Consider the following 53336-nt stretch of genomic DNA (forward strand, 5'->3'; position numbering starts at 1 on the left):
TAACCCATGCTGCCCTTCTCCTGGAGGGACTGACACAAACAGCACCACTGAGTAGAGGGCAGTGTTTTTAAGAGCTTTTCTAACTGGCAACAGTACTGGAGACCAAAAATAAAAAGACAAAAAAAAAAAAAAAAAAAAACACAACCAACGCCCCCAAACAAAACCAAACAAACAAAAAACCAACCCCAACTAAGTTATCAATGGATTCAAGTGATTCATTAAGTCAAAGCCTCTAAGCGTTAGAAGTTCACCCTATCCAAACATATTCCCAGCTTCTCTAACACACCAGTAAGTCAGGGCTACACAACCAACACCCAAGTTACATCTGAGAATGTACCCTCTTCTCAGGTGAGATGTAAGATGCTGAGGAACTGTCACGTGCAGTGAAAGATACAGATCTCCATTCAAGATGTTTAATGTTTTGGAGCTGGGTGTGGAATAAACTATTTTCACGACTTCCTTGGACAAATGCTGTTTCATTCCACTGAATTCAGTAATAAATTAATGACTGAGGCAGAGGAAGCAAGCTTTTACTCAAAGTTGCCTGTAAGGAAACACCAGCAGACTTCTGCTTTCAGGACAAGTGCTTCCTGGCTGACCATACTCAAGAACATGGAGGATTCTGAAGTAGTGCTTCACTGTTTTGTGTGAATGCCTAAAGATTTGTGCTTGTAGCTGGGGGCTACTAGTATGAATAAACAGTTTATAGCAAGTCATTTTTTTGTGTCTGATAGAGATTCAAGCACGCTTAAGTATGAGGTATCACATTAAAGGGTCTGTGCATGCAATGAACAAAAAGTGTGAATTTTATTTGATTCTGTTGGGAGGGGTTCAAAATTTACTCTTTGTACACTTTTGGATGCTGACGACTGTATATGTAATGACTATGCATTTTTAGCAAAAAAAAAAAAAGAAAGTGTGAGCTATAAATAAAGTTGATTCTGAGTACATTTTTGTAGAAATGCATTTATAAAGGTTTTTTTTTTCTTTTTTTTTTTTTCCACTTCTTAATATATACCAGTGTGACACCTGTAGGATCTGAAATGCATTGAACACAGTTATCTTCAAGCATAGATGTTTCTAGCTTAATTACAGGAAATTCCAACTCCTGTGTGGTGGTTTTGATATTTCTGAAAACACTATACCACTGCAAGAGTGTCATTAGCATTTTATTGCCTTTTATATTTAAAAGCAATAAAACAGCATCATGGCCTTTTTTAGCTTTCCAATATTGGTTAACCAATCCATGATAGGAATTCCTGTTATGTTAAAATTCATTACTTTTAATAGTGCAAGGAGATCAGTGTTCTGCCTGCAGTGCTCACTGAAACATCATGAAATTGGTGGCAACAACTATGTCAAGAATGACAACTAAATATTTACTGCAAAATGAAGAGTTCTATTTGGCATCAAATAAAAGTCTCCCATTTGGCAGACTAGGAATGTTCCAAGTGGGAGAGTATCATTTTCAGTCCAAGTCAGGCACCAAAAAGCACTCAATGAATTGCAATTACATAAAGTATCTACTGTAAGCCTTCTGTCTCAAAATTCAGCAAGATGTGATGAAGCCTGACATGATCACAGGCACCTGCTGGTACCGTTAAAAGGCTGATACCTGATGCAGTCTTTTGCAATCTGAAGTTTAGAGGGTTTGGGGTACAGGTGCCGGCCATCCAAGTACAGAGCATTCTGAGTATTGTCTGTACAGAGCACATATACATGGGGTCATCAGCGGTGAACAGCAGCATCTTATATTGGAGGTTTATGTAATTCCTTCAGAAGTTGTGAAGTTCTTGAGAGCTGCTCATATAAAAAGGTTTCTTATTTGCAGATTGTTTGTCCTGTTTGAATTATGGTAGTGACTTCAAGTATTTGATGAGCACAGCAAAACTACCCACAAGTAAACAGATGCTTCAGAAGATTGCATCCTACAAATAAGCAAACACTTCAAAAAACTGCATCCTACTGTCACCATTTAAGGCCCTTCGTAATGGTAACAGGAGGCTCTGGATCTGCCTGCTGGACATGAATATGCTGGAGGAAAACCTCACAAAACTTACAGAGCCAGAATGGGAAAATACTGAGCAGGACAGAAGGCAACAAAAGTCACTACCGGGGCAGGTAATTTATTGAGTTAGCAGCCTCCAGCTGAGATTGCTCCATAGTTGCTCTGATACCAAGCTGGAAATCTGAAGGCAATCTATATTTTGTTACTGTAACATCACTTTTCTGACAAATGGCCCTAAAAGTCAGGACAGGGTATGTGTAGAGAAACAAAGAGAAATGTGATGCACAGCTTTAATATTCAATTTCTTTCTCTAAGTACACTTGTAGGATAATGTATAGTTAGAAGAATCTGTGAGTGAGGATGAAGCTCAAACAGATGTTAGAGTGTGTGCAGAGGAGAAGAGAAGGCCCTGGGGACACCTTACAGCAGCCTGACAGTACCTAAAGGGGACCTACAAGAGAGCTGGGGAGGGACTCTTTTATCAGGGAGTGTAGTGACAGGACAAGAGGTAACAGGCTTAAATTAAAAGAGGATTTAGATTAGACATTAGGAAGAAACTCTTTACCATGAGGGTGGTGAGGCCCTGGCCCCAGGCTGCCCAGAGAAGCTGTGGATGCCCCATGCCTGGCAGTGCCCAAGGCCAGGCTGGATGGGATTTGGGCAGCCTGGACCAGTGGGAGTTGTCCCTGTCCTTGGCAGGGGTTGGGGCTGGGTGGGCTTTAAAGTCCCTTGAACCCAAACCATTCTGTGATTCTGTGAACTGTTAAAAAATGAAGAAGTTGGTAAAAATGAAAAGCAAATCAGTATTGATGCTAAGGCTAAATCTTGGGTTCAGTAATGAGGTTTGAGATATGGGGTAGACACTACAGATACACTCCTCTGCATCACAAAGCTCTCTATTACAAGGCAAATTTCTTATCAAGAGTGACAGCAGATTTTTCTTATTGGGTAGCTGGAAATAAGGGGTGGGTGGAAATTATCTTGCCAGGGAGCACAGCCTTTGGGTATACGATATATGCTTTACAGGAGAATAGCAACAACAATACTGCTAAGTCCTGCTGGAGGTTAAACATCCTGATAGAGTTAATTCTCTAATTTGAGTCTCTCTTACCCCCAAGGTCTATTTGTTTTGTGTCTTTCCTAACTGACCAAAAATGAAAATAGAGTCATCCTTCATTTTTAGTGTTAAATGTACTTCTCATCTGTCTACTATCCTCCCTTTGCAAGGAAAGATTTATTCTCTTTCACTCTGTTGTCCTGAGGAATTGGGCAACGTCATGTGCACAAGAAGGAAAACTTTGATTTTTCCCTCTTCATATGCAGGGCTCTCTGCATCGACAGTCCTGAGGCTATGGAATTCAGTCACTGGCACACAGCAGTGTCCCAGAATCTTAGATGTCCTTTCTAGCAGCACTTGGAAAAGCAACACTGAAATGTCAGCAGGATGGATAATAAGCAGCAATACCTGAAGCATTCAGAAATAAGATAATTAATGGCAGAAAGGTAACCGGGTCCCTGGAACAGCTTCTCTGATACCTTTGCACACACATGCATTCAATTTCTTATTATCCCAAATTCAGCAAAGCTCATAAGTACATGCTTACCTTTAATGTGCACATATGCTTATCTTTGTTCATTCACAGGGATGAACGTTTCCCTGTGTTTAAGCATGCTATAGAAGCAGAGCCCTAATGAGCAGACAGTGCCAGGGAAATGCTGCCAGCAAGAATCTGGCACAGCAAATCTGCCATTCAGCCCAAGGCAGTGTCCTACCCTCTGACATTGTGGGCTGGCCAAGCACCTCACCCAATATCCGCATTCCCTCCCCTGCCCTAGTCCTTTAAAACATTTTTGTTTCAGACCATTGTCTGAAAGAATTTAATACGACACAAAAAAACAAAATACTTATGTAATAGTTAGAACTGCACCAATTTAGTCATGAAATAGAACTGCAAATTTTCCAATTGTAGCAATTACAACAACAAAACATTGTCTCTTGCAGTCTAGTAGAAAAACCATAGCTTGGAGTTTGGAACAGTAATGCCATTTACTGAACACTATAAAATGTATTCACTAGCTAACCTGGTTTAAAAGAATGTGTCTTTTTTCTGCATTAGATAGAATCAAAGATTAAACACAGAAGTCAAATACTATGTGTAGGATACTTTTGTCCTCAGCAACATGGCCTGTATTCCATTTCAATGTTAAGTAGGCTATATCCTTTGTTTTAAAATTCAGATGTACCGTAGACAATAACAAATAATGGGACTTTACTGAATTCAGTCAAGCACAAGGAATTTGGGGTATATGAGAATGGAAAACCTGCTCAAATGCAATATTCAAATTGTGTTAGGATCACATAAAAGTATGGCCAACTTCATCATTCAGCAGCTGTAACACCTCAGAGGGAATATAGAGCCATCACATGTTAGGATCTACTTCTCCTGACATGATTAGTCACCTAAAGGATATAGTGAATGTATATAAAGAATGGAAAATAGTGTATGCCTCCATTACACTTAGGCTGGGATGAGTATTCCTATATCCAGACATCAGGCTGAACTACTTAAATGGTAAATGCGTTCAGAAAGCAACTGTTTATGAAAAAGTCTGTAAATCTGTAGTGCTCTACATACCTTGGTTGAGACTGTCAGCTGTTACCAACAATACGTTTTAAAAAGTCTTCCTTACTAAAGGAAAAAAAAAAGGAAAAATAAATCTCATATAGTTGACAATAGTTGTTGACTTTGACTTTTCCAGCATAGTTGCTACATAGATTTACACAAAGCAAATAATCTAGTGGACTTGCAAATATTAACAAGTAACGTAATCACTGCTTTCTCTTCTAAAAGTCACAGTGACTTTCTCCAAGCAGATCGACTAAAGCCCCACAGTGAATCTGTCCACCTACCCTCAACACCAGTTGTGGCCCAGGGTGCAAGCCCTTTGTGGAAAGTACTAATGTTCACCTAATGGTATCAAATTCAGTTTACTGATGCTTTTAAATAACCCCAAGGAATGCTATTCATTAGCCCAATATGCACATATAGCTAATAAATATTTATGATTTTCAGGCTGTGGAAGGGTCATAAATTCTAGCTTCAGTGTCAGGGCAGAACTGCCAGCTGTGCCCCAGACATGAGTGACTTCCAACTTATTACTCAACATTAAGCACTCTTTGTTTTAAAAACCAGTTCAATCACCCAATATCTCCTGAATGAAACAACCTACAACAACAGGCTAGTAAATGAAGTCTCTAGGGTGAAAACCTCTCATGTGTACTGTAACAGATTAGCGGTAGTGAGGTTCCCTTCGCGAGTGATTCATAAGCTAAACTCACAAAGCACCAGCCTCAATTCTCTTCCCCTTGCATGCTGTCTGAAAGGTACAGACAGGCTGGAGAATAATTCTGACTGGTAAAAAGCCCACTTATTCCCTGATCACATCGCTCCAGTACTGGCAGAGAGGATGCAGCAGGAATGCAGAGCGGCACAGCACATCTCCACGCTGCGCTAGTCCACCTATGGCACATAGCCCCCCGTGATCCTGCAGTGGCTGCCCCCACACACAATTCAAACAGTCTGAGAGCCAGGCAGGTAGAGCCCTGCCTGCCTGCTGTGCCAAGTGCTCCTCAGAACAGGGATTCAGGCCTGCTCTTCAGAATAAAGTTTTGCAACATTGGTCTGTGCCACTGGACCTGTGGAGCACACCAAAGTCAACCAACAGGAGTTTCCTAACCAGAACTGAGTATTGCTCAGTTTTAAGAAAACAAACCTTAATATTCAAAGTCAGCCGCTGGCTCTCTGTAACCTCAGAGTTTGATCGAATCCTCGTATTTCACAAGCCTGAAATTAAAATAAATAAATAAATAAATAAATAATGTACAAATACATTGCAAAACGTCAGCTAGTCCAAATCTGTTATCTGCGCCACTCCACACACAAAGCTGAGCAATGCTGGGTGTGAAGGCTGGGCGCAGCGCAGCGCTGTCTGTTCGGCCGGCCGGGCTGCAGGGGGCTGAGGGCTCGGCAGCGGAGCCGCCAGGAGGAGCGCGCAGACCGCTCCCTGGGTGCCTGGATGCCCCTCCAGCCAGGCCAGGGTGACGCTGCAGGGCTCCAGCAAGGACACACATTTTCCATGGTAGCTAGCCACTGTATTTCTCATTTGCAGTGCGCAGAGGAGAGCAGAGGAGTACTCATCAGGCCCCTCCGCCCAGCCCCGACTCCCCTGGAGGCTGCACAGCTGGCAACAGCGCTGCCCTTCGGGGCTCCCCAGCTGCAAAGCTCTGCTACCCCAGGGCTTATTCGGTAGGGATACCCTGTCCCTGTAACACTTTTGGGGAGAAGCTGGCACAGCCAGCCTGACAGTCTGGCAAAAATAATGCTTTAGAGGCAGCTGCTTGCTGATATAATCCCATATGAAAAGAAAAAATGTTTTGGAGGGGATGACGCTGCCCTCTTAGGCATTCCTGGAACTGAAACTGAGAGTGAGTCAGTCAGAGCAGAAGTGAGTGTCTTGCCATGTTGACTTTTTATTTAAACAAAACAAAACAAAACAAAACAAGTTGATTTGTTCTGTTTCCTTTACCATATACATACGACAGCAGCAATGGATTACCATGCCTATTAGACTTACAGATCAGCTGAACATTCACATGATAAACAAGCAAAGAAACGAACTATGTGACAGGTCAAAAAAAAAAAATCTGGAAGTATCTCCTTGTGCAGGATTTCAGCCTTCAGGAAATGGAAGGCTGTGAGGTCGGGCATTAGAGAGCCATCAGTTCAGAAATGGCTCCTTCCTGGCCCTGAGCTTTCTGCGAGGACTTCTCAGGACAAACTTCAGACAAGCAAGTGTATATATTTCTTGCTACAGTTTTCAACAGAGCAGTATCAACACCTAAAACATAAAGTACTTTCTGAAATACTGCAGCTCTCATTTTGGCTCTATCCTTGAAATACCAATTAAAGAATTGTAACAGTGCTGTGATTCAATTCCTGCTCTGTAGCTAGCCTGTTAGCCTCCTCCTTGGACTGCAGCATGCACATATTGCTGCCTGCTCCTATTGAGCTGTTGGATGGGCTGTTCTGTTAACAAACAGAGCTGGCACTCATCTTTCATGGTCAGTGACAGACGTGGGGATTAGCTTGTTGTGACCTTTGAGCTCTTCTGGAGAGCTCTGGTTCATTTCGGTCAGTGACACATTGTTCCTAACCTGCATTCTAGGATCACAGGGCACCTCTGAGACAGATGTGCCCACTCCTCTTCCTTTGAATAAGCCTGTTCTGGGCATAGGCACAAGCCAGAGCCATCCTGAGGCTACCAGATGATCTCCACAGCTCTTGATGAAGCTGGGATATGAGGGAGCCTGGCCCACTCATTTAACACCAACATACAGGAAAGAGTTTTACAGAGTGAGCTGCAGTGCGAGCTGCCCACTGACCCCTACATCTTGTGCTGACACAAGCACGCAGTGCAGCAGGCCCACTGCATGGATGCAGATCTAGCATCTCAACAAATTGTTTCTGAATTTCTTTACTATGCTATTTTCTTCCTTTCAAAAACGTTTTTCTCAGCCATTTATTTCTTCACACTTCCTAGCCCAGTTTCACTAGGTCATCACCTCCTCTTCACAAGTTTGAAGCCCAGAGCTGCATCTCCTTAGTCCTGATTCCTTCAGGACAGGCCAAGCTCTGACAGCTGCCCTGAATGTGGGCGGGAGGTCTCCAAGAAAAAAGCACTGGAGCAGATGGTGAGACTGTCTGTACCATATACGGGGTGCTTCTCCCTGGGTCAGAGCACATACAGTGACCTGCCTGTGCCTTGTTAGCACCGTGTAGCTATATGAGTTGCTGTCATGCAGATAGGCCATACAGCTGCCTTCCTAACTGCCCAAGACCTTTTGGGACCCATCTGGGATGTTTCACATGAATAAATAGCACTATCCCTACTATCCTATTGCATCCTATCTTTATAGAAATTTGTTAGAAGAATAGAAATGATCAGATTTCTTGGGACAGCCTACCTAATAGTCTTCTCTTCCTGTCTTATACCTCTTGTATCAGCACCAGACGAGAATAAATGACTCTGTATCCCATGCAATGACATGCAGTCATGCCAGTATGTTCAGCTGAATCCTATGGTAACATAATCAATTTATTCTGGCATCCCACTGAAAACTGAATATACTGATTTTCTCATGCAGTCTGTCTATTAGGTAAAGATTTCCTGGGTGTTTCCTGGGTGTTTCCTGGGTTGTCCTGGGTGAAACCACGCATAAAGTAAGCCTACACATAACCTATCTACATACAAAATATCTTTGGGAGGAAAATTCTAGACTCTGAAAAATTTGCTTTGGTAATAGAATGATTTATTGTATTTTCTCATCGGATTTTATTCTTAGGATCTCAGTCATCATTCCTTTGTCAAGAGATTTTGCATATCTCAACATGACTGATAGACTTGCAAGTCTGATCAATGAGAATGTGCAGGCCTGGCTATATTTTCTGATAATAACTGTAAGGACTTACTGTCAACTAAGAGTCTGAGAAATGTTCTGGACTACAAAACCCATCTTTTATGCTCAATGTCAGACATAAGAGGATTCTAATAATAGAAGCTCCACAATCTGTCCAGCTATTCCCGCTGTGGATTTGCCACAGGAAGTATCTCATTAGATTATAGCTAATGCAGTAAACAGTGACTTAATGCCATAATCAGCAATGCTAGTGACATGGTAAGAACAGAAGAGTTTCACATGCTGGATAGTTTTCTCATCTACAAGGATCTTCTAGAGGATTTAGCATGGTGAGTTGCAGTGAAATATTTACAATTACTCTTACATGAATTATCACAGCATGCACTGAACTCTGGAGTTTTCATAAGGCCCTTTCTAAGTAGGAAGGATGACCATCAGCATTGTTATGTCTTGAATTTCAGACTTCATTTATGACCGTGTTTTCAAAGATTTTTTATTATTTATTTTTTTATTTTTTTAATGGTGGGGACATAATGGGGGAAATAATGGGCAAAATAGGAATGTAATGGGGAAATATAACTTTCCAAATATTGTCCCTTATCTCAAACAATTTTCTTGGAAATTCCCACATTCCCTTAACTTATTTTCATGCAGAGATCTAGTTTCAGAAATATCATTTGATTTGGGACTAGCTTTTAAAATAAAATAAAGTAAAGTAAAATAAAATAAAATAAAATAAAATAAAATAAAATAAAATAAAATAAAATAAAATAAAATAAAATAAAATAAAATAAAAAAGACTTTTATGAGAAGCTACTGCTCAGCTTTCATTACCGTGGGTAATATTCGAGACTAATTCACTAGTCCAGCTGGCATTACACTGCAATGTGATACTCATTTGAATAGTTATCTTGAGTCTACACAGAATTTGTGTGACACCACAGATTTACAGGAGGAAAAAAAAAAGTTGCTTCATGGCTCTCTGAGCCATATGCAAAACCTTCACACAACCATATCCTGCAGCTGTATCTCCACAGCCCTCATGCTTTCAGCTGCACAGCCCCCAGTGCAGCCTTAAATCCTCTCTCACCAGGAGCATGCTGAGGCAATGACAGGGGTGAAGCCAGCACCCTGTGCCCAAGGCCCCCAGTCAGGAGGAGAGCTGCACAGAACTAGGATGCCATGGTCAGAAACCTGTATCAGAAACCCAGAGACAAGCAGCTACAAACCCAACCAGAAACAGGGATTTAATATTGGAGCAGCTGCCAGGCACAGACCAGGGTCAGGATCACACCATATCTTGAGCAGAGAGAATCACAGAATCACAGAATCACAGAATTTCTAGGTTGGAAGAGACCTCAAGATCATCGAGTCCAACCTCTGACCTAACGCTAACAGTCCCCACTAAACCATATCCCTAAGCTCTACATCTAAACGTCTTTTAAAGACTTCCAGGGATGGTGACTCCACCACTTCCCTGGGCAGCCTGTTCCAGTGTCCAACAACCCTTTCGGTAAAGAAGTTCTTCTTAAGATCCAACCTAAAACTCCCCTGGCTCAACTTAAGCCCATTCCCCCTTGTCCTGTCACCAGGCACGTGGGAGAACAGACCAACCCCCACCTCGCTACAGCCTCCCTTGAGGTACCTATAGAGAGCGATAAGGTCGCCCCTGAGCCTCCTCTTCTCCAGGCTGAACAAGCCCAGCTCCCTCAGCCGCTCCTCGTAGGACTTGTTCTCCAGGCCCCTCACCAGCTTTGTCGCCCTTCTCTACACCCGCTCAAGCACCTCCATGTCCTTCTTGTAGCGAGGGGCCCAAAACTGAACACAGTACTCGAGGTGCGGCCTCACCAGAGCCGAGTACAGGGAGACGATCACCTCCCTAGCCCTGCTGGTCACACTGTTTCTGATACAAGCCAGGATGCCGTTGGCCTTCTTGGCCACCTGAGCACACTGCTGGCTCATATTCAGCTGACTATCCACCATCACTCCCAGGTCCTTCTCTGCCTGGCAGCTCTCCAAACACTCATCTCCCAGCCTGTAGCTCTGCTTGGGGTTATGGACTTGGCTCCATTCACCACAACTCTTTGGGCCCGGCTATCCAGCCAGTTTCTAACCCAACGAAGCGTGCGCCAGTCCAAGCCAAGAGCAGCCAGTTTCTTGAGGAGAATGCTGCGGGAAACAGTGTCAAAAGCCTTGCTGAAGTCAAGGTAGACCACATCCACAGCCTTTCCCTCATCCACCCAGCGCGTCACTTTGTCATAGAAGGAGATCAGGTTCGTCAAGCAGGACCTGCCTTTCATAAACCCATGCTGACTGGGCCTGATCGCCTGCTTGCCCTGCAAGTGCTGCGTGATGACTCTCAGGAGGATCTGCTCCATGAGCTTCCCTGGCACTGAGGTCAAACTGACAGGCCTGTAGTTTCCTGGGTCTGCCCTCTGACCCTTCTTGTAGATGGGCGTCACATTTGCTAGCCGCCAGTCAACTGGGACCTCCCCCGATCGCCAGGACTGCTGATAAATGATGGATAGTGGCTTGGCCAGCTCCTCCGCCAGTTCTCTCAGTACCCTTGGGTGGATCCCATCCGGCCCCATCGACTTGTGCACATCTAAGAGCTGAGAAGTGGGGCTACAACCAGGTCAAAGCACTCAGAAACTCAGAAAATCCTGCATACCTGTGAAGAGTTTTACATCTGCACCACCTGCACCATCAGAGACCTGGGCCAGGACAGGAGTTTGCTTCCTCTGAGCCCTTGGCCAGTGACAACCAGTCTGAAGAATGTCTTACTGGCTTCAGTCAGGCAGTGCCTCACTGTGCTCATTTCCCACGACCGTGTGCCCTCATCTCCTCAGCCAGAAGTGTTTACTGTCTGGGGTGAATTTTGTGGAAACTGCTATGGGATACCCAGCAGAGCAGTGAGAGGACCAGAGAAATGCTGCTTCCTCTAAAAATATACACATCTCTTACAGTTGTTCACTGCTTTTATGTATGTATTGCAGTGTCTGAGATTAGGTTTTTCCACATTCCAGATTGCTAAAGTAAACTACACCATATTCAGAGTATATGTATACAGCTGAGCCTCCATTTCTTATCTGTAAAACAGGTTAAGTTGTGCACTCCTGCTTCAAGGGATTTAGTAAAGTAATGGAGAGGCATTGGAGCATATTTGAAAGACACTAGTTGGAGTTGTGTGCAAACTTCACACTGAATTTCAATAAGAATGTGGTGCTGGAAAGATGTGTTATCATCTAGTTTTATGACCACTGCAATTGCTTCAGTCTCTGACAGAATATGTGATTACTTACTAGAGAAAAGGGCCTGAGATGCTGACCTGTGATACACAGGATAGATGCCAGCAGATTCAGTAATTTTGCATTCCCTTGCTATGACTTTAGAAATACTAACACTTTTTTATTTGTTTTAATAATCCAAGTTTTGTTCATCTTTAGCTCAGAATCCAGGTAAATTTATTCCTATACTCTCCAAGCTGTTTTACCCAGTTGAAATATTTCCACAATGTTTTCTTTTCTCTAAGTCTTAATACAGATTCTGCACCAATTTTTACTTGCTCACCTGTTGCATCAGCAACACATACCAAGTTCAGTGCAGTTCTTGCTGCTTGTCACTCTCTTTTTATCTGCCAGAACATATGTAATATTTAACTCCTTAACTTTTGTGTGTTCACCTTAGAATCACTTAGTGGATTCTAAATCTTGCTGACACCTCCTTGTTCTTTCATAATTTTATGTCAGATATATGAATGAAGAAATCTGTTCTGCCCCTTTCATCTCTGGTTTCAAGACACAGAGAGTAGCTTTCCTTCAAAAGTTTTGTTGAAGATCTTTTATCCGTTTTCATCTTATCTGAAAAATATAGTTTTTAAAGGTTAAAGATCATATATTGTTCTGCAGTCAGTAATTTATTTCCACGTCAGACAATATTGTGCTTTAGTATTCAGTCCCCTGAAAAACCTTCCACACTTCATGAAGTTTTTTCGTTTTGTGAAAGTCGTTGAATTGACAAAACAAATGAGTAACAAAAGGGATATGACTCTAAGGTTACTGTAATATGAATTATTACTTTGTTTACAACTAAACTTTAAAAACAATTTTCAGGCAGTTCTGGCTTTGGTGACTAAAGCTTTAAACCTCTTAACTTTTTACTCCCTTCTTAAAGCCAGATGTGGTGAATTTCTAATATCTGGTGCCAATTTGTTGTCAGTCTAGCCAGAGAGGTCTGTAGTCAGACACATACTGTGAATCTCATTGCATGGAAGTCCTCAGGAAGGCTCCTATTTCAATGTGTCCCAAGTATGGTGTCCCAAGTAGCTTCAATCAGTCTTGAACAGCTCACTGGGGTAAGAACAAGTCTCTTTGCCCCAGGTAAATCCACACAGCCAAATGTCACTCACCACAGGCCTCCAGATGTTTTTGGCAACGATCCACTTGTGAAGTTTGGGAGAGGGTGAACAGAAAGGAACCAGAGGTGGAGTTTGTGGTGTCCCTCCACTGCCTGCACCAGGTGTCTGTACAGAAGCAGCGCACAGAGCCTGACAGCCCAGCTGGAAGTGAGCAGAGCTGTGGGGGAGATTAAAGGCAGGGTAATGAACAAGGTCCTAGCACCAAGTCCCCGGGCTTTGGGATGGGGAACACAGAGGTGACTGTCCCCTAGTTCTGAACAAAACACCCCTACTTTCTGTAAGCAGGGAGGAGCTCTCAGCACACTTTCCATCCCAGCTTGCTATTGCTTCTCTAAAACATGGGATGTTGCCCGAGGCCAAGCAGAGAAGTGAGGTCTGAGTCCCCTTCACCTGCTGCTAGCTGTAGCACCTTCGCCATATAGGTCAGGCTGATGGGTCTAAAGCCTGACCTCAGCAGAGACTCAGGGCTGGAAAACCTAGGCCTTGTCAAACCTGTAGTCATAGGAGTTTCACACCTATGAGCAGCCATTCAGGACCAGGTTTCACACGTGCAGTGGTAGAGGATGTGTCACAAGGACAAGCCTTCTTTAAAAAAGTGCAAATCTTATCAGTATAACAGCTTCCTACTAAGTGCTGCTTGGCATATTCATCTCTTTGGCCAGATTTCATCATTTTCCTGCTCTTATCCTGTCATACATCTGCTTCTGTTGTACATTTGCCATCAGAATAATTTTGGCCTAAGGGTCACATTATACATGAATAAGTCATAAGTAATCTACCATCTTTGTGTTAGTATCATTCACATGTCTATATGCAAAATGTCTCCTTAAGGTTCAGACCTCATCAAAACATGCATATTGGAAAAACAATGACATACTGGAACTATCTCCACTTCTTGTGACTTCTCTAATGATAACTCATGAATTGTGAAAAAATGTTACAAAAGTCCGTCACTAACTAATTCACAAATTGAGATTAAGTGAGAGCAGTTCTCCTCAGCTTGCTTGAGTCTTGAAGTATGCTCCTCTGTTTAGCCCTGAATAAGGATTTGTCTGCCTGAAATGTCTGTCTTTTTAGCTGGTCCAATGAAAATTCATCTGTGCCTAGGAATCTTGCCTTGCTTGATGTCTTCAGCAATCACACTACAAAAACACGACTGCCAGCGCTCCATACAGCTTTGACTATTCAACTGGCAGGCAGGTCTCAAGAGTTCTTTATTCCTGTCAGACACAAGCCATTATAGAGCAGCATTCTCCAAGAGACAGATCTGCTTCTGGGACATATAAATACTGTTTTTCCTTCCATTGATGTCAATAGGAGCAAGGATAGAGCTAGGATGTTATGAGATGCTAGGAACTTAAAATATGCTCCAAACGATTTCTATTTTAAGAGCTGTTTTGCTTTGGAGGATGAAAGGTCTGTTCACTTAATATGAGGAACAAGGCTTGTCTCAGAGATGTGGAAGAACATCTATTCATCCAAAAGCTCAGCTATTTCAGGAATAATCTGTAAATTATTTTAAGAGTTTGTTTAAACTGTTGTTAACTGTACATGGCAGACTTCTAGCAAATACATTATTGTTTCTTTAGCCTTCCTTATTCCTGCAAGGAAATCTGAGGGAGAAAGTGGGGTGTAGGACTTGTCACTTCTCCTGTTGACACTGTTCTTCTCTGTTTAAATAATTACACATTCACTGGAACTAGGACTAACACCCCCGCCCTCCCCAGGAGAGTTACTGAACCACCAAACTAGAGCATTGTTTTTTTCTCTCCCCAGTTAGCTCCATGAATATTTAAGTACATTTTACAAAGTGAGACTGTTCCAGTCAAAGGGACTGGTGGTGAGGTCACTGTTGTGAGGCAGAAACTGAACCTGAATTCTGAGAGAAGGGAAGACGAGAGAAGGGTAAGGTGGGAGAGGTGACCAGTCCCAAGGTCTCCAGTCCCTCAGGTGAGTGTCCCAGCCATGCAGTTCAAAGATATTCAAGGTAAAGCTATACTCAATTTCTTTTGCAGTTGTTGCAGCTTGGATAAGATACTTTAACACCCCATGAAGTCTCTTCATCATCTCATTAGCATCACCCCACACTCTGCCAGGTTGCATGACCTGGTGATAGCAATGCTGCTAAGACCTGGTCCCTTCTGCTTCTGTGAATCATTAGCAGGACACTCAAGTACCCTGCAGCCTGGAGCTTCACATTCCTTCTTAAAATCTGTGGATTCACATTCCTTCTTAAAATCTGTGGATTCAGTCCCTCTCAACACACTTAGATTCTGTGAGGTGTGCACTGACTTCTTAGGATTGCAATATGATCTCTTTCTTTGTGAATTTACTGTGGTGGTTTTACTTAGGTGGGCAGCCGAGCTCCACCACACCCGCTCTCTCACTCCTCCTCCTCAAAGAGGAACAGGGAGAAAATATGATGAAAAGGGCTCAAGGGTTGAGATAAGAACAGGGAGATCACACAGTAATTATTGTGATGGGCAAAACAGACTTGGCATAGGGAGACAGTAAGATTTATTGCTTATTACTAACAAGCTAGAGAAGCGAGAAACAAAGGAGAGAAACCAAAAGTACCTTCCCACCCTCTTCCACCTCCTCCCCCCCTGAGCAGTGCAGGGGAATTGGGGTTATGGTCAGTCTATAGCACTTTTTCTCTGCCGCTCCTTCTCGGTCACTCTCGTCCCCTGTGCTGTGGGGTCCCTCCCACAGGATGCAGTCCTTGCTGAACTGATTAGTGTGGGTTGCCCACAGGCAGCAGCTCTTCAAGAACTGTTCCAGATATGGGTCCGTACCATGTGGTCCCTCCCTCAGGAGCAAACTGCTCCAACCTGGGTCCCCCACAGTCAGCAGCTCCTGCCATGTCTCCTGCTCCTGCGTGGGCTCCTCTCCACGGGCTACAGGTCCGGCCCAGAATCTGCTCTGGCAGGGGTCTTCCGCAGGCGGCAGCCTCTTTTGGTGCAGGTCCACCTGCTCCACTGTGGTCTCCTCCACGGGCTGCAGCGTGGAACCCTGCTCCACCGTGGTACTCCATGGGCTGCAGGGGGACATCCTGCTTCACCATGGGCCCCACTACAGGCTGCGGGGGACTTCTGCTCCGGCGCCTGGAGCACCTCTCCCCCTCCTTCTTCACTGACCTTGGCGCCTGCAAGGCTGTTCCTCACTCCTCTCACTCTCCCAGCTGCTGTGTGGCGCAGCGTTTTTTCCCCTGTCTTAAATATGCTCTCACAGAGGTGCAAAACAGCACCGCTTATTGGCTCGGCTCAGGTCAACAGTGGGGCCCTTACCTAACACGGCAGCTTCTAGATCCTTCTCACAAAAGCCACCCCTATAGCCCCCTACTACCAAAACCTTGCCACATAAACCCACTACATTTACACATCAATTTACTTCATTATTTTGACTAGCACTATCATAAAAACACATGTTTAATTAAATGCATTAATTGAAAATGATTTGGGGGACTTCATTTCATTCTGAAAAATAAAATATTCAGCTCCTGGGTGCTAAGATTTTTCTCTTCTGTCCAAGATTCAGTCAATTATTAGCCTAAACTAACTTAGAAAGTCATTCCAAATAATATGTTGCTTGTTTCTATGGGCTTCACAAATTCTATGATTTCTATCTTAGATTAATCAGATTTTAGGTTGATAATCTTTGCTTTCTGCTTTAAACTTTGAATTAAATTTGTTGTCATAGACTGAAGAGCTTCTCAGAAAGACAGGGTAACATGTGAATTCATGACCTGGAAAAACTTCTTTTTCATTAACTGGAAAACATTCAATGTATCTACTGAAGAAATATGCAAAACCAAGGTTACTCTGATGCCCCCTTGACTGTTTAGGTGGTGATTCAATTACATCTATTTTCAACTATTTCCATGGATTGAGGATTTTATATGAATTATATTTAACAGTAAATCTTTCTTGCAGTAATTTGGTAAGATGTCATGTAACTGAGAGCTAACCTGACATCGCACACATAGATTTGTCTGCTCAGTTTGAGAGTTCTAAATTTTTATTTTCTAGACTTATAAGTTGCATGTGAAAAGTCCTGAAAAGAGACTGTTTTATCCCAGAATTATGTTGGTTTTGTTTTTTACAAAATTTAACTACTCATTTTTTTAACAAACAATACAGGTTTTCTATTTTCAACTACGTTTTGTTTTGTACTCCTGAGCTTCTTACAACTTGCATTCACATTTTGATGGTGTTTAGACCGACTTCACCCCTTCTGGGGATATGTGTGACTTCATTACGACCCGTGGCTTAACAAACTGAAATCAGAAGTGGAATGGATTGCTAAACTATCTGAATCTGAATGATAGATTGGACTTCTGATTCCCATATTAATACAAAGTATCTTAGGAATTCTGAAATGGAGTAATATTGTCAAAATAAACTCTGTATACAACTAGGATGCAGTATGGTCAGAACTTCTAATCATATAACTTTGTGTTTGGATCAGACCTCTGATTTTTTATATATATTTTTTGTATATATATAACTATATATGTAACTTGTATATATATAACTATAACCTATAAGTCTTGTATTAGAGCTGTCAGTGCCATAGTAGTGCCTTGGAAGATACACCAAGCTTAGAATCCACTTAGTTTAATTAGATGCATTTGAATTTCACTTATGTTTAAAGAAGATAATTGGATAATGGTATTTAAGAAGAGACTCTGGGGTTAATAATACCAGGACATGACTAAGGAATCCATAGAAGCACACCTTCAATCTGGGTAAAACCTGCAGCCATGGAAGGGTGACAACAAAGAGACAGACCAGGAATTACTTTATAGGTGCCTCTAGGGTGGTGTCAAGGCAGAGGGAAGTGTCCGCAGAATTTAAGAGCCTAAGAACCAAAAGCTTTAATAACATAGCTGGAAACCTGAATATAGGGATGTACTGGATGGATAGTATAACAACCACTATCTATTGATTGCACTTATAACTCAGGCTCCATATAAAACTATTCCTCTCATTCCCTTACAATAGTCTATATACCTAATATCACATGCTTGCATCCATAGCCTTTACAGGCTGGAATTTACAGCACAGAATTCCTCAGTATTTGACATTGTGCAAATTATTATCAATCCGCTGCAGTACATCCAGAAATATGAGGGAATGCTGGCTTGGCATACCTCAGGGAAAGTACTATACCTCTTAAAGAATGATAGCATATATTAAACAGGACCACAAGAGCCTGGGTACTCTTTCATACACGCTGAAATCTGGTAATAACTTTTTTGAAGTGGAAATAGTTACAGTAGTACAGCTTTCCCACTATAGAGCAGGTAAAAATAGAAATTTAATAAATACTTACCAATTCTTTTTCAAGTTCTTTAATTGCTTATTTGAAGATGCTATACATCTGCCAAAAACAAACAAACAAACAAAAACAACAAAACAAAACAAACAAACAAAAAAAAAAACACACATGGTAGAGGTAGGCATTCTTGATTCCTTTCCTGTAAAGATTAAGAAGAAACTTGACTCTCAAGAATGAGCCCAAAGACTAGGCTTAGAATCTGGAAGGACTGTTCTCTCAAAGTACCCTTTCAATAAGAGAGCTGAAGCATTCAAGCATAAAGACTCTTTCAAAACAGTTGATTGTCAAACTATCCACCTCCAAACTACAGTAACTATAGTTTAGGAGCACTAAAATTAAATGACAGTCTTACAGAGTAATATCAGGCTCAGCCTGGCCTTTAGGCTGTTTGGTGGATATGGGAAATTTGCTCAGAATTTGAGGCTCTTGAAAAGATTAAATCAAGTAACTCTTAGAATACAAAAAGGATAAATTGCCTCTTGATATGGGCAAATACTTTTGATACTTTTGTTTTGACTACAAAAGTACAAGAGGACTGATGCTGAGTTACAACAGCATCAGAGTTTCATACAATTGTTTCTGCATAACTAAAACACTACTAGTACACTAAAAGTACTGAAGCATTTTTAGACCAAGTATACATCTAATTTCAGCCCATACTACTATTCCATTTTTCATGCTACTTTTATGAGATATTTTCTAAACAAAACTGCTACTTTCAGGAGCTCTCCGGATATGGCTCCTGAAATTTCCATGCAGATTTCATTTTTATAACTTTTGGCCTTAATAGTCAAGCATTTTAAGGACCTACAGTATTTTGTCCATAACAAGAAGCACTGATCTAGTGTTCAAATGTGTTGCTCCATAATACTATGATGAAACTGACACTGACATTTCTTTATATATTAAGTAATGATGATTCTGTGAAAATCATTACACAGCAACATAACAGATCCCAGATGTGTTTAAAAAACATAATATTAGGCTAATCTCCAAATTCTGGTCTGGAACGCCCGTGTGCATCTCCCATGGCAGTAATTCAGTACTTAGAAGAAGTAAACGTACCATTGTAATGCACATGGCAGACAGCTGAGTGCCAGACATTATTTCCAGAGAAATAATTTGGCCCCAGTGTTGCATTCTGTGACCCTCATACTCTGTAGGGAAGGAGTAATCCTAATTTCGCTCATCAGAACTGCCCAGCCCTGGTACAATTTACTGTTACACAGGAACAGTCCAGTCCCAATTTGTATCAGTGGTGCAACACCACCCTCCTTGCCAAAGACTCTACAGGCCAAATTGGGAATGTAGGCAATGGAGGACAAAGCATAAACAAGAGGAATCCTGCTTGTCTTTTTGTATTGTATGATGTTGCACCTGGCAGAGAATGGCTGCATCAAGATCCTCTCAAATACTTCTTCAGCTCTCTCCATCTGATCTAAGTTTTCTGTCAAAGAAAGAGTATTTTCTCTGTTCTTGGTTTTCATCTTTGAGGAAGGAAGTCCTTCAGACACAGACTTCCCTATTTTATCGTTCAGATGTAGCTGTTGAGCTGCTCAGTTAAGTTAGGGCCTTCTATTCCAGTCAAGAAAACAAGTGCAGGAACAATTATGTCTGATGGTTATTTCCTTGTATTCTCCCATCTCTTCTTGCACAGTTATCATATCATTTGCACATTTTGTAAAGGGTTCATCCCTCACCATCCCCTTCCCTTAGAGTTTATGGTATTTTGAAAGAAGATAGTGATTTTTATAATCAGTACGAGCAGAAGAACAATACTTTGGTTGGCTAAACTAAAATAGCTCACAACACTTTTCTTTCTAAGAACAGTCTTCAGTAAATAGGTTATATCAGACTATTCTCCTTTATACTCATAGGCTTGTAAGTAAGATTAATGGAGGAAAATTCAGGAAAAGTAATGAGAGTATTGGCATGAAATAGTTTCTTACAGGACTTAGCTCTGATTTTCAGTCTGTGTTGCTAGTAACAGTAAACTAATTATAATATGTGAAACTGCACCATGAGATTCAAGCCCCAGGTATTAACTGTGCAATAGTATGACTGACAGCATAATTCATTTGATGCTTCTTGCAAATGTCTTCATTTTTCAGCAACAGTGCTGAGAGGGTATGGGGGGGGGGGGGGAAAGAAAAAAAAAAAAGAAACTGATGCTGGGTGCCTTAATACAAACCTTCTTACAGAGGACTGAAAACTCTTCTTTGAACACAAGAGAATTAAGCATATACACAAAAAAATAGGCAGTTTGCTCATTGTTCCAGTTTTCTTTTTAACAGCATTCTTCCTAAAAGCACAGTCTAAGCCTGAAAGGGACTCAGGAGTGCCCTTGAGGCCTCTTCCAACTTCTGTTCCTCTGCTTCTGCACATACATTACCTAAGAAAGTCTCTTGCTGCAGTCGTAACTCCTGAGAGGATTCACATGTGCCTTTCCCTCAGACCTCCAACTTGCATCCAACTTGATGGGGTGATAGTTGTGATGACCAGTTCATTAGCACCACCCAGTGTGTCATGTAACATCGTGATGACTCAGTCATTCACATCAGAGCTGAGCTGAAAAGTTTCCATGGACGGTGGTGGTGCTTTTGGAGGGGAGAGGATGCTATTGTGCTGTATACTGTTTCGAATAGCACCTCTTTCATTTCTCAGTCTATAAACAAGGCTCAACTCCAAGTCTCCAAAAACATATTCATATACAGACATGAGCTAGTCTTGTCTTTCTTTATATGAGAACGGAAGACTTTTTTATATATCCCTCATAAACATAGTTTTATTTTATATTCAGGAACAGAAAGTCTATTTTGTCATTTTCGTGATAACATCTTCCAACTCCTCTCACGTTTCCTTCCCGCAGCACAGGCATAATTAATGGTCTTGTGTTTCTTTCCTGCATCCACCAAAGCAGACAGAATCTGCTCTGGAATTCCCTTGCATAATAGTACCCACTTGAATATTTGCTGCTTTAGACTGCGTTGAGCCTGGGGGATAATGACTGACTGGGTAGCCAACCTATCTATGCTTTTAGCACCTTCTAGATAGAACTGTAAATACTGACACTTGATGAAGCCCTGCCCCATGCTGGGGCTTGGAAACTGCCCTCCAGTGACTGCAATGCTTTGGTCCTCTCCGTGTGCTGCCACAAGATTCACCCATGGGACTGCCTGTCACAGGTACCTGCAGGCAATTCAGGAGTTATGCCTTTTTAATTTTATGGCCTTTTACTCCATGGTTTATGCTCCTGTTCCTTTTATGTACTGAATATTTTCCTTAGACCAACATCCTTAAAATGCACTATTAGGTGGATAGCTCTTATTTAAAAATATTCCTAAAGAATCCATTTGTCTGATCAGTATGTTAGCAATCTCCCCACCTGCTGTGTGATAGGGTCATTATAAGCACGTTCTCTTGCTTAATGGATTCTGGAATGCTTCACTGAAATGTTGAAACAATTCTTTAGGAGGCTTGTACTATGATAGAGTATCTGTGAACAACATTATGAATCTTTCAAGCATTCTGCTTGATAGCAGACACCCTGGATAATGATTATTAGCTTTCTTTGGCTACAGGAATATTTGCAGTTTAGCAGTAGTTGTCCAATTAATCATTTTTATATTACAAAAACAATAATTTAGCTAATGATAAATCAACCTCATTCACCTTAATCTGTTCGTATGTTGGCAAATAAGCAATTGACTTTGAACAATAGGGGGTAAATTTTTTTAAAAAAAGAGCAATCAGATACCAGTTTGAGAAGAAGGAAGTAGAAACTGTAATGTCAGAATTGCCCAAACTGACAAATAGACAAATCAGAAAACAATTTACAAAAGCCATACTGAAAAAAATGTGCCATGTTTATGATTAATACATCACAGCTGCTCTCTCTACTGAATAACAATATGAATTATGAAGTACTTCGACTGTATTAAATACGTTATTAATTGAAATAAAGCTATCAAAAAGACCAAAAGAAAAGGTAATTAAGGAATGCTAGCTCAGTTCCTAAGTTCCTAAGTTCCTGAGGTTTGGGCATACTGTCAACACTGCATTTGTACTTGGTACCTCAGTATTAACAGAAAGAAAGAGGGACGTCTATGAGTCATCACAGACATTTATTTTTTTTTAATATATAAAGCCAGAAAACACATTGTCATTTGACAAATGAACCGAGAGTGAAGCTTGAAATACAAAAACAGAAAAAAGAAGGAATTCCTTCCTGAGGAAGGGTGGAGGCTTAGTAAGTTTTCCATTTTTATTTTTATTTTTCTAACTTCTGTAAAGTAGCAAATTCAATTAAATGTGTAACATGGACAAATCCTTTGCTTACACACCAAAGCAAATTTGGGCATTCTAGGATCCGGGTGGGTAACAGTCAGCTTAAGTGCTAGGATTATCAAGAAAATAGGGACACATCCTCTCGACGGTGTGTTGTCCGCTGTTGTTCTGCAACAGGACAACTTGCAATTCCAGGAAATACCAAAGTTCTTTTGGAGGTGAAAATACCAAGGTTTTGGCACTTAAGACCATATCAGACAAAATAAAGAGATGTTGCTGATAGCATTTGCATAAATTTACATTCAAATAATTTCACAGAGTCAGATGAACAGGACTTCTGCAGAAACACTGAGAGCAGAATTATGTCTTGTATCTTTTTGTTATGGTACCAGGGATTTTACCCAGATGACTGTCCAGATTTGATGAGGATCCTGAAAGCACAAGGAGTGAGAAACTAATATTTTTGGGGGGGAGCTCATTCAGATGGCAGGATTTCATTCAGATCAGCAGGCCTTTCCGGTTGCTGCACAGCCACATACATTATTATTAAATTTGTCACCAGGATAATGATTGGGATGCATGGTGGCATCGGGAAGAGCAGAACAACTTACACCTAATTTGCACCATCAACTACACAGTCTTTCCAAAGAATATCTCAGTGACAGACTGCCACAAGGGCTACATTTCAGGCAGAGGTTTCCCATTTCCACTTTAGCAGTTGTCTCATTTACAGGCAGGCAAGGCCACACTTGCCAGACACTCATTAGGAAATTTCCTCATGTCAGCTTTTTGTACAAAATATCATTCTTCAATGCCTGATGGAGAGAAGCTTGCAAATAGATCACCAGCATTGCTAGCTTAGCCCCAGAGAGACAGCACCAGAAGCTGAAGAGAGAAGAAGGGTCGCTCTGCAGAACGTTTCTGCTGGACTGCTACAGGAGGCAATGGCACCCTGGGCATTTTTGATACTTACCATGGCACTAGCTATGCAGTTTAAGTGTTAAATAGTTTATCACTTAAAATTAATCATTCCACACTTCTAGGTTTCAGGCCTCAGGGACACATGTAACAAACAAACAATAGTTTTTGTTCTACCTTCAGAGAGAAACTACATTAGAAAAGAAAGTTACTTGTGTTGCAAAGTCAACTGTCAGAAGTTAGACATCTTTTGTGCACATTAGTACAGACTCTTTGCTTATGCAACTCCTATTTTTGTCACATAACCTATGCATCATTTATGCAAAGAACACATACACAGGGCAGAATAATTAAGATTGCATGAGAGGCTATAAATCTGCCATCTTTTGGTTTTGAGCTTAAAAACTTTATAACTTAATTTATATAAATTTCCTACATCAGGTCCCTACCTTTCACAGTTTTATCCCGCAAAGTTCACGACTCTAAAAGATGCTGATCCAGTAGCTTCCTGCCTTCAGAAATGAAGCATCAACAGTTTATTTGATTTGGTTGCCTGCAACAGTGGGGGACTGGGCTTGAAGAAGAAGAAACATCACTCCCATTTGTGTTTCTAACAGATATTAATTTAGTTTAATATTAACATCAACGCATAACACCTTTATTTATGGGTTACTGCTTAATGACCTTTTTATTTTTGGGTCTTCCTGCACCCATTAATGGAAAACAGCCAGAAGTCTCTGGCTTAGTTCATGGATGAATTCTCTCTAGCAACATCATTTATGTTTGGGAAGTACAGTTTAATTTAGATTGAGAGTTTTGTTTGTAATCTGTAATTTAGGGTTTGTTCCTGAGACAATAAAGTTCCAGGAACCTGCTGCACTGGCTGTGTGCGAATGTGTACGGCTTCCCCCGCAGCCTGCTTGCTGTGTCAGTTTGCTCAGCAGCCCTGAATTCTCCCTTTCCTGCACAGACCTGTAGGTCTTTTTGAATAGTAATCAAGAGGCTGCTATCACAAGAATTGTTCAGAAGTTTAAAACTAACTTCAGAAGAGGTTAAGTCTACAGCAACCACACGTAAAAGATCCTTTAACACGTAATCCATTTGAACTAGCGAGCTTTGGTGGTAGTTTTGTGCAGAGGCCAGCTCTTCAGCAGGTATAAGGCCTGAAATATGTTCTCATTTTTAAATAGTGGGTCTTCTCTTGACTTCAAAAACATTGACAATCATACAGGAGCAGTGGAGAATGCATGGGTCTGCAGTGCGTGGCTCACAACTTGCCGTGGCACACACTGACTTCCCCATCTATACAGTTTTACAAACATTAAATTACCTTCATAACTAAACTCAGTATAGTACCCAGTGGCTCTGGCTGCATAGCTGGGATCCTGTTGGTCATGGACTAAGTTATTTTCTCCTTTTTGGCTGACTTACTTTTCATTTCTGTCATTTTATATCAGTTCAAAAGACAGCTGCAAATGTTATCTCAGCTCTGACCATGTTGGGATCTTTGTCCCCACGGCCTGCTTTTTTGGACAGTACTTCCTCAGTCCAGTCCTTCACCCAGCCTTGCCACTGCTTCCTCCAGCCCCACAGAGATTTGGGGGGCTGCCCCCTCCCCAGGGCTGCAGGCCAGGCCCTAACATTCTGCTGCTGACATACATGTAAGTGTGCCCACAAGAAACCTGGGCCTCTGCAAAACACACGCATACTCCAAGCTCTGTTCTTTGTTGCCTTCCATTGCCTCCATGCAAGCAGGAAGCCTGGTGGCACCTCTTACCAGCTGTCTTGCAGGCTGCTTTCAAGGATCCAGGACCTCCCCATAGCAGCTGTTCCTCTCCCACACAAATCCTTTTATAAATTTAGCAAGCATGGATCCAGGTTACCCTACTGCTTTCTTTATCCAGCACTGCAGAAAGGAGAGTACAGGTATTATATGTGTTAAGTTGCAGCATCCTCTTTCTCTCTCTTTTTCTTTTTGTTTGTTTGTTTGTTTTTGTTTGTTTGCTTGTTTGTTGTTTTTTTTTTGTTGTTTTGTTTGTTTGTTTTGTTTTGTTTTGTTTTTCCCTTCTCTCAGAAGAGAGAATAGGTTTGTATTCCACCTTGCTAACAACTGCAGTACCTTCCACGCAGCCGAACTGGTTTAGTTCCTCCACTCTTTGCTCCTCCAGTTGGCCACACCTGAATACTTTACTACAAACTGAGCTTCTTCACTTAGTGCAAAAAGGGTAGGCTCTTCTTTAAACAATCCTTAAAAGGTAAATTATCATTTATTGGCATGATAACCTATGTCACCATCCATCTGCACTAACAACGTGGTTTCAGGAACCATTTTCTTTAAAAGTGTCAAGCATGTTCTGTACGAATACTGGCTTAATTTTGTGTTTCTTTCTCAAACGCCGTTGTCCCTTGTCCCACAAGCATGCCAGTATTGAGTGCAGGGCAGCGAGCTCTGCCCTTTCAAGAGGATCTTTCACAGCCGGCATGAGACAGCTCCTGAAATAGGTCAGGATTCCCGACCGGCAACCCGAACGCAGCATTCAGTTTACTTTGGAATCGAAATAAAGACGCGTTAAAGCAGCATTGCTATTTTTCACGTCTCGGCGGTGACAGTGCGTTCATTCACTGAGGGGACAGCCCGCCGCAGTGTGCCACCCGAGGACGGGGACAGCCGCGTCCCCGGGGGATGGGGCCGCGGGGAGCGCGCGGCACCCCGGGGACCCCCGGGCAGCGGCCCCGGGGGAAAAGGAGGCGGCTCCAGCCAAAGAGGGAGGGCGGCCCTGCCCTGCCCTGCCCTGCCCCGGGGGCGGAGGGCGGCTGAAGGCTGTTCCTCCTCCCCCGGCCGCGGGGCAGAGCGGGCGTCCGAGGAGCGCTGCCCCCGCCCGAGGATGCCGCCCGCCGCCCCGCTGCTGCCGCTGCTCCTGCCGCTGCTGGCGGCGGCGCGCCCTGCGGCCGCCCCGCACAGGTACCGCCGGCACCCGGCCGGCACCCAGAGGGCTCCCCAGCCGCGGCCCCCGGTGCCCCGCAGGGCGGCCCCGTGCTGGGCAGCGGGGCTGAGAGCCGGGGGAGCGAGGAGGGGCAGGCCCGGGGCTCCGTCTCTGTGCTTGTCCCTTCCAGCATTGCTGGCACACAAACAGTAAATGAAAGATTTTTATTTTAATTTTTATTTTTTTCTTGTTGTTCTCAGGCCTACCTTTGCATGTGGAGGAGTTGTGTCTGGAGAGTCGGGGTTTATTGGGAGCGAAGGGTTTCCTGGAGTCTACCCTCCGAACAGCAAATGCACTTGGAAGATCACAGTAAGAGTCTTTCCTATCACAAACGTAGTGCTGGGAGAGCGGTCAGGCAGTGGAAGGGGTCGCCCAGGGAAGTGGTGGAGTCACAGTGCCTGGGAGTGTACAAGGGAAGGTTGGACGTGGTGCCTGGGGACATGGGTTAGTGGGTGACATTGGCGGTAAGGGGATAGTTGGACCAGATGAGCTTGGAGGGCTTTTCCAGCCTTAGTGATTCTGTGATTCGATGAAGAGCTGCTTGTTGTTAGTGCCAGTGGTTCATATGGGATAGCAGATGTGTGCAGTAATGACCTTAGTAACTCAGAGCAGCTCAACTACCTGGAGCGTTTTAGGGTTACTCTAATACGATGACAGTTGCTGAAAGGTGCACTGTGGAACTGACCTTGTCTATTAGCAGAATCAAAATGTAATTGACTTACACAGAAACACCTCTAATGGTTTTAAAATCAACTCCAATAAAAGCAAGTATGTACTCTTCCCATCACTACAGAAATCAATAGTAAGACCAAAAGGATTAAAGTAAAGCTTTAAGGTGTAGATAATGTAAGGCATCAGAAAAGCAAAATTTGTTGGCAGCAAGAAGCAGGAGAAGTTTCAAGCAAAACCAAAAATATTGTGAACAGGTTTACTCATAGCATGCTAATAACAATGTTCTACCAGCCAGCACAACTGAGTATGGCATACAGCAAGCTGACAAAGCAGTAAGAAAGTGGTGTTACATTTAAAAATGACCATGCAAAAGCATATGGTATGATTGACATTTTGATGCTGAAATAAGGCTGTAGGGCAGAGACATCGTATTTGTGAGCAGCAAGGAGCATTAAGCAGCTAGAACTAAACACTTCAGTGCTGGATGTGCCCTTATCCACGAACTCAGAGAAAGAGTTCTGAATAAATACTACTTTTCCTCACGTCTCCCCAAACTCTGCACCTTCCAAAATTGCCCATTAAATTCCCCTGTTTTTTTAGGCACAGTTCACTTAGACCTTCTGTGACATTCAGGCCTAGAATGTGGACTTGACAGAAGAAAAAGAAGTACAAAAAGTATGAAAAAAAAAGTCTCTGCGTTGAAGACAAAGATAACCTTAGTTCAAAGGCTGCATTACAAGCTAGGTGATGGCTGTTGAATAGGATGCTACACGATAATTGTCTCTTGCTACTAGAGAGATGCTGACGCAAAGCAGGAGACATTGATCTGTTTACAGCGTTCTGTTAAATGACTCTTGTACCAAATGAAAGATGTAATTTTAATCATTTTATCTGAAGGATACCAGTGAAGCTGCAGCAGCTGCCTCCTGCACCTTTATGTTGCCTTATTATTAGGGCCAAGTTAAAGGTTACCTTTAATCTGTGACTGGTATTATCTGGAAGAGCATGATGTGAGATGTAGCATATGCTTGTAAACAAACATGCTTCCTGCTGTCTGAAGAGGCTGAAACTACAGCAATTAGTGTGGCCCAGTTTACAATCTAAAGAGCAGACACAAATTCTATTTGGAGTCATGCATGCGTGCCTTAAATAGAAGGAAAAATAATCAAAGTTAATTTATCAATATAAGTTGGTATTGGATCTTCAAAAGTTCAAAATTGAATCTGGAGGAAAATTATCATTTTGGTGACAAGAGTGTAATTTTATTTTATTTTTTTACCATTAAAAATTCAGACTACAAATGGAAGCAGCCCTGAAAAAGAATTTACTGATGAATCCTATGGATCTGCCCTTCATCCTCTACTGGAGAAGAGAACAATTGTATTTAAAGAATCCACACCAATTGGTTTCATTGCAGACTTAATGCTGCTGTTGCCAGCAAGATGTGAGCATCCCGTGTAGCCTTGCACAGATGTTGAGCAGCCTTACCACAAGGCTGTAGCAGAGCTGTGCCTGCATTCAGGCTTTATGGATCACGGGAGGGAGCTCAATGGCTTCTGGCATTTCACAATCATCCTCACTCTTACTTCACTGCTGTGCTGCCAGTTACTCTTGCCCTTCTGACTGATGTACACCTACCCTCTTGTAGCTCACCCAATGTTGAAGAGCTGCACAACTGCAGTACCGTAGACACTGCTGTTCACTATGCCAGGCTGATTTTTTTTTTCCCTGTGTATTGTGCAGAACACTGTGTTTTGGATGTGCAGACAAGGATATATGGAAGGCAAAGGCTATCATAACTAGGAAGACTCAGTCCATACTCTCTGTAAAAAGAAAGTGACTTACCCAGCCAAGGGGTAGTGGTATACTCAAGGACCCGGTCAGCCTGACTTTAAACAACAAAATCCTTTCACCAGATACGGCTGAGGCTCAGACCAGTTTGCAGTAGTACCCAAATAGGAAAGCAAGTTACACTGCCGTGGAGAAATTCGCTGCAGTTACTATGTTAGGCTTCCTCATTTAGCATCTGATCTTGGAAGGTGACAGGCTTTTGCCTGTCAGTTTTAGCCAAAGGCTGCGAGCACCTTCCCTTCCTGAAAACTCTGTGCCTCATGCAGAATCTGACAAGTCTGCAAGACTGGAAAGACATTGATTCACTTTGCATCTGGGTCACAAGAAGCATGAGGCTGTTGTTTCCTCAACTAGAGGATCTCATCTTCTAGAGAAGAAATCCCCAGTGAGGCGGTGACAGCTAATTCATTCTTTAGATGAAAGTAGGCTTAGAAAATGTTACGGGTAATACAGATAAAGCAATGTAGCATTCAGGTGTCAGCTGAAATCTTTCCAACTGGTTTGCTAGAGCTAGAAGAGTCTCTCTAACTCAATTATGGTTCTGTTATTTCAAGAGACTGGGACTTTTTCAGCTGGCTAAAGAAAACAGCTTCTCTATTCTAAGAGCTCTAAGAAGTGTTCAGCACATGCTTGTGGTTATATTACAGCCTTGGCAGACTACCCAGCAGCTTTTAGTTGGTTTTGCTAAGAAGTCATTTGTACAGCTATTTCCTTTCCTATAGTAATGTATATTGCTTTATCTAAAATGTCATATACATTTACTTTTAATACTCTGTAATCCTTTCTTGGCCATCACCTCACACAAATGTGTCACATAGTCCAAGAATCTGGATTACTGTCCTGTCTTTTTCTGGCAGACGGTAGTTCTCTTAAAAGTCTAACAACTTTATGTGCAAAAATGATACTTAAGGCCATCAGAGTTACGTAAGGTTATATATTTATAGGTTCGAGAGCTGTGTTCCAGCAGGTTTGCTGACAATAAGCAGGGTTTGAACATTTTTACTTACCTGGGCAATCTGCCTTGGGGGACTGAAATATTTTGAATCGTTTTCTCTACATTTTAAGCATTCATTTTCCCATGTAGTTGTGCAGTGTCCCTCCTAGTAGAGAACAGGTCTTTACCCACGGTTGTATGGATTGAAAAGACATAGTTTAACATAATCTTGTGCTATTGCCAGGGAGAGCAAACTGATATGATTTTTTTAAATTGTTCCTTTGTGGCTGGAGATGATGGAGTTAGGGAACAAGGGACTGGGCAGGAACTATGGTTCTTCCCAGGATGTAATTCCAAGTATCTTTCATATTCATTCTCAGCAGAGACAGCTAATATGATTTGGCTTGAAAGTAGCTGATATGTTTTTGAAAGTTACCTAGGACTGCTGTGGCAAAACATACAATCAGCATTTTGATATTAAACATTTACAGTATAGGTTTAAAAATCAGCCAAAATATTTTCTCAGAAGGTTGGCATTTCAGGATTTTTCACCAACAAAAGGTTATTTCCAAAGCAAATAATCTCAAATAAATAACTTGGAAGAGTGGGACAGTGTGACTATCTTGCCAGATACTTAAAGAGGCCCATCATGAAAAAGCTTTGTTTTCAGTCAGAACAACAACAGAAAAACAGCTCAAGTATGTTAAATGTAAGTGAATTTTGATTAAGATTACATGAAATGCCTGCAATGAATGGCAACCAAAAAAAGATCTGGGAACCTTATTCTGTGGTGAGTTGTATATATCTGAAATAATCCCACCCTTTTTAAGAAGTCAGTAATCTACACAGATTATTTATAGGCATTACGCTCTAGAACAACTCTCCCTAAAAACTCAGGGACTGCTCTTTTCCTTTAACCTACTATAGGGGTACTGCAGGTTTGTGAAAAGAAGTGGCATCCTTCATGTGAGTTCAGTGTCATATCTGATCCTAAAAAAGTCCAGAGAATCAAATAAGAAGAAAAGCCAAGGGCAAGTATGGGTCCGTCACACTCAGTTGACAAGGCGGGGCAGACATGGTGGCTCTGCAATTATGAGATACCAGCTGGATGGATAAAACAGAAAAATAAGGCACACCATGCAGGGAAGGCATCACTTCTTCCTTTGACTCCTCTTTCTTTTTAAGAACAGAGCTACAATTCCTTCCAATTCCTCCTCTGAGGTATCCCATCTTCTTACTGCATCAGGCTCAGACGTGTCTCAAAGTAAACAAAACTGAGTCATGCTGGCCTGTGTTTTCTCCCTTTGGGTTTCTTATGGAGCAATATTTTTAATGTCTTAGGATAAACACTGGCAGATCTTAACACATTAGATTCAACTTTTTAAAAAGGAAATGGTAGAAGTCAAATGTATTGTTTTGCAAAGACGCCTGTATTCAGGGCAAGATTCCTTGGGAGTAGCTGCTAACTGGTGTGGCTGTTGCCAGAATGTGGAACTACCATCATCTGCACTCTCGCATGTCATCTGGTCAGACCGCAAACTTTCAATTCATTTTAACATGATGGAATACATTTGTTATTTTTGTGAATCATGACAATTATTATTTTAATAAGCAATAACATTAGTTTATATAGTAATGACAGTACGTAGTGTCTGTGATTAAGGAACTGACACATTTGTATGTGCGAACATGTATATAAACATGATACATAAATAACTTATATCCCCAAATTCAGCTAAATGTGAGCAAGGATTATTCTGACAACTAAGGTCTGGCATAGGCTCCTTGTTGAACATACATAACCATGTAGCTGAGTACATCTGTGGGGAACAGTCTTTGCCAAGGTAAGTAGGCTGAATTAACAGAAGCTGGAGAGACTAAAATCTGTAATGAAATCTATAATGTAATGTAGTATAGTATAACATAGTCAATGGTGGAAAGAGAAAAAGGGGAACCTGAAAACCCAAGACTTGAGTGAATGGTTGACTGGCAACTCAGAGTTTGGCTGCTTGGCCAGCCTCCTTTTCCCCCTGAGCGCAGGTCGGTCCCCTGTCCTGGTTCTCTCAATGCCCCCCCTGGGGCAGCAGGAGGGAGGGGAAAGCCTGGCAGCAGAAGTGAGTGGTGCGAGGCTGGCACTAGCAGAGCGGTGCTGGTTCAATGTGCTCATGCAGCAAAGCTGTCAGCGAGATCCCATTGGCGTTACTGAAGGATAATGACTTGGATAAACCAGAACATGTTTCTAGAAGGACAGCAAAAAGCCTGTTTCTTACCCCAGAACGAGCCACCTCTCATATTTCAGCTTCCTTCTCCAAACTCTGGGACGGACAAGACGTCTTCAAAGAAGAAACTGAAGCTGAGAAAGTAGGGAAAAATCTCATAAGCGCTAATAAAACTAACCTAATGTGATAGAGCAGGTCAACTTTCAAAAACAGTGGAAGAAAAAGGGGAAACTCATTAAAAATAAGCTAGTAAAACTGCAAATACACTGAAAACCATGGTTTGTTGTAGGAAATGTTGGACAAACAGCTCAGCCTGTATTAAATTAAAACATGATAACCTTTAAAGGTCATCTAAATTAATTCCTATTGTTCCAGTTGCATAGACTTAAGAATAACAAGTGTTCCAACCCCAGAAGAGTATGTGTTATTTTATATACAGCTGTTTACTACTTCTGGGGAAAAAAAAGGAAAAAAAAAAAAAAAAAAAACCCTGCTTTTATAGAGCTGCCTAAATCTAACTTTATCTGACTGAATTTACAGCCAGATTTTTTTTTAAACTGATCTGTTTTGTCTCATAGAGTTTGTAGTATAACCATAAATAAAATTCAGGTCTTCTGACATGAATCCTGAATTCCTGTTAACTCCTTTTCTTAATGCCTCTTGGTGATTCAGACCACAAGACAAAAGTAAATGCAATAATGAGACATTTAGTTATGAGAGCAGTGATTCAAGGAGTCATATTGCTTTCACAGGATGTCTTACAAAATGTCCACACATCTGTATTGGCGTTATGCTGAATAGATACATGTGGGTTATTTTCCTATACTGGCTATATAGCTTGCCCATTTCAGTAGCATGACAGTTAAACCTAATATCTGGCTTTAAAGTTTCCTAAAACATAGTCATCGTGCTGTGGAATTTCTGTTAAGATTAAATGAGTTTTGTGGTTTTAATGTAGTAGTAGTAGTAATAACATGCGTCACCACAGGAGAGCTGCATGCAGTTTTGGAAAGAACTTTGAACAAGGATTAAAGGAAAATGTTCTGAAACTATATTCTGTGCAACAATATGAACTGCTGTGGGGTTGGTCAGCCCATGTCTGCAAGGGCCCTGGACAGATGTGAACAGTCCTTGCAGAAGTCGGCCCTCAGAATCAGTACTGGCACTGGACATAAAAGTATCTGTATGAGCAAGTAACCTTATTATGTATACAGCACATTTTTCATTACATTTGGAGATGTTGCTATTATTACTCTCTTTTGTGGTTAAGTCACTTCCATCTATCTACTTCCATCTGACAAGGCATTTTTAACAACTGAGACTCATAAAATTCCAATGCTGTTTGATGATTTCATATAGGCACAGTTCAGTTCCAGTTTATCTCAAGCTGGTGTTTTAAAATGAGTCACTGTTAAGAAGAAAAAAATTCGTGAACTCTTAAATGAAGTACCTTAAATGTGGACTTACTGCAGATACATTAAGTGTGTGTTATATATTTAAAGCTGAAAATCATAGTAGTGTCTCAGTAAAACAGAACAGCTGCAATTATTTTAATTGGTAACCACTCTACCAGGCAAGGAATTGAATGAAGATAATTACGCTCTGCCTGTCTAAGTTCCCTCTATACTTTAAAATACCATTTCCCTTCTTCCTGTCCTGTTAAATAGAGTTGAGTGCTCATTAGAATAATTTTCACAGTGTGCTGCTTAAAAGCTTGCAAGTCTATCCAAGGAAGCGTTCTCCTCCTTGTAGACTATTATACTCTCGTAATTTACATCCTTTTCACTACTCTTGCCTCTTCCACAATGTCTACAGATACAAGCATTTAAGACTATTTACTTTGTCTTACGTTTCCCCAGATATTTCAGAAAACAAAACTCTTTTCTATATTGAGGACACCCACAATTATTTTTTTTGAACTCTGCTCATAGTTTTACATGTTCTTTCCAAATATAACTCTTTCACTTCAGCTTTCATGATAAATGAACCCACTCTGATAGCTGACTATTAGGGTTGTACAGCATTAGCTGTAAAGTTTCCATTTGGAGTTACAAATGTAAATAATGTTGATAAATTATATGACACATCAGCAAGATAACAAGAACCATTTTATTTTCTAAAAATTGTAAATTACTTGTTCTGTATTTAAAAAAAAATTCAAAAATCTCATTAATCTTATCCTCCTAGCCTGACTTGGTGACAGGGAGCTGCATGGTTGATTGCAATACTTTCAGCAAAGAAATGAAACAATACAAACTGATCTGGGAGGTGAAGGCATATAATTATCACAATCTGGCTAGAGGGTACAGTGCATCAGTGCATTAGCGACTGAGGGAGCTGGGAGTGTTCAGCCTGGAGAAAAGGAGGCTCAGGGGCGACCTTATCGCTCTCTACAGGTACCTTAAAGGAGGCTGTAGCGAGGTGGGGGTTGGTCTGTTCTCCCACGTGCCTGGTGACAGGATGAGGGGGAATGGGCTTAAGTTGCGCCAGGGTAGTTTTAGGTTGGATCTTAGGAAGAACTTCTTTACTGAAAGGGTTGTTAGACATTGGAACAGGCTGCCCAGGGAAGTGGTGGAGTCACCATCCATGGAGGTCTTTAAAGGACGTTTAGATGTAGAGCTTAGGGATATGGTTTAGTGGGGACTGTTAGTGTTAGGTCAGAGGTTGGACTCGATGATCTTGAGGTCTCTTCCAACCTAGAAATCCTGTGATAAAGGAAGATGATAATGCTAACAGAGATCGCTAGAGTTTTATTTTTATGATTGGTCCAATATTTTAAAAAACATACTAGAGAATAGTTGAGAAAAAGAGGTTAATTGATGAGAGTAGAAGGACATGAAAATATCCATGCAAAAAGTGGGATCAGATAGATATGTGTCAGTCACACCTCAAGATATATCCCCCCACACACACACCTCTCTCTCTCTCTCTCTCTCTGCAGGTTCCAGAAGGAAAAGTTGTGGTTCTTTCTTTTAGATATTTAGACCTGGAAAGTGACAATTTGTGCCGATATGATTTTGTGGATATATACAATGGCCATGCCAATGGACAACGCATCGGCAGGTTCTGTGGTACTGTGAAACCAGGTGCCCTTGTATCCAACAGCAATAAAATGTTGGTGCAGATGACTTCAGATGCTAATACGGCTGGAAGTGGATTCATTGCAAAGTTTTCTGCAGCAGAGCCACATGAAAGAGGTAACTGTCAATTATGTATGTGCTGAAGACAAATATAACTGTACAACTCTATGGAGAGCTACACTAATGCTAAAGATGTGATGCTAGAAATATTAGGGATTGTGTTGCTCAATGTATTCGTTAATTACCTTACTTAGCAAATAGCGATTACCCATAATAGTTAATCAAAATAGTAAAGAGGAGGGCTGACTATTTTGAATTGCAGGACTGCATCTAGCAGCAATATGGTAATAGCTTGTCAATAAAATTAAATTCAACGTAGATAAATGTTGCAAATACGGGAGAAAACACACTAACTTTATATATACGACAGGCTCTGAATTGACTGTAGTACTTAGGAATGAGATAGTGGGTTTGAAATAGAATAATTTATGAAAACACTAATTGAGCATAATAACAAAAGCAATAATTAAGCACCATGCCAGTGCTCCATAAGTAACAAAAAAATACAGAAACTTGACGTTTTTTTGAAAACAGTATGAAAAACAAACCTTTTAATGTATCTCTTCAGGCTGGTAAAGAGAAGCTCAGTGGGGGTATAGGAGAGGGCCCTCAACTCACAACCAGTGTGGAAAAAGTGAATGGGGAACACAGCCACTGTTTCTAATACAAAAGGCAGATGAGCAAGTGGCTGCAAAGGAAAGGAAATGGTGATTCTTCCCAATGAGCTGTCAAGTGGTGGAGAGTGCTGTGCCACGGGATCAAATCACAGATTGAAGATTTTTACATCAGACTTAAAAACAATTAGGAAAAAAAAAAAAAGAAAGAAAAACTTATTAGGGGTAATTGAACACAAAGGCATTACCTTTCGCTTGGTAAATCTGGGACATTACAGGGAGGTCATATTACTGGGTTCCTGCCATACCAATTGAATTTTTTCAAGGCTTTTGGTATTTTGCTACCAGACTAGACAGGTTTTCGGGCTGATGTAGTGCAGATGACAGCTAACTCATTAGTCCTTCCAGTTCCAACACTGTGGATAATTTCCTGAAAAACATATTAGACAACCATGGCATGATAGAGTCACTTTAATAGACTCCTAATGCTATTATAAGTAAAGATTACATACCTGATACAGGCTTGCAATTTGGGACTGTGAGGAGTAGATACAGAGAAAAATGACATGCTCTATCGTGGGCTCTCCATAGGCGGCAGTTCCTTCAGGGAACACTGTCACCTCTACATGGCTCCAGTAGGAGCTGTGGGGAAGCCATGCTCCAACTCCTCCTCCTCCTCTGACCCAGGTGCTCATAGGGCTGGTTCTCACTGTACCCCCTCTTTCACTTCATCTTTCTGCCCTTTCTTAAATCTGTTTTCCCCAAGGCACCACCAGCTGAGTCGCTGGGCTCAGCCATAGCCCATGGTTCAGCTGTTGGGGCCAGCAGGAGCTGGGCAGAACCGTCTATGCCCAGCATGGAGCAGCCCCAGCCTAGATCTGCCCCGAGGCCTTACGGCACCCCACCAATGCCTGGGCACTGGCACAGCGAGGCCAGCGCATCAGCTGGGTCACGCACATTGCTTTTGGCCTCTACTTTGCACAGTGTACTGTACTTCCAGGGGATCAATACTGTGGGGGACGACTGGAGAAGCCTTCTGGCTCCTTCCAAACGCCCAACTGGCCAGAGCGGGATTACCCGGCTGGAGTTACGTGCTCCTGGCACATCGTCGCCCCAAAGAACCAGGTAAGGTGCTGCCATCGCCCCGCACCTCCCGCTACTCACCAGCGTTGACGTGTTGCCAACAGCCCGTGCATGCGATGTGCTGCTTCCATGGCACTCCAACAGTGAAAACACTGACTGGCTGAAATTTGGAGTAGTGTGGGCCTGCCTAGCCTCAGCTGTACTCACCTTTCTCTCATACATGACCTGGCTCACTTGAGGAAACTAAACATTACGTGCTGGTTTATGCATGCTGACACATTCCCCTGCATTAAACTTTCAGACCATCTATAGCTGATGAGGCTTTTAAAGGGTATCTTTTGAAGATGATTTTGTTAATTAACTAAACATCATGCAAATTAAGTTAGAGGAGGTGATCATCTCAGCACCAGGCATGATGATGACAAATGCTAAGTTTAAAGTCTAACTCCATCTGTAGCATTTTCAGTGTTAGTGGTGTTTGGTACAGAGGGACTCGAGTAGAGCTGACTGAATTTATTAAAAGCAGAAATTATTTTATTGGTTCCGCTTGCAGTACAGGGAATATATTAAGATGTGTCTTGCACAGGGATCTTCAATGTACATGTCATAAAATTTTCTTATTTTATATTTTGAAGACTTCATCTCATAACATGATTGCTTAATTAGCCAGACGCCTTCGAAGTATACGTTACCACTTCAGTAAGACTCAAACAGTAGAGAAATATGGCTCATTTGCCACTGTTTGCCACACATGGCCAGAACATGTTGTTCCCTATGCTGTAGAGCTCATCTCAGTCCTAGCTTCACATTCTGTGATTGTTTTTGAGCCATCTGCTCTGTAACCTGGCAGAAACTCTACAGTGACTGAATATCCTGGTCACTGAGCATGTTTGATAGGTTGTGTTTTTTAACAATCTCCAGCTTTTTACATTCCTCTACACATAAAGAAAACTTGCTCCTTAATCTTCTGCTCATGATCATAATCCTCTAAATAAAAAGTTGCCCCAAATAAATATATTCTTAAGACCTTTCATGCTTTTCCATTTCCCAAGATATTTTTTCCCCTTGAACTGAAGCAGTATATCAGCTTAGTCTTTCCTGTGCTCCTCTTTAATCCACATTCCTTGCTAGGTCATTTAACAATCCTATAGAGAGGCAGTCATTTTTAAAACCTTATCTTTAAACTGCAGATTACGTCGGTTCTTTCCAGCCATCTCTAGATAAGCCTAAAAACTCTTCCCAAGCTTGTAGAAAAGATCTAGGAAATGTAATGTAAGCATAAAAATTAAGGCACTATCTTGTGCCTTTTCAGCATCCTGCTCCATAAATCCATGTGTCCGAATATATATCTTTCATGTGCTGCAAAAGTGGTTGCTTGCATGCAAACGGGGCAGAATTTTGACAATACCAAAAGCAATTTTTGAAAATATATTGAGTAAGCATCTCTCTCCAAGTTCAAATAAAAAGCTTTTCACTCTCTCATTTGCCAAAGTCTAGGTTATACTGTCTCCACTTCCCTTTCACAAGCATGTGAGCAATAAAACAAGCCAGTGTTTTGCTTCTAATATAACTAAATAATTTCTTCATTTATTTCAGAAGATAGAGCAGCTCCTCATGATGGTGAAGAGCTTCTAATCTATCATGTAATACCTCTTTGTTAGTGCAAAGAGCACTCATGAACAATAGTAAAGTAGGCATGATGGCATGCTGCTTTTCCTGTGTATGGAAAAATTCAGTGTTTCCACTTGCATTACTCCTTTCTATACCATCTTTTTGCTCATAAGCCTATTAATGAGATAAGTACTTCCATTTAGAGTGCTTTTTTTCCCATATTGGTGACAAGGTTTTTGAAACAAATCTCTTGCTTGTCTCAGAAACCAAGTCATTGTCCTTTGAAGTTTGTTTCTCTTTGCCCTGGGCTACTTATACTTTTGAGGTAACAAAATGATGCATTGTATGTCAAGAGTGCAAAAATATATCCTGGCAAAACTAAAACATCAGGTGATAACAGGCTACCTTTATTACAGATATAGAACAAGATCACCTTTACTATGTTAGTAAATTAACGTAGGTGATCTACAAATGGCTTTGTAGTCTTAACACATTTAATAGCATCTTGTTTGAGACAGCCCTTTGAAGAGAAATTCTGCATATCCGCAGCCAACACAATTCAGTGTTGTCATTCAAGTCTCATTTGTGCTATTTACTGGAGGATGATTAAAAATACTGTCGTACTTCATATAAAGAAGCAACCTAAATGCAGGCATTACCTTTGTTTCATTCATGTAGTTATGTTTTCCTTCCTTGCTGCACACAACTGACGATCATGCTGCAGGACTTACTTTCAGACTCATACATTCAATTTCTTTTCCATTGCTTTTCTTTCTTGAGTAGAAAAGTACATAAATTACAAGTTTTATTGGAAAAAATAACATCAGTACTAGAAATAAGTTATATTAGTTCACAGCTAGGACTTCTGAAGCCCTAACATTTATGGAAATTCTGTATGGAAACATTATTTCTTTAACTACTTAGTTTCCTTTGGTTTTAGTCTTATTATTTAGTAATTTTCTATTAATATTTTTGTGTTTGACCTTCTTATTTCTACATCAAGTAAATACAGGATTTGCAACCACAGAGCAACGGTTCAAAATCTGCTCTTGATCTAGTCAGTGAAATGGTTCTTACCAACTTTGGCTTTGCTTTTTTGCTAGCGTATCTAGGGGGATACAATGGCACTAACAGCCCTTTTTCTGTGGTTTAGATTTAAGTTAGTTTCTTTAAAAACAGTGCAACACCTAACTATAACTATTCAGTTTACATTCACTCATAAAGATAACTACAAGAAGTTATATTTGCATATACTTGAGAACAAAATGTTATATTAAGGTCCTATTTTGAAGTGTTTGCCAGAGAGATTCAAATACCAAATCCACAGTCAAGTGGATTAAGGACTTTTGCTTTATGGAAGGCAAAAATCATTTAGTAGTTCATATGAAGAGGTCATTTACTATAAATACTGCTCAAATTCTGCATACCGAAGCCTTAGTAAGTTATTTGCACTTTCTCTGCAGCTGATAGAATTAAAGTTTGAGAAGTTTGATGTGGAGAGAGATAACTACTGCAGATATGACTATGTTGCAGTGTTTAATGGTGGGGAAATCAACGATGCAAAAAGGATTGGGAAGTATTGTGGAGACAGTCCACCAGGGTAAGTAACTGTCATTGATGATGAACTTTACAACACTATACATCACTTAGCTAATGGTTCTGTATTAGGCTTTTGAAAGATATTTTTTCCCCCTTCAATATCTCATTTTCTATCTCCAATTGCATTTCTAGGAGTTGTTTAGTATCTTGTCTCTCCTGGGGTTTTCTCTTTTCCTCTGTCCCTCCATGACTAGCCCTGGCTCCAACTCATGTTCTGTCCTGTCCCTCAAGGCTCATTAGAGCTCATTCTAATAATGCTAGCAGTAACGCCTCTGATATTGGTATGATACCAGTATTAATGCTAGCTGAACACTAGCATCACTTACTGTGTTTTGATGGTAGATACTGAAGTACAGGATCCAGCTGAATTCCCTAGTCCCTTGGCTCTTGACTCACTTGATCTGACTCATGTTACCTTCAGTCACACCCCTTCTGCAGGTTCCACGGCTGCTCCATGTGTCCCTGCTCACCATCTCTTCCAGCTGTGCTGAGGTGTGTCCCCTCCTGGCACACGAGCATGCTGGATAGCACCACAGGCTTTCAGCAGCTTTACTGTCAAACTGCTGCTGCCACCATCCTTACCACCCCTGCTCAAAAATAAAAAACACAAAAGCAAAACCACCCCATTTTCAAAATCCCAACCCTCAAATAAACACAAGACCTCCCTGTAATGGCCCCACCTCTCCAATGCCCAAGAAACAGCCCCAGTGCAAACAATGGTAGCAATAGTAGATTATAATTATTTAAGAAGTATGTCTTATTTGAGTAAGGGTAGTAATTTTTAACTTTTTTCCTCCCTTGTTCCCCTTTCATTAAGCATCTTAAAACTGAGTAGTTTTACAGGATGAAGGGGATGAAGAAATACAAGCTATTAAAAAATTCATGGAAGTGTGTGAATAGATTTAAGTCTCAGAAGTGACAGCTAGTTTGATTCCCAAGAGCAACTAATTATGGTATAAGGGAGGAGGTGCATGCCTCCATCTTTCTTGAGATTTACTGTGAGGTTTTTTGGTTGGTTGTTTTTCTAAGGTTATGTGGTATACCCTCCAGAGACAAGAGGGGAGGCAGACGTTCTGCAGAATTCTAAAAAGACTTTTCTTCTCCATGCAGCAGCTATACTCTTTCTCTTGCTATTTCTGATCATTACCTAATAGCATGACAATGTTAGAAATAGAGGAAGTAAGCCTACTCCTACAGAAATGTATTTGAAATTTGGTAAGGATTTAATTAAAGGCAGTGTTGCACCTAAAATATACTAACTTCAGTTTCCTTCAGCCACCTCAGGCTTTTGGTCTGGAGTTGCCCTTTTTTTTTTTTTTTTTTTTTTTTGGAACACCATGTTCCTATTTGGAAAAGATACTTCTTTTCAGGCTTAAGTTCATTGTTGTCTTCTTGTATTAAAGTTAAAAACCTGCTCTGTAAAAAAGATACTGACACCAGAAAGTCTTACAGGTAAAATTGTGAAGTGCTAGTTAATTTAGGCCATTAAAATGATGCAAGAGACTAAATTTTAGCTGTAGTTATATACATAATCACTTCCTTATTTGCAGGACAATCTTCTCTAGCAGAAGTAGAACTATCTTTCCTTATTGCCTCCAACACAAAGGCTGTAGTATGGAAGGAGACCATGCAAGGCAGAGTTAGTAGTAAAGAGTCCATAAGGCAAGAAGGTGGGTTACAAGTCTTGGACATCCACTTCCACCCCTTTGCCAAATGACATTCAGAACTCCTCCATTTTTGCCTCAAGTATGTATCCATAGCAAAGCCACTTCATACTTTCCAGCTTAGAGTTTTGCCTGGAAAAAAAGATGCCATGCATTGTTGCCTTGCAGTGCTGTGGCACTTGGAATGACTGCAGGTAGACCGAATACATCTCCAAACAGGCAGTACATTTCTTTGAGCTGAATGTTGTAAGCACCAGTATATATATCAGATAACAAATCATCATCATCTGAAGTAAAAAAACTCTTCCCCAAAGGAACTCTACTGCACACATGCCAGTATTTTACACAGAGTAAAACACAATGGCCAGCAGATGACAGAGGTTAGTAATGTTATTTAGTGCTTTACGACAAGGTAGACAGGTACCTCATTGAGGAGCACAGCATGGGAACCTCATTGTGACTTTGCAAATCCATCCATTACAGCTGAGCATAGATCAGTAAGGTATTTACCTTTAAGCTCCTGTAAAATAAACAAAAAATAACCTAACTGAATCTCCCCCTAGAAATACTTAACTAGCAATGTTCCATACAAATACTTTCAATTCCTGCCATGGGTGTTTTGCTGAGCACAAGTTGGATCCAAAGGATGATTCAAAGGATGATTGAGCACACAGACTAGTTTCCAACCCAAAAAGAGCACAATTCAAGTCCAGTTTAACTTTCTGTATTTTTTTCCTGTTTAAGTTGTGACATTGCAGAGCTTTTACAACTGAGGTAGGAAGTGAACTCTACAAGATCTTATCCTTCCCTTGGTTCTCAAAAGACAGCAGGGAACAATACCCCTGCAAAATGAAGCCAGTGGCCTCCAGTCCCTGTGACTTATTTGCCTCTTTCCAGCTAAGACGTAGCCCAGCTCTGCAGTATGCTTTGAACCATCAGGATTTGGTCTTGGCTGACAAGGCAACGCAGAAGAAAGAAGTGCTAGTTGATCCTTGAGAGGTGACCAGGAGTGGCTTCCTAAACCACCTCTCAACTGTGGCTCAGCGTCTTTCTCCATAGCAGGTCAAAGCTGTGAATTGGTCTGCCAAAGCCCTAGTGGGCTTCAAAAATATAGTCATTTTAATATGGACTTTGTGCAACAGGCAAATAAGGGCAGAAGTCTGGGCTCAGACCCAGGCCACATAGCTCAGAGATGAGATATCCTGTTACAGAATGTTAGAAGTTTCCTGAAAGATAGTTTTAGGACAGCATTGCTTACTGTCCTGATCTAGTCCAGAGCTTGAACAGTCACTTTCCCTTAAAAAATAATATATAGACAGCTTATGTATCCAGTGCAAAGGGAGAAAGTATGGCTCTTGGGCATTTTTCACTAGCTCTGCAGAATTCTCACCAGAATTTATCAGCTAGGTTCAGAAAAACAGTGAGGACAGGACCACCATTGTAAAAAAAAAAAAAAAACTGAAATCATGGTATGTAAACTGAATCATGAAGAAGGACTTCTATATGGAGTATTATTTACGGATCTGACACAGCAATTAAACAAGGTGGAACTCATTAACCAGTAGTTATAGACAATGTAATGTGGCATTTTGTAACAGAAACGGTATACTTAAGAAAGATTAGTAAAGTGGATACCTTGAACTCATTTGGTGGTTGCAGACATGAACCCAGATCCAGCTGTAAACCAGGAAGCACATAGCGTAACCCCGTATCTGATTCCTGAGTGCAATTAGTACACTACATAAATGAAAGGTATAGATCATAATAATAAATTAGGAGAAATCATCACTCTAAAAAACAAACACACCCTCCACCCTTGAGACAAAAAGCCTTTTTAAAAAAAGATAGGATACACTGGTCAAATTTTTTTGATTACTTGGTGTTTTACTTCTGCTGTTCAGCAAGCAGAACAAAGCTTTCCTACAGCTGGTAACTCCCCTCCTAATTCTGAGGCCTGCATCAGTGCTGTGGTAAGAAAATCAATCTGTGCAATTACCACAGTAACTGCAAATCAGAATTCCAGATAATCATGCACTTACTTTTGGTTATGTCAAATTCAACCCTCAGTGAGCTGATTTCTGAAATACCTGGGAAAAAAAAAAAAAAAAAAAAAAAAAAAAAAGAGAGAGAATGACAAGTTTTTACTCTAAAAGCCCTAAAAAGCGTCTTGAAGAACTCCTGCTAAAGGATCCTGAACTCTATCAGATTTCCTGAGAAGAAGCAACAAAGTCAGTTCAGTGAAAATACATCTTAAAACTATTTTCTCTTTTCTTCTCTCAAGTATCTTTTGCCTCTATGTTTATCTCTAAATTAATTTTTCTTCCTCTTTCCAAACAAGATAATCTGTGTTAATAATTATAAATGAACATTGAGGCAAGGTCTGTGGAATGCTCAAAAGAACAAGAGAAGTGTTCCTTTGCTAGACTTGCATGCCATACAGTTTGCTCTAACAGAATGAAGCCTCATCACACCACATCTAAATCCAGAAACAGTGTCACAGTAGATACTACACAGTTTATGAACTGAAAATTAACACACAGAAGAGTGCTTGTTTACAAATTTTCAAATCCTATCAAAATAACAGCATCAGCTCTCTAAGGCCTCAGAAATAAATATTCAATCATTGGTAAAACCCGGGTCCGCAGAAGTAGTACCAACCCCAAATATTTTTAGTGTTTTTATAGAACAATTCCAGAGTCCAACATCAAATTAATTTTCTTCAGACCTTCCAAATATGTAATATATTTTTCTATAGACAAAAATTTTTGTCTAAAACATTTACTCACCTCTGCTATCTATTGAGGATTTCTTTATTATATTTCCCCAAGGCATTAATCTAGCCCTCTTCATTCCATGTAAGTGAAGTCTGCAATGAAGCTACACAGGAATTTAAAGATACATGCACTGACATAACCCTCAGGAATCAGAAGTTTATGATTCAACAGAATGAGGTTCTCAGTTACAACATCAGTGTCTGACATGCTAGCAAAGGAACATGTATTTCAGTATTAGTCTGGGGGCAGATAGAGCATTTATAATAATAATAAACATGAAACACCTTTTGTGTGTGTGTGTGTGTGTGAGAGAGAGAGAATTCTATTAATGGTTTTTGGCTTTGACATTAAAACTAATGGAAGTTATTTTTTTTCTATTCCAGGCCTATCCTATCTGAGAAAAATGAGTTGCTCATTCAGTTTTTATCTGATTTAAGTTTAACAGCTGATGGTTTTATTGGCCATTATAAATTTAGACCAAAAAAGTTACCAACAACTACAGTTCTACCTACTACCACAACAACCCCTTCTACATCAAGTAAGATTTTTTTTTTATTGGCTTTATTTAATTAGAAAAATAATGTGTTCCAGGAGGAGAAGAGGGTTTTGGAAAAAAAATAACAGAAGGTATATTAAAAGTTAGGTTTTTGGTTTGTTAGTATTTAAGATGTTGAGGAAATTAATGAAAACTAATATACTCAAGAGAGCACATAGAATCTAGTTAACATTATTAAAAAGAAAACTCTCCAGTTCACTGTAACAGTTACTCCAGCTCAGTGAATATTCTTGTCTCTTCTCATTTTTTGACAGCTAACTAGCGAGCATCTTTCACCAAATTCCATAGAAATGTGAAGAAAATTCTTTTGTACAAGAAGTTCCACATATTTCAGGAAATGTTTTATTTCAAGGACCTTTTTCTTCTAAATAAGTTAATTTGTAAAAATTTGGCCATATTTCTCTTCATGTAGTTATTAAGATAAATTGTTATGGAAGCCGCCTGAGCCCTCTTCAGATTCTGCCAACATCCTGTTGACGGAATTGTTTTTATTCAAAGATTTTCAGGGACAAGAATTTATGAAGAAATCAGACTAAAAATAAGTTTCCTTTTATATTTAAGACCAAACAGAATATATGAAAGATCAGGGAAGGATTTCTTTGAAGGCCTTGCCAAAACTACCTCATTCCTGACATACTGAAGGGACAAATTCGTACAATTTCTATAACCTGAATGAGAGCAGTTTAAGATACAGTTATGGCACAAAACAAAATTATTGATGATGTTTTGCAACAGAACCTGATCTGTACTTAAAATGTATCAGCAGTCAGGACAGAAATGGCTTGTCAGCAGGAGACCAAGAAGTTGTGGTGTTTAAATACTGAGACTGAGGTATTTAAAATAGATGAAAATAAACATGAAAAACATGCAATCATAATGACCTGTAAATCATTCTGATGTGACTAGTAATCTAATGATTTCAGCTCTTTTTCTCTATAAAGAACTTCTTAAAGTTACCTCCAACACCCTGTCTCAGTTAATCAAGGCTGTCACATCTCATGCTGCAAGCTTTCTAAAGAGTCTTACTGAATATCAGTGAAGACTAAAAACAAACGAGCAAAACAAAACCAAACACAATTCAAGGCAAAACAAACAAAAAACAAAACCCACATCAATGAAAAATATGGTGATGAATTTTTAAACTTGGGATTTGAAAGGCAAAATAATGAACATGAAGATCTAACAGTCATGGATACATATGGAAGACAAAGTTGTTTGCCACTCAGATGAATTTCAGAAATCTTCATAAAAAGTATCAGTTAAATTCATTAAAAGAGAAGTATAATGTAAATGAGAACTGTAAGAACATAAATAAGAAATCAGTCAGAAGCTCTTTTTCAGAAATTATAGGCTAAGACTTCTGCAGAATGATGCATTCTGAAGAAAAAAGCCAAGATATTCTTCATAACTAATTTATTTTCTTTCAGGGCGAAATTAGGGTTATGTAGGTTGTCTGATTTGTCTATTTTTTAACCTGTCCATCTCTCAGAGCCATCTTTCTAGTAATTGTGACCTCATCGACCAATTCCAAACAAATTTGAAAAGGATATTAAAACCTTAAAAACACTACAACCTTATGTGCAAAGTCTTAGCCAGATCAAGTACAGAGACTACTAACATCCAGCTAAAGGAGCTGGTGTGAAGTAGAGTATTTGTCTTTAACCAAAGCATTGTTTCAGAAAGAAAATGTAAATCAGTGCTAAGCAGCTGTAGCCCCTAACGTTAAGTAGATAATTCACACATTATAATGTGTTTCAATGTCATCAATAAAAACTATACAGTACTTCATGTCATGACACTATGTAAAAAAAAAAAATAGAAAAAAAAGATGGGAATTTGAACTCTGATCTCTTCCATCACAGCACTGTAATTTCTGACAGAAATCCACTCCCTCCCTCTGAAGTAAATGTTACTGTAATCTAATGTTATCTTACTTAAAACATACTACAAGGACTATATGACAATAGGCAAGAACACTAGCAAGTTACGCATTTAAAATCACAGCACAATCAAACAATTTCTCTGTAAAAATCCCACTGTGTAATACCGTTAAAAAGCACATGGAAAGATTGGAGTTGATGGCAGGAAAGGGGTTTATGGTTATTGTGGCGTTCATGTGCATATCCAGATTTTTATTTCCCCAAACATACTGCTTGCATTTGTTTTGAAATTTTCAATTTTAATTTATTATGTGCTCTTCAAAAAGGTTTGAAACCTACAGTTGCCCTGTGCCAGCAGAAGTGTAAAAGGAGTGGGACTCTTGAAAGCAATTACTGTTCAAGCAACTTCGGTAAGAAAGCAAAGTCTGTTTCTTATTGATTTGACACTATGTTTATACATCTAGGAATTTTACCAGATGTATTTCTGAGTTTTAATTAATACATAAGTGATGTTTTTACTTATGTGCGTATCTGACATTAGTATCTGTGTATCTCTTAAAACGCTCTTGGAGATATTCTGAAATAGGCGCTGCAGGTATGTCTGAAACAAGCATACTTCCTCAGTCTAAAAACCAAATGACTAAATATAAGGCAACCTCCTGTAGGAGAGCATTGATTCAGTTACTGGATCGTCATCTCATTCGTCTGTAACCAGCCAATACACGTTTTATGCCATACCTGCTGACTGTTCCACAACTCAGTTTATAAACTTCCAAAATACTTTAAAAATAATTTATAAGTGTTATATATGGAGTGGTAATTCGTGTCGAGAAAATGGTTGATATTAATAAAGAAAGGGGAGATTTGGGAATGTGGCAATGGGGGTTGGAAAACCCCGTGGTTGAGATAACATTAGACTCTTAACGCCGAGGAATATAAAAGAGTTTAGAGACTGAATCACCAAAAAAGGGTGATTCAGGAGACCCCATGCAGTCTAGGGTTTCTTGTTCTCCAGCTGTTAAGGCATGGATGTTTCTGGGTGTTTGCTGTTGTTGTTACATTCAAAGTTGTTTGACCAAAGAAAAGTTGTTTTGAAAAGAAGTGCTGTGGGGAGAAGAGTATAAGAGGGAAACTGCCCTCAAGATAAAAAAAGAAAAAGGGCAGCACGGTGAAGTTACATCAATAAAGAAGAAGGAAAAAGAAGTGAAGACAAGCAGGCTGGCAGAATGGAGACCAGGATGGGAACAGGCATTTTGATTGCCTCATGGAGATAGGTTCGGCCAGACTCAGCAAACTGCTCAGAGAAGCTCGTACAGAAAGTTGCTGGGAATAGGCGGCACTGGAGCTGGAGAGAAGCTCGAGCTGAGAGAAGCGGACCTGTGCACACAACTGCCTCTCGCTGGTCAGCAGCTGCGCATTATGGGGAATCTGACCTTAGGAACAAAGACTGTCCTGGTAACCTTACAGCTCATTCTCCTTCTTAACAATCGGACAGTTTACAATCCTGAAATATGGGACCAAACTGAGGTCAAGGTGTGGGACTCTGCAACTAAAAATGGCAAGGTTGCAGTGGGATTGCTCGGCACCTGGCGAGCAGTCTCTGAGGCCTTAAAGAGCCGTGTGGGACCACAGTCAGAAGCATGTGGTTTGCTAGATAGTGAGGGAGCTGCGGGCTCCTTTACTGATCCAACTGCTATGCCATCGGCCCCTCTGCTGCTGCAGCCATCGAAGGCTTTTGCTGTTCCGCCCCCTGTTGACCTGAATGTGCCTTTTGTCCCAGGCCTATTGGCCTTGAAAAGGAGATGGATATGCTTTTCTTCAATGTGGGAAGAACGGGATACATAAGGCCTGAAGACTGAGTTGCTTGACAACTTAAAGCAAGACATATTGTTCAAAGGGAATGGAAAATGGAGACTTGTACGTAATGCAGAAAAGGAATGGGAAAATGAAGACTCTTAAGTCATGGAACTTAAAGGATTGTTTTCTACCTTTCCTGATTGTACGTATGTATAGGCAGACTCGGGTTTAGTTTGTAAAAGCAATGTTCTGTATATTTAGAATGCTTGATGTTCGTGTGTGCGTGTTGGTGGAGCGTAGACTCCCCGCACACCCAGCGCTGTTTACTTGCCTTTTATACCTTTTAGAAATATTTGTTTTATAAATATTACAAAATTCAGATTGAGTTGAGACTTCATTTATAACATAAGGAAGCATAAAAACAGTGCTTTTCATCTGCAGACACAAATCACTGATAAAAAAGGGTGGTTGCTGTATAATTGGATAGCATTGTCACTGATGATCTGTTATGTCTCAGGCTTTTCCCAAACCAATACCTAGCTTCTTAATTCCCTTAAAAGATGCCTTACAACCATTAATCCTGTATGGCAACTTGGATGAAACAACTTCGTCCCCAAATCATTTTTTTTTCTTTTTAAATCTAATTCACTCTATAGCTAAACCCATGCAATTAGAGAAAGTCTGCTGTTTCAGGGAAGTGGGGACAGCTTAGTATCATTTTGCTGAAAACCAGACCAGGGTAGTGGCTGCACCCTAAAGCAGAATGAAGTCACTGCAGCATGAGACTGCAGGAGAGCTGGGAATTCAGCTTTGTGCTAGAGTATTTTCAGTTTATCTTCTCCACTGTTTTAAGATAAGTCATTGAAAATAGTATCACATTGTAGTGCTTAATTAAAATTATCAAAATTTAGATCAGGGCTTCTAAATGATTGATGCATTCTAGGAAGTTTTATATTTGGTGCCACCAAAATTTGTTGGTAGTGAGTTTTTATTATTGGCATCACCCACATATTGAGAGACCGTTTCCAGTATTATTTGCATCTTAATTAAGGACTAATCTGTTAATTCAGTTCCTATGGTCCCCAAAATCTATTTCTAAAAGAATAATTAAAATGTATCAAATGTCTTTTTTTCTAGTAATAACTGGAACAGTAATCACAGCAATAACACGTGCTGGAAGTTTGCATGCAACAATATCGATCATTAATGTATATAAGGAGGGAAATCTAGCAATCCAGCAAGCAGGCAAGAGTATGAGTGCCAGGATTGTTGTAGTATGTAAGCAATGTCCTCTCATCAGAAGAGGTAAGTAGAACAAAATAACTGCTTTGTTTGTTTATAAAAGACAAGTTTTGAAAATTGCTGTTTGAACTACGTCCACAAAACTCAGAATTACAATAATTGATTCTATAATCAGCAACTAATATTTAAATGAAATTAAGACAACAACTAGTTATTCAGGTTCGTATTTCATTCTTAGTTTTACCTATAAAAGATGAGACTCAGGTCAAATGAGTTTGAAAAACAGTTTTTAAAACTTGCATGACAGGAAGTAAAATCTGATTTGGCTCTCTCAAATGAAACTCAGTTTGATTTTGTTTTTTTACATATATGTATTTTTGTAGTTTTCATACACAGTTATTCAGAATGGAAAAACAACAGCATACTGAACCTGAAAGAGCAGTGTGTCACAGCAAATAAAAATTGTGTTATGCTGTTGCTTCTATCCTGTATAGATTTATATCTTTGCTGTAGCAATGCCAGTAGTATTAGTATAGAATAGCTCATTCTATACCTGCAAACAGCTAGTATTTCTATAGCTATTTTAAACAGTATTATTTTACCGAGTAGATCAACAAAGATTGCCAGCTAAACATAGTAAGGGCAACCTATACAATGCTATAAGAAGTACTGAGGCTGTTTCACGGAAGTAACTAAGCAAAAAAATAAGACAGTCATTAGCTTTTCCTCCTGAGCAAACCAGTAAAACAGGACGTGGATGGAGCCATAGCAGGAAACAGTCGACATAATCTAACAATCACAAAAAAAGGAAACCCACGTAAATGCCAGTGGTGTCCTAAATGTTAAGTATTACTTCAAAGGGGGCAGTACCAAAGCGAACAATCCTTGTCAGATCTCTTTTTCTTTTACCTTTAGTTCTTTGGAAACCAGACAGCTGTCTGGGAGACATAATAGCATCCTTGGTGGAACAAACTGTCTCCTTTTAGGTAGATTGCTGGCTCCAAACCACATACTGTTGTTTCTCTTCCTAGATCTCTGTGAATTATTTATTAGCCATTACTTAATATCTAAACTCTGTGCATTTCTGCTTACTCCCTTATAACACCACTCTTTCCTGCCTGAGGCCTTGCAAATCTCTAATACTCAAATCCACCTGATTGCTCCAAAGCCAGGGTTTATCACACATCAAATCCACTCTGCTTACCCAACTGCTTCTATATGTTTCTAGAGTATGTTTATGTACTTGGGGGAGAAAAAGGGAATGGAAAGAGTAAGGTGCATTATCTTACAAACTGAGCATATGAAAAAATATCCAAAAATTGAGACGCATTCCTGTTTGGGTATTAGTGACTACGGTATCCAGTGTTTATACTGCTTTTCTAATGCTTTTTAGACTCATTTGACAAGCTCTATTTAAAAAAAATCTCCCATATGTTTAACTATACAGTAGATGCTTACTTATGTACTTGATTTTTATGTAATGTGGTTCATTGTATGCTTTGTATATGCTTTGGGGAGGAAGGAAAAATGCTACAAGACAGCAGTAACAGTGAAAATGAATGCAGACCACAGATACCGAACTATACCTACTAGATCACACCCTGGAGTTCTGCCTTGTAATATCACACTCTCCTTTGTAGGTTTAAACTACATCATCATGGGTCAAGTAGAAGAAGACGGTAGAGGCAAAGTCCTTCCCAACAGCTTTGTCATGAGTTTTAAGACTAAGAACCAAAAGATCCTGAATGCCTTGAAAAACAGAACATGTTAAAACTGAACTCTGTAGCTGCACTCTATCATCTCTCTTGGAAAAGAATTTTCATTTAGTTTAAGTCGTGAAAACACTGACTGTCAGCACTAAGACCATGCTTACCCTTTTTTCCCTCCTACCCACCTAAGCTCATTCCAGCACAAAGTGGCATCAGTTACAAATCCTGAATATGAAAGTTTAAGATTTGCAGCACAGCCATCTGATCTGAAACATACCAAATTCCAGTTACTTGGAAGCTGTTAATTTATAATAATTGTCCATTTTTTTTAAGGAGTTATATATGTAAAATAAGAATTCTAAGTGCAATATTTATAGTAACTCATTATAACATAGCTGTTTCTCTGAAGTTTTTTTATTACATGGATTCCTGCATTATTATCTGTGCTTAATAAAATATTTTAAGATTAAATCATATACTACCTAGTTATTCATTATGTATAAAGTAGGGGATGCTACACATATAAAATGCTGTGCTGGCAGCTCATGTCAAACAGCTCAGGACTGTAAAACACATTCTGTGGATTGCTAAGCTTTTGCCTTACTGACTGAACCAAACAGTGTAAAGGACAGCCATGTTTATTTACAAACAAGATGTAATTTCACAATTTTAAAATTGCAGTTTTATGCCTTGGTTTTCACTATCAGTTCCTGTGCAGATTAAGGGGTTTTACGCTTTGTTTTCTCTGCACTTCCCAGCAGCAGTCTGGGGTGAAGCACTTTGGAAATCATGCTCAGAACTGTGTTCGACTACAATAATCTATTTTTATTTATGACAACACGACCATCTGTCACGTAACTTTTTTCAGTGCAGCAAGAAGAGTCTAGCAGCCTGCTCCTTCTCCCCCCAACGGTAGGTAGGGAAAGCTCCTGCCTGCCTGGTCTTCTCACCACTCTCCTTAAATCAGCTTGTTTTCCAGTCTGAACACCTTTCTGTTTCTCAAAAAAGCAAATTGCTTTTCATTCATAAAAGAACATATAAATCCAAATTCTATTTAACATTTTAAATGCAAATACATGTAACATACTTCTGAGGACTGACAAATGTGTTGCAGTAGAAGGAATATATGAAGACCACTTGAATACAGCCTTTTATATCTGTGCGCACTGCAGATGGAATCTAAATGGATTCCTCCTGCTACACTCCCCAGTTTGGAAGACTCAAGCCTGACTGGCCCCTTACAGGAATCAAAGTGCTGAAAGCGGTAGCCTTGCAACAGGAAACAAGAGCCAGCGCTTCAAGAAACACAGCGCAGTGCCAGTTCTCTCATGTGAGAATCAGACACAAAACAGAAGTTAACAACCTTCCAAAAAGAAACAGGTTTTGAAAGCAGATGTAGTGAATGTAAAATTCAAGCATATGAAATCCAACCTGCAAACATGCAAAATTATGTAACACAATTATCACACTGAAAGTGATATAATTTTTGAAACCACTCCAACAGAAATAATGATTTAAAAAAATATTTTACCAAGAGAATAAAGTACGATGACTTTCCA

The 53336-nt window shown here is 40.4% G+C and overlaps 1 protein-coding gene across 1 annotated transcript; it reads left to right on the forward strand.

Annotated features, from left to right (window-relative positions):
* Window positions 1-26333: 26333 nt before the first annotated feature.
* Window positions 26334-52132, forward strand: PCOLCE2 (procollagen C-endopeptidase enhancer 2; the record flags this gene model as incomplete). Its single annotated transcript, XM_084291773.1, has 9 exons — window positions 26334-26410; window positions 26633-26741; window positions 35050-35305; window positions 36863-36987; window positions 40020-40156; window positions 44977-45131; window positions 47356-47439; window positions 49964-50131; window positions 51709-52132. 9 exons carry the CDS (start codon window positions 26334-26336, stop codon window positions 51837-51839), a joined length of 1242 nt encoding a protein of 413 aa, XP_084147899.1. The 3' UTR covers window positions 51840-52132.
* Window positions 52133-53336: the final 1204 nt, after the last annotated feature.

The sequence above is a fragment of the Netta rufina genome, assembly GCF_964035555.1.
Source record: "Netta rufina genome assembly, chromosome: 9".
NCBI classification, from domain to species: domain Eukaryota; kingdom Metazoa; phylum Chordata; class Aves; order Anseriformes; family Anatidae; genus Netta; species Netta rufina.